Source organism: Pelodiscus sinensis, chromosome 1 (assembly GCF_049634645.1).
Source record: "Pelodiscus sinensis isolate JC-2024 chromosome 1, ASM4963464v1, whole genome shotgun sequence".
NCBI lineage: Eukaryota > Metazoa > Chordata > Testudines > Trionychidae > Pelodiscus > Pelodiscus sinensis.
This window is the reverse complement of record NC_134711.1, coordinates 2324332-2393597: the sequence shown is the minus strand read 5'-3', so window position 1 is coordinate 2393597 and position 69266 is coordinate 2324332. Positions and strand designations below refer to the sequence as shown.

Here is a 69266-nt window from a genome sequence, read left to right as displayed (position 1 = left end):
GACATGACCCCACATGGGGAGGGGAGTTGTGCTGGGGTCATGTCACTGGAGCCTGAGGACGTGTGGACACCGTCTGAGCAGGGGTCGGACCCCTGGTGTCACCGCAGCGCAGCCAGGGCCGGGGCGGGAGGCCAGGGACGTGTGAGGAACAGTCGGTGAACTTCCGTTAGTGCCCGGAGATTATTTGGAATACGTGATGTTGGGTTTTATGTTAACGGAGAGGTCACTGGGTCAGGGAAGTGGGCAGTGTGGGAGACTATGCGAGTGGGGACCCCCCAAATGACCACAGCCGGAGCGGGGCTTCAATCCCCCCCGAATACCGGGACCAGCCTTGTCGGGGTTACAAAGACCCTGCCACAGGGGAGGACCGAAGGGGAAACGTGGGGGCAGATCCAGCCCTAGACGGGGGTGGGGCCTGGGACAACAGTCTCCTCCCCCCCACCCCACCCCACCCCTTCCCCAAGCTCCACCCCTGCTCTATTCCCCGCCCCCCGCGTGACGTGACCCGGGTCTTTCCACTTCCCACCCCCGCAGTGAAGTGGGATGACCAGCTGGGAGGGGGCAGAGCTGAGGACTAGCCAGAGCCCCCCATAACCGCCCAGGCTGCCTTGGGGCCCCCCAACGCACTGGGTGGCTGCCCTGACCCATCATAAGCACGGGTGGCTTTGCCCTGGGGTCTGGCCGGCATCCAGGGTAGGGGAGCTGGCGCGAGGACCCGGACCCTTTGGCTGTGTGAATCTGCCGGGTTAGGGTTTACGGCAGGACAGCGCCAGGGTTAGGCAAACTCTGTTGGGCACTTCGCTAAAGGGCCAGCTGCCATGCAGAGCCAGGGACACGCTGCTCCCCCCAGCTGAAAACAAGGGAGGTTCTGCCCCCCCCCCGGTTACGAATCCCTCTCTTGGGAGGGGGGGGCGATCAGAGCACTCCGGGGTTCGTACAGAGCAGGGCTGAAGGACCGAGGGCCCAGTGAGGCCAGTATCCTTAGGGTAGTTTTATTCCGCATCTATGGCAACAGACAAGCGATGGAGAGGGCGCAATCTAGTCCATTCCCCTTCTCAGCTCCACTCGCACAAGCCTCCTTCTCGGGCGGCCAGAGGCTGGAGATCTGGCGGGGCACCGCGCTGCCTCGGCGTCTGTCCATCCGTCTCCAGTGACGCCCCGGCGCTGTCAAGGCCGTTCCCCACTCTGGCATGACAAATGCAGACGTGGGAGCCTACAAAAGGACCCCAAAACCGGATCTCTACAGGCTTTGGTACAAAAACTTCCCCCCACGATATCCGGTGCGACCACCGAAGTACTCCAAGCAAACCAGGGAAAAGATCACTTGGGAAAACTTCCTCCCTAAAACCTCAGGGGCACCTCAAGCTCCTTCCCCCAAAGAGCTTGAAAAAAGAAAAGAGAAAACAAGCTGCCGTCTGTGGAAGCTGACTCCTTAGGCAGACAGACTTCCCAGGACACAAAAATGAACCAATACCGATTACTTAGACAAGAGAAAACAAGCTTTTATTATCAAAACAAAACTGCAGTTGCGAGCATAGTTGAGGCGGCAAGATGGTAAGAGCCACCAAATTGATACACTCAGACAAAATTCTCTGGGTTAACAAGCTTCATTGCAAAAGAGGAAAAACACTGTTAAACAAAGAAAAAAACATGGTTAATAGCACAGACCTCAGTTCCAAATTCCCAAACCAGAATACAATAAAACGTGACGGACTAGCTAAACGTTTCCTTACATACACGTGTAAGAAGTCCTTCTTGGGGACAGAAGTGTCTTTCTGTCTCCCTTAGTACCTGGAGAAACTGTTCTGCCTCAGACAAAGGAGGGTATGTCTCGTGGAATGAGGAGTAACGGTAGTTCGAACTAGGAAGCCTAGTTCGAACTACCTAGTTTGTGCCCCGTGTAGCCGCGCTGCACGGGGTTCGAACCAGCGGGGTTTTAAAAATGGCGGCGCCCCGCTTATGCAAATGAAGCCCGGGAAATTCAAATCCCGGGCTTCATTTGCAAGTGCGGTATGCCTACATTACCCCGCTAGTTCGAACTAGCGGGGTAGTGTAGACATACCCGGAGGGAAAAGATAAAAATTTCTTTGTTCCAGTTTGAAATCCCTACTTGCATTACTATCGGCTGACCAGATACCTGGCTAGGTAAGCCCTTTAGCCACGAGGCTACTGGTCAACTCTCCTGGTTATGACAGGCGCTAAGGACTCTTATACACTTCTAATCAGTATCTCTGTTGGGATGTGTCTACCCAGCACCCGGGACAAGCTACGCAAATTGCATAGCTTATTTCGAAATAGCTTATGCGTGTGCTCTGTGTTTGTGTCGCTGAGAGTCTGTTTGTGTGTGTCTCTGTGTGCACGTCTGTCTGTGTGTGAATGAGTGTGTATGTGTGTGTGAGTATGAGTGTGTATCTGAGTGGGTGGGTGTGTGTACTGCATCAGTGAGGGAACTGTCCGCGTTGCTGGCTGCAGGCAGGGTGCACAGAGCCAGAGGCAGATCTCACCGGGGTGCACAGGGAGATGTGTTGCAGAGGGAACACACTGGGGTGGGGGAGGGTCCCAAGGCTGCTACTGCTGGAAGGGTGCCCGGGCGGTGGACCCTCCCGCGCTCTGCCACCGAGGCCCGACTGGCTCCTTCTCTCCCCCCACAGCCTCCCCTGCACTGCCCCTCCCCCAAGGACCACCCTGAGGCCTGGGCGATGGGGGGAGGGAGGAGGCAGACAGTTCAGAATAGCAGGGCGGGGGGGGGAGAGGGAGCAAACTTGGGTCGGAGCAGGGGCCAGTGTGGGTGGGGCCCTGGGGAGGAGGCTAGGCGGGGGTGGGGCCTTGGGGTGGAGCAGGGGCCAGTGTGGGTGGGGCCCTGGGGAGGAGGCTAGGCGGGGGTGGGGCCTTGGGGTGGAGCAGGGGCCAGTGTGGGTGGGGCCCTGGGGAGGAGGCTGAGCGGGGGTGGGGCCTTGGGGTGGGGCAGGGGGCAGTGTGGGTGGGGCCCTGGGGAGGAGGCTGAGCGGGGTGGGGCCTTGGAGAGGAGCAGGGGGCAGTGTGAGGAGGTGTCTCCAAATGCAGGAGTCCCGCGCTGCTGGTGGATTCTCCCATTTTCACTGCCTCTCCAGTCTCCAGCTCCGGCCATGAGAGGTGCACTTCTTGTAGTTGGGACTTGTGTTCCGTTCCAGGACATGCTGTATGGCTGCAGCCTCGGTGGTCTGGGAGCGCTGCCGGAATACGTCTGCCACCTCTTGCAGCCTATTTCTCAGTGTTTTTTTCTCCTGGGTGGTGCTTGCGATGGCAAAACCGGCTTTGTAAATCTCAGCTGCCTCGGGCAGGGACTCCCGCGTGTAGAGGAGAAAGTCCCCCCAGTGAAGGTAGACGGCCTGCTGGCACCTCTTGCTGAGGGTGGACACCTCGCTCAGGAGGTTGAGGTAAATCTCCTCTTGGTACTCAGGTGTCTTTTGTCCGAGCATTTCAGCTAGCGCCAGCTTTGCAAACACAAAGGCGGGATCTTTCTGCACAGCCATCTTGAAGGCCTCCGTAGCTGCTGCCAAGATTTCTTCTCTCCTACCCGTGTCGGCCACTGCCAGCTTTTCCTTGTAGCAACGACCCAGGTCATAGTGAAGGAGGTGATAAGTGGGGTCCAGAGAGATTGCTCGCTCTAGAATAGCAATTGTTTCTTCTAGGAACTCTCCTTGAAAGAACTTGGCTGCATTTCTCAGGACCTCGGGGTCCCGGCTATTCCGAACAACATCTTCAACCAGGGCTTCTGCCTGGGGTCTATCCCGCCTCTCAAGGATCTTGGCTAAATACATCTTAGCTTCATAGTTTTGCGGCTCTTCCTGGATAATGGCGCTCAACTTCTTTTTGGCGTCTGACTTGTATTCAAAATCATGTGAGTGGATCCATGAAGCAAAGGCTGCGATTGCCGACCCAGCAAGAAATTCCCCATTGGCTTCGTCTTCTGCCAATGCCCTTTGGAAACACTTTGAGGCCTCTTGGCCGTTGCGGAAGCCGGTTGCCAGGAGAGACCAGCCTTTGTGTGCGTGGACCTCAGGGATCAGAGCTGTGTATGGCGAGCGGCTGTTCAGGGAGCGGCAGATCTGGCTCACCTGGTCCAGGTAACGCTCCACCACGTCGTAATGGGCCAGGTGATAGTAGATCCAGGCGTAGTTCCCGTAAATGACCAGGGCCTGGCGGGGGACGTTACCTGGGTGATCTCTGGCCAGGAACTCTTCAGCTTTCTTAAGGCTTTGCAGAGCATCCTCATATCGCTCTTGCAGGTGGCAGAGATAAGCCTGCAGGGCCAGGTAGGCGGCCTGGTTCGGGTAGGGAGTGTGGGCAATCCTCAGAGCCACCGTTAGGAGGAGGTGAACGGCGTCCACCTTGTCCCTGATTTCAAAGTCCCAGGTGAAGTGGCACTGGAGGGCCTGCAGCTTCTCCTTCAGCGGCAGGGAGCTGCAGAGAGAGGGGGAACCAGACACCGTTGAATGAATGAATTTCCCCAGCACACTAAGGTCGTGGGGTGGGGACCAGGGAGGGACGAGGTCTCTGTCTGCTTAAGAGCCAATTGCAAAGTGCAGACCTGGCGCGGAGCTTGGAGGGCCGTGTCTGATGCCCCCCTCCGCCGGGCGTGGGGCCTTTGTGGATGGGCTTCCCCCAACCTTTGTGGAATCCACTTAGCACTTCCTGTGTCCCACAAAGCCCCCCTGCAAAGCGACCCGACTCCCTGCAGCCCAGGCAGTGTGTGGTGAGCTCCGCGCGGGTAGTCGGGAGAATTTCTCCTGGGGAAGGAACCGCTTACAAGGGTGACAGTGAAGTGACTGGTTTCAATGCCCCTCCACCCCAGAGCTGGAGATGGGAACATTGCACGTTTTTTGGCTGTACCTCGGTTGGTTGTGCCATTCGCCGTTAGGGCTGAAGATATTTGACTTATTGCAATATCGGACGCACGTTCATCAAAGCCAAAATGTACACCAGGAGCGCAGGTTTGGACGTGTGCCACCGTAGCACCCAAGGTATTAACACAGAGACGTTCCCAGCTGCCGGAGCAGGAATTCCGCCCCGACTCGCGCCGTGCGGCAGGACCCGTTCCCAGCCCCAGCCACAAGAACAGACCCTGGCCCCCTCCCGCCCAAGTGGAAGCCCCCGCCACCGGAGTAGTTGTCCGTCCTGCCATGCGGCTGTGACAGGTCCTGGCCCTCCGCCCCAGTGGCTCCCTCACCACAGCAAATCAGCCAGCCCCGCCTGCTGTACAGGTTCTGCTGCGCGGCTGTCCAGAGGAGGTGGCGGGGGAAGAATGTTTTGTGCGCGGTGGCGCACGGGTCCACCTTAGCGGGAGCTGTGACCAGGAGGTTCATTTTGGCTTTGACTCCCATGCGTCAAGGGAGGAGGCTTTAAAATGGGTTTGGCGGGGGCAGGTGACCAGAGTCCCCAGGTAAGTCATGAACACAGAGAGCTGGAGGACACGTCACAAGCTGGTGGGAGCAGGGAGACAAGACGGAAGTGGGGGGCAAAATCAAATCAGCATCTCAGTTGGGTGTCTCCTAACACCAGGCGGGCGGGAGGACGCAGGAAGGACGGGAAAGGCTGCTAAACAAACCTGGTGGCAGCTTCGCTGCCATCACCCCGGCTTGGGCGATAGGAGCCACTGGTCACGGCCCTGCAGACACCCCAACCCCACACCCTTGTGCCTGGCTACACACACACAGACACCCCACCCCCACCTAAACACACAGATCATTTCAACCCTCCCTCCCCCAAGCCTGGCCAGATACTCAGACCCCCCTGCTGGACAGACAGCTCCCCCCGCCCGCTCTGTCTGGACACAGAGCCCTTCTCTGCACCCCCCCCCCCGCTGGACACCCAGCAGCCCCCCCTCCCACTCTCCTCTCTGCTCGGTCCCATGCTCAGCCAAGGAGTCAGCGCGCCCGGGCCGGTGTAACGACAAAAAATGGTGCAGGAGTGTTATGATGCTGCAGTGAGATGGGGGTTTGGCCCCGACTGGGGGCTTGTTGGCCTGGCTTCATTTTGAAATAAAATATTCTGTCAAACTCCGAAGGTTTTAGCATTGTCTCTATATATGAGAGGGGTGAGGAACCTGTTTTGAGTCAAGGGTCGCTGACCCACAGAAAAGTCAGTTGGGGCCTGTGACGGCGCGTTGGGGGTTCCCCGTCTCCTGCACCCCGAAATGGCACAAACAGACTGCACCAGCCGGTGGAATTGAGGGTGGTTTATTGCTCCTCCAGCACAGCGCAGCACAGATGTAGTCTGGTTACAGGAACTGGGCTAGGATGCCTCAGGCCCCCCTTGAGATGGGGGAGACTGGGCCCCTAAACTCCAGCCCCTTCCCCTAGGCTCTCCTCCATCCCTCCGACAGCCAGCAACCAACCCACTAACTTCCAGCCCTGCCCCCCAGCCAGGGCCGCATTCCACCTTCCTTTGTTCCTCTCCATGGGGGGTGTCTGGCCACTGGTTTGCATAGTGACTCATCCTGTTTGGCTGGGTCCTGGTACCCACGGCAGCCAGTGGGGCCACCCCAGAGCCAGCAGCATAGAAACCAGCCAGGTACCCCCACTACGTCACAGGGCCACACAAGTGAGATGCAAAAAAAAAAAAAAAAAAAAAAACCCAAATCCCAACAACCCTCCAAAAAACCCCAAGCCTCACTACTGTGGTCCCAAATGTGCTGTGCGGGCAGGGGACAGAGTGAAAGTGGGGGCTGGGGAGAGGGTGCTGCTGGTGGAAGGATGCTGGATCAGGTGGCAGAGTGCTGGGGTCAGGGACATAGTCCCGCTGGGCAGTAGGGTGACTGGGAGGGTGCTGGGAAAAGGATCAGGGTGCTGCTGGGTGCTAGTGTGGATGGCAGGGTGCTGGGGCCAGGGACAGGGTGGTGCTGAGTCCTGGGGTGTGAGGCAGGGTGCTGGGGCCAAGGACAGGGTGGTGCTGAGTCCTGGGGTGTGAGGCAGGGTGCTGGGGCCAGGGACAGGGTGGTGCTGAGTCCTGGGGTGTGAGGCAGGGTGCTGGGGCCAGGGACAGGGTGGTGCTGAGTCCTGGGGTGTGAGGCAGGGTGCTGGGGCCAGGGACAGGGTGGTGCTGAGTCCTGGGGTGTGAGGCAGGGTGCTGGGGCCAGGGACAGGGTGGTGCTGAGTCCTGGGGTGTGAGGCAGGGTGCTGGGGCCAGGGACAGGGTGGTGCTGAGTCCTGGGGTGTGAGGCAGGGTGCTGGGGCCAGGGACAGGGTGGTGCTAGGTGCTAGGGTGGATGGCAGGGCTGCCAAGGAACAGGATAGGGATGGGGTGCAGGATCTGGGAGGGAGGTGGGGGGTGGACAGAGGCAAGGTCTGGGTGGTAGGTAGGGTGCAGAAGCAGGCTGGATGTAGGGTGTCTGGCCAGAGGGAGGGAGCAGGAGCAGATTGGGGGAGGGTGTCTGGCTACGAGGGAGGGTGCAAGGAGGGGACTTGGGTAGGAGTTGGACCTCCCTGATCTGGCACCTTCTGGACCTGACTGGTCCCAGATGAGGGATTTTTGGACCAGGCGAGGTCATTTCAGGGCTCCTGGTCCCCCCCCTTTTGCCCCACTAGGCTTCTTTGCACCTCTATCCCCTGCAACCCAACTGAGCTGCCCACCCCTGCTGGTTCCCTGCACCCCCCCCCAAAACCACCCCCCACAATCCAAGGGAGTGCAGCACCAGTTCCCTGCAGCCCCTCCCAGCCCAGCTGAGCTGCCCATCGGTTCCGTATGCCCGCCCCCATCCACCTCAGCCCAGCTGAGCCCTGCTCTGGTTCCCTGCATGCCTCCCCCACAGCACAGCTGAGCCCCGTTTCCCTGCACCTCCCCCAAACCCCGCAAAATTTCAGAGCCAAGCGTCGATTCCCTGTCCCTTCCTCCCCTTGAGTCTAGCCCCGGTTCCCGGCACCTCCCTCCTGCAGCCAAACTGAGCTCTGAGCTCCACACACACACACCCCACCCCACCGCCCAGCCCAGCTCCCCGGACCTCCCCACTCTGCAACCCAGCTGAGCTCAATTTCCCTGCACCTCCCCCCAAACCATGCAGACATGCTGAGCCAGCTGATTCCCTGCCTCTGCCTCCCTCCCCCCCTTGCCTGTGTCTACACTGGTGTGATCTTGCACCAAAGTGGCCGCTCTTGCGCATAAACTTGCTGCCTGTCTACACTGGCCGGGTGTTCTTGCACAAGTACACTGCCGTTCACATGTATGAAATCAGGGCTTCTTGCACAAGAACTATGATGCTCCCGCTCAGGAATAAGCCCTCTTGTGCAACTGTTCTGAACGCAAGGGGGGTCAGCCGAACCTCGAGACCGAGCGGATGTGTGACGGAGTGACGACTCCCCTTATTCCGTGAGCTGCTGATAAGATCTGACACTCTAGACCCAGCAGACCCCTTCTTTGGTGTATGTAGATTTAGTTTCCTATAAGCCACTGAACGGACAGGGTGCAGACTGCCTGTCTGTTCTCAAGAGGTGTGAAACCAATTGTCCCTCATAAGTAAGCCTGTAACTTTGTACATATGATTCTTTTCAGGAAAATAAAAGCTTTTTTGCTTGCTGGAACAGTAACTGGCCAGCCAACACCTTGTGCTAAGGAAAAGCATTATAGCTTCACACATTAAGCCTGATCTGTGGTACAAGAGGGAAACTGAGGCATGCCACTGTTGGGGAGGGCTAGCAACTCAGAGGTAATTCAAGCGAGTGGAAGGTCACGAGTATCGATGAAGCGCTCTTGTTTTCGGAAAGTTGCAGCTCACTCGCCCACAGAAGTGGTAAGGAACTAGCTGTAACCGGTTCCCCTAGCAGATCTTAGGCAGTATTTTAAGTTATAATGAGCCACCCCGACAGGGGTAGAAATGTTTTCTTGTCTTTCAGATCATCAAAAAGCGCTGGTGCCAGCTGAAGAAAAACAACCAACAAAAAACCATGGTTCTGTGTCATGACATAGTAAGTTTGTGTTCTGTCCAGGTTGGTCTTGTGTGTCTTAATTGTAATACGTATTGCAAATATTGTTGTGTGTAGGATATTGTTTTAACGAAAGGATAATTTGAGTAAAGCAGAAGCATTAATTTAAACCAACAAAATTAATAATTGGATCCAATCAATTGACAACTCTAAACTTAGTGAATTGACAACTTTAAAATTCAGTGAAAGGATAATAGTTTGGTAATTGTTTAGGCTAGGAGAATGTTAACAACGTCTCCACAGGTGAACAAAAAAGGAACTGGAAGGAAGCAAGGAGTGCATCACGTGAACAGAGGACTGGGAGTGGGGTACCAGCCCTCTCCCCCACTGGATTGGTTTTGCTTTAATGGCTACACAAATGAAATATTTAGCTTCTGTAAATTTGCACACCAACCATAAAAGTGGTTTGGCCAGAGATAATAAGAAATCTATTAGAAACAACACGGGCAAGTGGGACATCAGCATATTTAAGTAAAGATGCCCACAACAATGAGGGAACTAGTAACCCACCATTGCAATAACAGCTACTTGCCCTGCTACTCATTGGTGCCTGATGCCTTAAAAGGCCTCAAGAATTATGGAATTGCATGGGTTAACAATTAAACATCTATCAGAGGGGTCGCCGTGTTAGTCTGAATCGGCAAAAGCGACGAGGAGTCCTGTGGCACCTTAGAGACTAACCGAAGTGTAGGAGCATAAGCTTTCGTGGACAAAGACCCACTTCGTCAGATGCATGATAATAACTCGAACTCAGGAACCAATCCTTGCAACAAACCTCAGTGCCAACTCTGCCCACATATATACACCAGCAACACCATCACAGGACCTAACCAGATCAGCCATACTGTCACTGGTACATTCTCCTGCACATCTACTAACGTAATATATGCCATCATGTGCCGACAATGCCCCACTGCTATATACATCGGCCAAACTGGGCAGTCCCTACGTAAAAGAATCAATGGACACAAATCTGATATTAGGAATGGCAACATACAAAAACCTGTAGGGGAACACTTCAATCTTCCTGGACACACATGTGACGTAGTGGGGGTACTTGCTGGGCTGTGGTGACCCCTGCTGTCTGGAGCAAGACCCAGCAGGGAAAACCTCACTATGCAAAGGTAGTGCCTTACTTGTTGAACCAGTGGCCAGACACCCCCCATGGAGAGGAACAAAGGAAGGTGGGATGCTGCCCTGACTGGGGGGCAGGGCTGGAAGGGAATTTAGTTAGTTCTGTCGGAGAGCATGGAGGAGAGCCTAGGGGAAGGGGCTGGAGTTTAGGGGCCCAGTCTCCCCCATCTCAAGGGGGCCTGAGGCATCCTAGCCCAGCTCTGTGACCAGATTCCATCTGTGCTGTGCTGTATCCTGGAGAGGCAATAAACTTCCTCTATTCCACCGGCTGGTGCAGTCTGTTTGTGCCATTTCGGGGTGCAGGAGACGGGGGACCCCCAACGCGCCGTCACACTGGTGTCAGAAGTGGGATGCACTGCACCCCGTGGTTGGAGCTTCCAGCGGCGAGCGACAAGGCGCAGGAGAAGCAAGAGCCCTGGAGCCAGGCATGCTGGAGACAGAGTGAAGCGGTCCCTGGGAATCGTTGGGCGCTGCAGCACTAGACTGGTGAGTCTGCACCGAGGGGACCAGCGGGCAGATGGCCTACGCCCAACTCTTGAAGGCAGAGCTGGTGGGGCTGTGCAGAGAGAGGGGCTTGCCTGTGCAGAAAGCAACCAAGGCCCAGCTGATTGCTCAGCTAGAAGAGAACGACCAGCCACAGGGCCAGGATCTTGTCCCCAGGGGAAGCAGCCAGACCCCCCCTGAGAGTGTGTCAGGCTCAGAGAGGGGGAGGAGTGCTGGAACTCACCGGAGAGATGAGACAGCTTCCCCCAGGAGGCCTGCAAGCTGCAGCCCATCTAGGGCAGGGGCCAGCCAAGCAGAGCTGCGGCGGCTGGAGATCCAGCTGCGGATCAAGGAATTGGAAGTAGAGGACCGAGAGAGGCAGCGGCAGCATGAGCTGGCCATGGCAGAGCGGAGAACCGGCGGGGCACCGGCTGTGCCAAGAGTGGATGGGCCACAGGGTCCCAGGACTGCCAGATGCTTGGAGAGGCTCGTGGTGGCCCAATTGAAGGACATGGGTGACATAGACGGGTTCCTCAGTGCCTTTGAGAGGGCCTGTGGACTGCAACGGGTTCCCCCAGCTGACTGGCTGCAGGAGCTCATCCCCGCACTGAGCCAGGAGGCGGCCGGAGTGCTCAGTCAGCTGGAGGACCTACAGCCAGGGGATTACAACCGAGTCAAGGAGGCCCTGCTGCACAAGTTCGGGCTGACCCCCGAGATGTACAGGAAGAAGTTCCGGGGGGTACAGAAAGGGCCACGGGAGACCTATGTGGATCTGGCCTCCCGCCTGGCGCAATACTTCCGCAAGTGGGTGTCTGGAGTCGGAGCCCAGACCGCAGAGGAGCTGCTCAAGCTGGTCATGATGGAGCAGTTCTATGAAGTGTGCCCACCCAAACTGAGGCTGTGGCTCAAGGACCGGAGACCAGAGAACCCCCAGGAGGCTGGGAGGCTGGCGGATGAGTTCACGGAGAGCCGGTCCGGGTGTGAACCGGAGTCCCGGAGAGAGAGGGAACCGCGCAGAGACCGGATCTTGGCTGAGCAACGGAGAGAGACACCTCCGAGGCGAGCCCCAGAGACCAGGACCAGTCATCGATACCCCAGAGAACCAGCCAGGCCCTGGACAGAGACAGCCCAAAGCCTAACTTGCCAGCGCTGTGGGCAAAAAGGCCACAAGAGGGCTCAGTGCACCAGGTCCCAGGACCGGGGACTTTCCAGGGTTAACTGGCTGGGGCGGGAGGAAGGGCAGGCTGCCCCAGAGGCAGGGGCTGGCAGGCAAACCTCAGCTCAGAGAGAGGGGAAGGATGCTCAGTGCACCTCCCCTGGGAGGTCTGAATCTCAGGAGGCGGATTTCTCCGTGTACCGGGTGGGGGCAGGACGGCCCCTGCGGAGCGAGTGCCTCATACCCCTGGAGGTGGATGGTAGGAAGGTGACGGGCTTTTGGGACACGGGGGCGGAGGTGACTCTGGCCCGATCTGACATAGTGGCCCCAGAGCGGATACTACCCCACGCGCAGCTGACCCTGAAGGGCATAGACGGGTCCCCGTTTAAGGTGCCTGTAGCCAGGGTGCATCTGAAATGGGGGGCGAAGGAAGGCCTCAAGGAAGTGGGGGTGCACCCGCACTTGCCCACCGAGGTGCTGATGGGGAATGACCTAGAGGAGTGGCCCCATGAATCCCAGCGGGCTCTAGTCACTACCCGGAGCCAGAGCCAGCGGGGGGCTGACAACGTGGGTCCAGGGAAGGACTCCGGGCAGCGTCCTCAGGTCCCATCCCAGTGGACACGGGGTCCAGCCAGGCTGGGACTCCGGACCTAGGCAAAGGTGGGGAACAGGTCCCGATCCCTGCCTCAGCACCTGAATTCCAGGCTGAGGTGCAGGCAGACCCCTCCTTGCAGAGGCTGAGGGACCAGGCTGGCCTCCGTGCAGCTCGGCCCCGGGGGAGAGATGGCCCGGAGAGATTCCTGCGGGGGCGTGGACTCCTGTTCCGTGAATGGCTTCCCCCCAGGAAGGCGAGGGCATGGGGGGTCCAGCGGCAGCTGGTCGTCCCCCAAAAGCATCACCTCAAGCTGCTGTATTTGGCCCACGATGTCCCCGTTGGGGGCTACCGGGGGATCCGGAGCACCCGGCTGAGGCTGCTCCAGCACTTCTATTGGCCGGGAATCTTTACAGCCGTGCAGCGGTACTGCCGGTCCTGTGACTCCTGCCAGAGGGGCGGGAGGGCCCAAGACAGGAGGAAAGCGGCTTGGGGGTCTCTACCCCAGATAGACCCTCTGGGCTTGCTGAGAGAGTTATGGGAGGGGAAGACCTCCCTGGATGGAGCTTCGGGGGTGGAAGCCGCCCTGGCTGTCCAGAGAAGGCTCACTGGGCTCATGGCCCCGGCCCGAGAGACCCTGGCCAGAGATCAAGGCCAGCGGAAGGGTGGGTGTGACCCCCGAGGACAGGCCTGCGCCAGTCGCCCTGGAGCGGGGCGGCGAGTGGACAGAGGGAAGCCAGCTCATGTGGGGCCTTGCCACGGCCGGCCTGAGTTAAGGGGAGCACCCATGTCCCCGGGGCGGGTTCCCACGCAGAGGACCCGAACTTCCCTAGGTCACGAGCGGAGTGACCCTGCTCAGTTCGCTCTCGGAGGGGGGAGAACTGTGACGTAGTGGGGGTACTTGCTGGGCTGTGGTGACCCCTGCTGTCTGGAGCAAGACCCAGCAGGGAAAACCTCACTATGCAAAGGTAATGCCAAACTTGTTGAACCAGTGGCCAGACACCCCCCATGGAGAGGAACAAAGGAAGGTGGATGCTGCCCTGGCTGGGGGGCAGGGCTGGAAGGGAATTTAGTTAGTTCTGTCGGAGAGCATGGAGGAGAGCCTAGGGGAAGGGGCTGGAGTTTAGGGGCCCAGTCTCCCCCATCTCAAGGGGGCCTGAGGCATCCTAGCCCAGCTCTGTGACCAGATTCCATCTGTGCTGTGCTGTATCCTGGAGAGGCAATAAACTTCCTCTATTCCACCGGCTGGTGCAGTCTGTTTGTGCCATTTCGGGGTGCAGGAGACGGGGGACCCCCAACGCGCCGTCACAACACAATTGCAGATCTAAAAGTAGCCATCCTGCAGCAAAAAAACTTCAGGACCAGACTTCAAAGAGAAACTGCTGAGCTACAGTTCATCTTTAAGTTTGACACAATCAACTCTGGATTAAACAAAGACTGTGAATGGCTCGCTAACTACAAAAGCAGCTTCTCCTCTCTTGGAATTCACACCTCCAGATCAGCTGGCAGAAGTGGACCTCATCCTCCTTGATTGGATCCACCTGGTCATCTCCCGCCTGATCCTGGCCTGCATATTTCTACCTGCCTCTGGAAATTTCCACTACATGCATCTGACGAAGTGGGTCTTTGCCCACGAAAGCTTATGCTCCTACACTTCAGTTAGTCTATAAGGGTATGTCTACACTACAGAGTTAGTTCGAACTAGCTTAGTTCGAATTAGTTAATTCGAACTAAGCTAATTCGAACTAACACGTCTAGAACTAAAAACTAGTTTGAATTAGCGTTTTGCTAATTCGAACTAGCATGTCCACATTAAGTGGACCCTGAACAGGGCTTAAAGATGGCCAGAAGCAGTGCCGGCAGGGCATCAGAGGAGGACTTAGAGCGTGGAGATGCTGTCTCAGGCTAGCCGAGGGCTGCGCTTAAAGGGACCCGACCCCCACCCCAGACAGACAGTTCTCAGGGGTGCCCCGCTTGAAAACCAGTCCTGGCTTGGAGTGCCCGGAGTACCCACACTGGGCACATCACAGCACTCGGCCATCAGCCCGGCTGCACTTGCCGCAGGCTGCCATCTGGGGAGAGGAGGTAATCGGGGGGCTGCAGGAGAGTTTCCACCCCCAGAAGCCCGCAGAGCCAGCCCAGTCGTCCCCATCGGGGGCTCGTACCCCATTCCTCCCTCACCTCCGTCCACTTACCCTTCCCTAGCCCCTTTTCTTGATGTACAAAATAAAGGACAATTGTGTTCAAAAATGGAATCTGTCTTTATTGAACAAAACTGGGGGAGACTGGGAAAAGGAGGTGGGAGAGGGGAAGAGAGAGGCTGGGAGAGGGGAGGGCAACTACAATGATCAGGGGTTGGGAACAGGTCCCAGATGAAGAGAGGCTAAATAGAGTGGGACTGTTCAACTTAGAAAAGAGGAGACTGAGGGGGAACAGGATAGAGGTCTCTAAAAGCAGGAGTTGGGTGCAGAGGGTGCATACAGAAAAGTTCTTCATTAGTTCCCATAAAGAAGGACTAGAGGACACCAAAGGAAAGGAATGGGTAGCAGGCTTCAAACTAGTAACAGAAAGTTCTTCTTCACAAAGCAAAGAGTCAACCTGTGGAACTCCTTGCTGCAGGAGGCTGTGAAGGCTAGAACTAGAACAGAGTTTAAAGGGACGTGAGATCGAGTCGTGGAGGTTGGGTCCATGGAGTGCTATTAGCCAGGGGGTAGGAGTGGTGTCCCTGCCCATGGTTTGTGGAAGGCTGGAGAGGGATGGCACAAGACAAATGGCTTGGTCACTGTCTTCGGTCCATCCCCTCCAAGGTCCCTAGGGTTGGCCGCTGTCGGCAGACAGGCTACTGGGCTAGATGGACCTTTGGTCTGACCCAGGACGGCCATTGTAAGCTCAGGGCTCAGGGTCGGGGGTCTCAGTGGACCCTCTTGATTTTCATGCACACTTGCTCCTGGGTGGCCAGGCTGGCAGCTCTCCTGCCCTAGACGGCCACTTTCCTGTGCCTAGTGCGGAGGTCGTGGACGAGGTCCACGATGTCCGCACTAGACCAGGCGGGTGCCCGCATCTTGCGGTCCCGGGCAAGCTCCCGGGAGCCGCCAGCCTGGTCCCGGGAAGAGGGGGAGGTCTGGGGGGCATCGGGTGGGTGGCTCGATCCGTGCCAGGTGCAGGGTCTGCTGGCTGGGTGGTGGCAGGCTTGCACCTGGCACGGGCACCGTAGCCAGGCCGTGCCCCTTTAAGGGGTCCGGGTCCGGGAGGGGGGCAGAAGAGTTTCCCTGGTGTTGGCCAGAGTGGCCACCAGGGAAACCTGGGGAGGGCTAGCCTCCCACTAGTTCGAATTAAGGGGCTACACACCCCTTAATTCGAACTGGTAAGTTCGAACTAGGCTTAATCCTCATAGAATGAGGTTCACCTAGTTCGAACTAAGCGCTCCGTTAGTTCGAATTAAGTTCGAACTAGCGGAGCGCTAGTGTAGCGCCTATCAAAGTTAGTTCGAACTAACGGACGTTAGTTCGAACTAACTTTGTAGTGTAGACATACCCCTAATGAAGAACTAATGTAGCACTTTGGAATAGGCAAATCTGTAGGGGATTTAAATATCCCCCGTGGTATTTGCATTAACATGGCTGCCGCTTTTTTTTTTAACATGGCTGCCTATCACAAAAAGCGTGCAAAAGCTTTCTCTAAAAAACAGCTACCCCTCCTATATCAAACTGAGGAATCCCGAATAAACATTGGATGGCGGAATATGAGCCAGGTCCGGGGACTGATCACCCGAGGGCCACCTCCCGCTCACCGAACCAAACGAGTTCCTGTAGAGCGTAACGTATCCCAAACGTAACGAAAACCAAATATGTTGTTGTGGTAGTTTGTGTCTGTTCAATGTAAGTATTGTTATCTGAAATTGTTTCAAGGTATTGTTAAGTAGTAGTGTTCAAAGTTTTAGGTAAATGATTAGTCTTATAAGTAAGACTGATATAAATGTAACTGTTAATCCCTGGTCCCTTGTTAACAACTATTAAGATTTAGAAAAGCCTCAGGGAATTTTCTTTACTGTATTGCATTTTGCTTATTGGACATTCTAATAATTATTTGGTGCCTACGTATGTAAGAAACTGATCAATCATAATTTATACGTAGAAGCCCTTTAATAAAAGTTTCAAAGATATTTGGTAATAGTTTGCCTGTTTCTGCGCCTCCCTGGGACTAGCCACATTTCCGAACCTTTTACTTTAAACTGCAATGTAGAGATATAGTGAGAAGAGACTCTTAAATATTCAAAATGTGTGACACAGTTTGAGGGAATGTAGGTAAATTATTTCACCGCACCCAGTCTCCTGGAGCAGTAAAGTAGCACCACGGACAGCAGGGAATACAGTCAGTTCCGGGTTTACAATGGTGCCAATGGCACTGTGGCACCAGGCTCACCAGGCACCATTATGGACCCCTCTAACCCATCCTACAGCCGGGTCTGGCCACTTGCCTCCTATCAGGGCTGGCTATTGTGGATGGGGGTCAGGGTGTGGGAGAGTAGGTCTCTAGAGGGCCGGGTGGGGGGGGGGGCCTGGGCAGTGAGGGGGTGGGAGGTGCTCGGCAGTGGGAAAGGTTTGCATGTTTTGGGGTGCTGGGGAGTGGGGGTTTTGGGAGGCACTGGGGGCTGGGGAGATCTGTGTGTGTTGGGGGCTGTGCAGTGGGGCAGATCTATGTGTCGAGGCGCTGGGACATGTGGGGGGGTCAGTGTGGGGCACTGTGCAGTTGTGGTGGGCACTGGGCAGTGAAGGGATCTGGGGGGGAATGCTGGGCGTAGCGGTGTGTGGGAGGGCATAGAGATTTGTGGGGGTCTCTGGGTGGTGTGGCACTGGGTGTAGGGGGTCAGAGGGGTAGCATGGTGCAGCATGGGCCCGCCCCCAAGGGGAAGAAGCACAGCGCAGGGCCAGGCAGACCAGTGTGCGTCTGGCAGCTGCCACTTTGTAAACAGTGCCCTTGTAGCGGGCTGGATGGGGCAGGGCTGTGCCTGCCTGCCATGACCCGTCTCCCGGGGGCCCACAAATATGTTTAGCCCCGGGTCCATGAAAGGTTAACCTGGCCCTGTGTGGGGCGCAGGCTCTGGGACGGAGTTTGGGTGCAGGAGGGGTGCAGGCTAGGGGGAGTTTGGGTGAGGGCTCAGACCTGGGGCAGGGGATTGGGGTACAGGAGGGGTGTGGCTGTGTGGGCTCGGGGAGGGAGTTGAGCACACGATGGAAGAGAAAGGAGCGGCAGTGACATAGGAACGGAGAGAAGACTCTTCAATACTCCAAAGGCGAGTGGCAGTTTGCGGGAGGGGCTGTTGGTACAATAGGTCACAGCATTCAGACTCCCGGCTGTAACGGCAGGTCGTCCTGCAGCGCTTGTGTGGGATAGCGAGCAGCTGCGGTGTCTAAGCGCTGAGGTTGTGTCTAGACTGACAAGTTTTTCTGCAAGAGCAGCTGCTTTTGCTGAGAAACTTGCCAGCTGTCTACACTGGCCGCTTGAATTTCCGCAAAAGCACAGACTCCTACTGTCTGAAATCAGCGCTGCTTGCGGAAATACTACGCTGCTCCCGGTCGGGCACAAGTCCTTTTGCGCAAAGGGCCAGTGTAGACAGCTCAGATTTGTTTTGCGCAAAAAAGCCCCGATGGCAAAAATGGCGATTGGGGCTTTTTTGCGGAAAAGCGCGTCTATTGGCCACGGACGCTTATCCGCAAACAGTGCTTTTGTGGAAAAGCGTCCTGCCGATCTAGACGCGCTTTTCCGAAAATGCTTTTAACGGAAACCTTTTCTGTGAAAAGCATTTGCGGAAAATCAAGCCAGTGTAGACGTAGCCTGACAGTCAGGGAGTTGGGAGGCCCCTGCCTTTAAGGACACCCCCAGGAACCCGCCTCTGGTCCGGGGCTGACATGCAGCATCCTGCGAGGAGACCGAGAAAAGCCTTGGTCCCCCTCGTACCCCACTAGGTCCAAGCACAGCAGGTGGCTCACCCCGCGGGGTCACTGCTCCCCCCTCCCTAAATGGGGGTTTTGTCCCCGCACAGGGTCTGGCAGTGCCCCCCCCGATTTAACCCCGGCTACCCCCCCATTCCTCCCCTTCAGCCCCTCTTCTGCCGCTCCCCACAGGCGCTTGATCCCCCAGCCAGCACATTTCTGCCCCCTGCTCAGACCCTGACACCCCCGCTGCAATTCGCCCCCCTCCACCCTTTTAAACCCCTCCCAGGAGGAGGCAGCAAACCCTGCAGCGGCCACAGCGAAGGCGACGGAGCCGGCTCAGCTCGGGTGCGTAGGCTCAGTGCACCCAAAGGGGCAAATCTGGAGAGGTCGCTTTTTCTGTCGCTCAGGCTCGCTCGGCTGCTCCCCTCGGAAGCCGGGCCCCGCCCCTCTGCCCCCGACCACCTCCCCGGGCTGCTGCAGGCTCCGAGCGCGGGGACGGCTGGTCCCAGCTCCGGGCTGGGCGTTACAGGAGTCCCGGGCTCCCGCCGCCTCCTCCCCTGCCCCGCCCCGGGCCACAGCGCTGCGGGGCCGGAGAGAGCCCGGGTCCCCCCCAGCCAGGGTGCAGGGCAGCGGGGGGGTGGTGACAGGCTGGGGAGATCCCCGCCCCAGACACGTTTGTGTGTAAAACATCGGGGGGGGCTGCCCTGGGGGCTGAAGGGGATGGAATGACCCGGGGGGAATCAGAGGGTGCCAGCTGGCGGGGGGGAGGGGGCAGGGGCATGCAGAGGGTGCCAGCTGGTGGGGGGGCAGACAAAGGGTCCCAACTGGCGGGGGGGGGGGCAGGCAGAGGTTGCCAGCTGGTGGGGGGGCAGGCAGAGGTTGCCAACTGGCGGGGGGGGCAGGCAGAGGTTGCCAGCTGGCGGGGGGGGGGGGCAGGCAGAGGGTGCCAACTGGCAGGGGGGGCAGGCAGAGGGTGCCAGCTGGCGGGGGGGGCAGGCAGAGGGTGCCAGCTGGCGGGGGGGGCAGGCAGAGGGTGCCAACTGGCAGGGGGGGCAGGCAGAGGGTGCCAACTGGCAGGGGGGGGGGCAGGCAGAGGGTGCCAGCTGGCGAGGGGGGGGCAGACATAGGGTCCCAATTGGCGGGGGGGGGACAGGCAGAGGTTGCCAGCTGGCGGGGGGGGGAGGAACCAGAGAGTCCCAGCTGGCGGGGGGGGGGGGAGGAACCAGAGGGTGCGAGCTGGCGGGGGGGGAGGAACCAGAGGGTGCCAGCTGGCGGGGGGGGGGCAGGCAGAGGGTCCCAGCTGGTGGGGGGGGGGCAGGCAGAGGGTCCCAGCTGGTGGGGGGGGCAGGCAGAGGGTCCCAGCTGGCGGGGGGGAGGAACCAGAGGGTCCCAGCTGGCGGGGGGGAGGAACCAGAGGGTCCCAGCTGGCGGGGGGGGGGGGCAGGCAGAGGGTCCCAGCTGGTGGGGGGGCAGGCAGAGGTTGCCAGCTGGCGGGGGGGGGCAGGCAAAGGGTCCCAACTGGTGGGGGCGGGGGCAGGCAGAGGGTCCCAGCTGTCAGGGGGGCATGCAGAGGGTCCCAGATGGCGGGGGGGGGGAGGAACCAGAGGGTCCCAGCTGGCGGGGGGGGAGGGCAGGCAGAGGGTCTCAGCTGGTGGGGGGGGCAGGCAGAGGGTCCCAGCTGGCGGGGGGGGGCAGGCAGAGGGTCCCAGCTGGTGGGGGGGGGCAGGCAGAGGTTGCCAGCTGGCGGGGGGGGGGCAGGCAGAGGGTCCCAGCTGGCGGGGGGGGGCAGGCAGAGGGTCCCAGTTGGCGGAGGGGGGGGGCAGGCAGAGGGTCCCAGCTGGCGGAGGGGGGGGGCAGGCAGAGGGTCCCAGCTGGCGGGGGGGGGCAGGCAGAGGGTCCCAGCTGGCGGGGGGGGGCAGGCAGAGGGTCCCAGATGGTGGGGGGGCAGACAAAAGGTCCCAAATGGCGGGGGGGGGCAGGCAGAGGTTGCCAGCTGGTGGGGGGGCAGGCAGAGGGTCCCAGCTGGCGGGGGGGGGCAGGCAGAGGGTCCCAGCTGGCGGGGGGGCAGGCAGAGGGTCCCAGCTGGCGGGGGGGGGCAGGCAGAGGGTCGCAGCAGGGCCGGGGGAGGCGAAGGAGCCAGGGGGCCCGGATCCCCGGCCCAGGGCGCTGCGCGCTGGGGATGCTCCGCCCGGGGGTTCGGGGAAGCCTCCGCTGCCAGCGCCCGGCCCTACCTCGCTGTGCGCAGCCCGGGGCCAGGGCTCCTCTCCCAGCGCCGCATCCTGTCTGGGCTCCGGACTATCCCTGCCCGGCCGCGGCGCCCTTTATACGCCCCCGCCCCCGCCCCTTCCCGGGGAGGGGGAGTCAGCAAAGGGAAAGCGAGCGGAAAGCGGGGAAATGGAAAGTGAAACTCCGCGTTCCGCTCGGCTGTCACCCTGCCTGGGCTGTCGGCTGCAGCCCCGCTGTGTGTGTGTGTGTGTGTGTGTGTGTGCGTGTGCGCGCGCGCGCGCCTGTCTCTTCTATTTCCTAGTTGCAGCGATAGTCTCTTTAATGTTTTCTTAATAGGCTTCATGATGTATACTCTGTCAAATTATTCTGAAGTAGAAATACATTTCGATTCTTGTGGTTATGAATATCTGAAGATGGTTTAATTAGTATTGTAGAAATAGATTTAGACTTTCATGGTTATTATTTTGTTTTTCGTTCTAAAGTAAATATTGCCATATACTACAGTGAAAGAACATCATAACTTGTTTTTAAAAAGAATTCTGTTTGTAACCTTGGGTATGTCTACACTACAGCACTAATTCGAACTAACTTAGTTCGAATTAGTTAATTCGAACTAAGCTAATTCGAACTAACGCGTCTAGAACTAAAAACTAGTTCGAATTAGCGTTTTGCTAATTCGAACTAGCATGTCCACATTAAGTGGACTCTGAACAGGGCTTAAGGATGGCCGGAAGCAGTGCCGGCAGGGCATCAGAGGAGGACTTAGAGCATGGAGATGCTGTCTCAGGCTAGCCGAGGGCTGCGCTTAAAGGGTCCCGACCCCCACCCCAGACAGACAGTTCTCAGGGTGCCCCGCTTGCAAAGCAGTCCTGGCTTGGAGTGCCCGGAGTACCCACACTGGGCACATCACACCACTCGGCCATCAGCCCGGCTGCACTTGCCGCAGGCTGCCATCTGGGGAGAGGGGGCAATCGGGGGGCTGCAGGAGAGCTTCCACCCCCAGAAGCCCGCAGAGCCAGCCCAGTCCTCCCCATCGGGGGCTCGTACCCCATTCCTCCCTCACCTCCTTCCACTTACCCTTCCCTAGCCCCCCTTCTTATTGATGTACAAAATAAAGATAACGTTTCTTCCAACATTGACTCTGTCTTTATTGAACAAAACTGGGGGAGACTGGGAAAAGGAGGTGGGAGAGGGGAAGAGAAAGGCTGGGAGAAGGGAGGGCAACTAACATGATCAGGGGTTGGGAACAGGTCCCAGATGAAGAGAGGCTACAGAGACTGGGACTGTTCAACTTAGAAAAGAGGAGACGGAGCGGGGACAGGATAGAGGTCTCTAAAAGCAGGGGTTGGGTGGAGAGGGTGCATTCAGAAAAGTTCTTCATGAGTTCCCATAAAGAAGGACTAGAGGACACCAAAGGAAAGGAATGGGTAGAAGGCTTGAAACTAGTAAGAGAAAGTTGTTGTTCTTCCCAAAGCAAATAGTTAACCTGCGGAACTCCTTGCTGCAAGAGGCTGTGAAGGCTACAACTAGAACACAGTTTAAAGGGACGTGAGATCAAGTCATGGAGGTTGGGTCCGTGGTGTGGTATTAGCCAGGGGGTAGGAGTGGTGTCCCTGCTGAAAGTTTGTGGAAGGCTGGAGAGGGATGGCATGAGACAAATGGCTTGGTCACTGTTTTCGGTCCATCCCCTCCAGGGTCCCTAGGGTTGGCCGCTGTCGGCAGACAGGCTACTGGGCTAGATGGACCTTTGGTCTGACCCAGGATGGCCATTGTAAGCTCAGGGCTCAGGGTCGGGGGTCTCAGTGGACCCCCTTGATTTTCATGCACACCTGCTCCTGGGTGGCCAGGCTGGCAGCTCTCCTGCCCTAGCCGGCCACTTTCCTGTGCCTAGTGCGGAGATCGTGGACGAGGTCCATGATGTCCGCACTAGCCCAGGAAGGTGCCCGCCTCTTGCGGTCCAGGGCAAGCTCCTGGGAGCTGCCAGCCTGGTCCCGGGAAGAGGGGGAGGGCTGGGGGGCATCGGGTGGGTGGCTCTGTGCTGTGCCAGGTGCAGGGTCTGCTGGCTGGGTGGTGGCAGGCTTGCACCTGGCACGGGCACCGTAGCCAGCCCGTGCCCCTTTAAGGGGTCTGGGGCCGGGAGGGGGGCATAGAGTTTCCCTGGTGTTGGCCAGAGTGGCCACCAGGGAAAGCTGGGGAGGGCTAGCCTCCCACTAGTTCAAATTAAGGGGCTACACACCCCTTAATTCGAACTAGTAAGTTCGAACTAGGCTTAATCCTCGTGGAATGAGGTTTTCCTAGTTCGAACTAAGCGCTCCGCTAGTTCGATTCAAATTCGAACTAGCGGAGCGCTAGTGTAGCGGCTATGAATGTTAGTTCGAACTAACGTCCGTTAGTTCGAACTAACATTGTAGTGTAGGCATACCCCCTGTTAGGTGTAAAAGTAAGGAATGTGGGAGAGAGAAAAGTGAGACGGCCACCATTACACCAAAGATGCTAAAAGGGAGACACCAAAAATGACAGCCCATCACAAGAGGGCTGTGACGGCGCGTTGGGGGTTCCCCGTCTCCTGCATCCCGAAATGGCACAAACAGACTGCACCAGCCAGTGGAATTGAGGGTGGTTTATTGCTCCTCCAGCACAGCGCAGCACAGATGTAATCTGGTTACAGGAACTGGGCTAGGATGCCTCAGGCCCCCTTGAGATGGGGGAGACTGGGCCCCTAAACTCCAGCTCCTCTCCCTAGGCTGTCTCCTCCATGCTCACAGCCAGCCAGCCACCAACTAACTAAATTCCCTTCCAGCCCTGCCCCCCAGCCAGGGCAGCATCCACCTTCCTTTGTTCCTCTCCATGGGGGGTGTCTGGCCACTGGTTCAACAAGTTTGGCATTACCTCTGCCTAGTGAGGTTTTCCCTGCTGGGTCTTGCTCCAGACAGCAGGGGTCACCACAGCCCAGCAAATACCCCCACTACGTCACAAGGGCAAATTGGCATCCCAGAAGACTGAGGCACTGAGGAAAAGGGGAAGCATTGCTCAACCGGAACAAGATTTTCATAATCAAAACCAGCGTAGCAAAGTGGAACAAAGGAAAGAAGAAGCCAAAACAAAACAAACAAACAACCCCCCCCAAAAAACCAACCCGACCCAACCCAGAAATAACAAACATCCGTCAGAAAACCAGCCAAACCCACTGACCCTAATACAAAAGCGCCATTACAGAAGCAGGCCTGTTTCCGCCGGGTTCGTCCTGTCACTGTCAGACCCGAACGTCAGTCCCGGCCAAACCCAGCCTGGCGCCTCCCTCGCGCTTCGCCGAATTGGCCACCTGGCTAATGTGAGCGACACACTCGTAACTCTCCAGCTCCCCGCGCCGCCAGCGTGTGGCTGGGAGCCAGAGTCCTTTCAACTGCTTCTAGTTACAGGGCTCACGGGTAGCCTGACAGCTGCCCGGCAGGCGCAAGCCCTTTAAAGAGAAGCCATTGCAGGGGCTCACAGCTCTGGGGTCCACTGGCCCGTTGCCTGGAGCTGCCAGCCCTGCCATGTGAAATCTAACCCTCCACCCCAGACAGCTCTGGGAGGAGACTCGCCCCCACACCCTCCCCTCTGCTCCAGGTCCCTTCCATTGGCCAGAAGTCAGGGGGTAGGGACCCCAGGCCAAGTATACTCCAGGTAGGGTAGCTCTCCAACCTGCCCCTTCCACCTAAGGCCCCGCCCCTTCCACCAAGGCCCCACCCCTTCCACCAAGGCCCTGCCCTTCTGCTGAGGCCACGCCCCTTCTGCTGAAGCCCCACCCCTTCCACCTGAGGCCCCACCCCTTCCAGCTCGGCCCACGGCTAATTCCGAAACTTGTGAAGTGGCTCCCTTCAAAAATGATTGCCCACCCCTGCCCTATGAAGCTCCCATGCGCTTCTGATCAGCACGGCACACGGTGCATGCATGGTGCCAGAGCCGGCCCCGGGTGCATGGTAAGTGCCAGCCCCGGCAGCGCCGGCCCTGGGCCCGCAGCGCATGGGGGGGGCCCAACCCCGAGCACGCGGCTATGGGGGGGGTCTGCCCCCGGGCGCGCAAGTGTCCCCGCCCTCTGGCGCCCGGCAGGCGAACGTCCACGCCCCCTGGCACCCAGCAGCCTCTACTGGTTGGGGAGCACTGCTTTACCCTCTGAGCTAAAAGCCAGCTGCCTCCTACCTCGTCCTGTAGAGGTCTCTTGATCTTAGCTCTTGCTGTGGTCTAGGTGCCACTGCATGGTAACCACATCAGGTGTGTGGGTTACACTTGCACTGAGCGGGGTTCCCAGATGCTGATGGGAGCCGGGGTCCAGAGGGCAGGAGACCAGCAGAGCAGAGCCCCCCGCACGATCAGACAGGAGATGAAGAAGTCTCAATGGAACTGAATCCAGGTATCAGAACAGTTGTTCTTGGGGCAAGGGTCGGAGTTTGTACAGGGACAGGACAATAGTTGGAGCAGACACTGAATTTCTTTATGGGCTAACAGAGGTGAGACAATAGACTGATCACCCCTGGCTAGGGGGGATGTTCCTTGAACGAGCTCACAAAGCCACTAGGCAGTTTCAGGATTTGGATGTCAATAGGATCGTTACTAGAACTGGTCTGATAATGACTAATTGGGGTGTGAGCAGGCCTGGGTTCATTAGCATCTGGAGCCGAGATTTCCCATCAGGCCGTGCGTCTCTGCTTTCGGTATCCCATAGTTCAGTGCGGTTCCTGCTTTGGAAGAGCTGGTCCCCATGCTGTATCTAATGGGGATGTCTCTCTGTTCTAGCGTCAATGCACATGAGGCCGGGGCGTCTCCTTAATTCTACTCCCCTTGTCTGGAGGGGTTAGCTGGGTCTCCCCCGGCCTTTTCATGGCTTTGCCTCTGATTCAAGCAGAGACCTGGGGGAGGGGGATGGTTTTCCCTGAGTGTCACTCCCTGGTTCCCCAAGAGCACAGAGCTGGTAGGTAACACTGGTCCGTTCTGACAGATCCCTCTCAGCCCCATCCTGCCCTCTGGGCCAGCCTCTTGTGTGACGGCGCGTTGGGGTTTCCCCTCTCCTGCACGCTCACAGTGGCACGAACAGACTCCTCCAGCCAGCAGGATTGAGGGAGTGTATTGCCTCTCCAGGGTACAGCACAGGGCAGATGCAATCTGGTTACAGGAACTGGGGCTTGGAGACCTCAGGGCCCCCCGTTTGAGATGGGGAGTGGCTGGACCCTGCAATCCCAGCCCCCTCCCTAGTTCCTTCTCCCCTGCTTCCCAGACAGAAACTAAACTCTCTTCCAGCCCTGCCCCCAGCCAGGGGTTGGACCCCGCTTTGTCTCTCTCCCTGGGAGGCAACTCGTCGGACAGGTAGGGAGATCCTTGCCTAGTGACTCATCTGCTGTTCTGCTGGGCCGTGCTACAAACGGCAGCCAGTGGGGGTCACCCACAGCCCACTGCCCAAGCCCATCCACCAGCAAGGCACCACCACACCACACCGGGTCACAGAGCAGACAGCACGCCCCCACTACGCCACATCTTGCAAACCCCGATTCCCCCGGGTGAGCACTGAGCCCCTGCGAGTCTCCTGCCTTTCTCTTTCCGGTCCCAGCTGCCCGCTAGTCTGGTGCATGGGCACCACTCCCCCTCCCCATGCTTGTGTCCCTTCTGCCTCGGCCATCGTCCCCAGCCAGCTGGGCTCTTCTCCCCCCGTTAGCCTGACTGGCTTCCTCTTTCCTGCCCTCCCCCCCCCCCGGACGTCCCTTTCGTAGCACTGACCTTGCAGCAAAATCCACTTTCTGTGTCTGCTCCTGGCCTCTCTGGCTACAGCCGTGGGCATGAGCGGTGGGTGAAGTTAGAGGTGGGGGAGGCAAGCCCCCAGCCCCGCCCTTTCGCTCAGGACCCAGACCCATGTGAGCCCCCCACCCAGTACTTTAGGGCGGGTGGGTGGCGGGTGGTCACAGCCTCCCCGGGCCAGGAGCATGGGGAGGGCAGGCGCTTTGGGGCAGTAACGCTCCGCCCTGGTACGGTGACAGTAGATGCTCTGGGGGTGGAGTCTGGGCGGGGCCAGGCTGGCGGTTTGGGAAGGCAAAGCCTCCTCCTGCCTCGCATACCCCCCGCCCCATGGCCAGGGGCCAGCCTTAGCCAGGTGCAGCTGCTAGCCATGGGGGGGCAGGTCCCAGGCTGAACCGGATGGAGCCTTGAAGCTCTGCGGGCTCAGGCTCCCGGCGCTGGAGGTCCCTGATGCTTCCACAACAGCTCACTCCGTCCCCGCTGTGGGGATCCCGGGTCCGTGTGGAGATGGGAGCAGGAGGAGAGGGGTGGGCCGGACGAGAGAGGAAAGGCTGGTTGTCACAGATCGCTGGGGGACGGGAGGGAGGGGGATCGATTCCTGCCCCATAGCCCATAGACCAGCCCCAGGCTGGCTGGTTTTAGGGACTGGGCGGGAGGCAGGAACGGGCCAGGCGCTGGAGTTCTCTCAGGCTGTCAGCAGAGGGCGCTGGCTTCTCCCCACCAGCCCCGCAGTCAGGTACAGTCTGAGCGAACCCCCCTTCGCCCATTCAATGAGGGGGCGCCCCGGTGGAAGGGGGAGCGACATGCAGGCTCCTCAGGCCCCGTAGCCCTCAGGGGGACAAATGGCTCGGTCCCGGCTCCTCTTCTGAGTCCATATGTAACCCACACACCTAGTGTGGTTGCTGAGCAATGCAACTGGTACCTAGACCACAGCAACAGTTAAGATCAAGAGACGTCTACAGCAGGGGCTGGGAGCCAGCTGGCTTTTAGCTCAGAGGGTAGAGGCGCCTACACTCAGCTTCAGAGATCCCAGGTTCAAATCCGCCTGGTGGTGGTTACACAAGCAGCACTCGAAGGGGACCTGACGTTATCCGAATGGAGGCTCCGCTGGTACGTGCAGCTGGAATAGCGCTGGCCCGTATCCAGATGGGTACAGGCACTGGGCCCCAGCTGACAGCTACAGCCACACAGAGTCCATGAAGGGGAGAGGGCCAAAGGGAAAGAAGGACCCGGCTCGCAGAGCCAGCGGGGAGATGCCAACGCTGGACGTCGACAGGGTGGACAGGCCAGTGAGAGAGTCAAGGGCCCAAGGCTGGGCCTCAGTGGGGCAGAGCTAAGGGGAGAGGAGCTGGAAGCTGGGGCAGCACAGACCAAGCACACCAAGGGGGCACCAGGGCCAAGCTACAGCAAAGAGCTGAGGGGCTACAGCTGTTCCACGCAACACTTGGGGGCTCCCAGCAAACCAGGGAAGAGACCACTTGGGAAAACTTCCTCCCTAAAACCTCAAGGGCACCTCAAGCTCCTTTCCCCCAAAGAGCTTGAAAAAAGAAAAGAGAAAACAAGCTGCCGTCTGTGGAAGCTGACTCCTTAGGCAGACAGACTTCCCAGGACACAAAAATGAACCGATACCGATTAATTAGACAAGAGAAAACAAGCTTTTATTATCAAAACAAAACTGCAATTGCGAGCATAGTTGAGGTGGCAAGATGGTAAGAGCCACCAAATTGATACACTCAGACAAAATTCTCTGGGTTTGGAAGCTTCATTGCAAAAGAGGAAAAACACTGTTAAACAAAGAAAAAAACATGGTTAATAGCACAGACCTCAGTTCCAAATTCCCAAACCAGAATACAATAAAACCTGACGGACTAGCTAAACTTTTCCTTACATACACATGTAAGAAGTCCTTCTTGGGGACAGAAGTGTCTTTCTGTCTCCCTTAGTACCTGGAGAAACTGTTCTGACTCAGACAAAGGAGGGAAAAGATAAAACTTCCTTTGTTCCAGTTTGAAATCCCTCCTGCATTACTATCGGCTGACCATAGACCTGGCTAGGTATGCCCCTTAGCCATGAGGCTGCTGGTCAATTCTCCTGGTTATGACAGGCGCTAAGGACTCTTATACACTTCTAATCAGTAGCTCTGTTGGGGTGCGTCTACACAGCACCTGAAACCCGAAACTCAGAATAAGAAACGCAAATTATGTAGCTTGTTTTGAAAGTATTTCGAAATTGCTTATGTGTGTGGGTCTGTGTTCGTGTGTTCGTGTGTGAGTGTGAGTATGAGTGTGATTGTGAGTGTGTGCACAGGGAGATGTGTTGCAGTCCGACTCTGGCTCCTCGTCTCCCCCCATGGCTTCTCCTGCACTGCCCTCTCCCCCAAGGACCACAGTACTCGAAACTAGAAATAAGATATGCAAATTGCGTAGCTTATTTCGAATCTATTTGGAAATAGTCTGTGTGTGTGTGTCAGTCTGTGTATGTGCATGTGTCAGTCTGTGTATGTGTGTGTGTGTGTGTGTGTGTGAATGAGTATGAGTGTGTGTCTATCTGGGAATGTGAGTGGGGGTGTGTGTACTGCATCAGTGAGGGAACTGTCCGCGTTACTGGCTGCAGGCAGGGTGCACAAAGCCAGAGGCAGATCTCACCGGGGTGCACAGGGAGATGTGTTGCAGAGGGAACACACTGGGGTGGGGGAGGGTCCCAAGGCTGCTACTGCTGGAAGGGTGCCCGGGCGGTGGACCCTCCGCGCTCTGCCACCGAGGCCCGACTGGCTCCTTCTCTCCCCCCACAGCCTCCCCTGCACTGCCCCTCCCCCAAGGACCACCCTGAGGCCTGAGTGACAGGGAGGGGGGAGTAGGCAGACAGGTCAGAATGGCAGGGCGGGGAGGGAGGGAGCAGAGCTTGGGTCGGAGCAGGGGGCAGTGTGGGTGGGGCCCCGGGGAGGAGGATGAGCGGGGGTGGGGCCTTGGGGTGGGGCAGGGGGCAGTGTGGGTGGGGCCCTGGGGAGGAGGCTGAGCAGGGTGGGGCCTTGGAGAGGAGCAGGAGGCAGTGTGAGGGGGCCTCTCCAAATGCAGGAGTCCCGCGCTGCTGGTGGATTCCCCCATTTTCACTGCCTCTCCAGTCTCCAGCTCCGGCCACGAGTGGAGCACTTCTTGTAGTTGGGACTTGTGTTCCGTTCCAGGACATGCTGTATGGCTGCAGCCTCGGTGGTCTGGGAGCGCTGCTGGAATTCGTCTGCCACCTCTCGCAGCCTTCTTCTCAGTGTTTCTTTCTCCCAGATGCTGCCTGCGATGGCAAAACCGGCTTTGTACTTCTCAGCTGCCTCGGGCAGGGACTTCCGTGTGTAGAAGAGGAAGTCCCCAAAGCCAAGGTAGACGGCCTGCTGGCACCTCTTGCTGAGGGTGGACACCTCGCTCAGGAGGTTGAGGTAAATCTCCTCTTGGTACTCAGGTGTCTTTTCTCCGTACATTTCAGCTAGCGCCAGCTTTGCAAACACAGAGGCGGGATCTTTCTGCACAGCCATCTTGAAGGCCTCCGTACCCGCTGCTACGATTTCTTCTCTCCTGTCCGTCTCGGCCGCCGCCAGTTGTTGTTTGTAGCAACGACCCAGGTCATAGTGAGGGAGGTGATAAGTGGGGTCCCGAGAGATTGCTCGCTCTAGAATAGCAATTGCTTTTTCTGGGAACTCAGCTTGAAAGAACTTGGCTGCATTTCTCAGGACCTCGGGGTCCCGGCTATTCCGAACAACATCTTCGACCAGGGCTTCTCCCTGGGGTCTATCCCACGTCTCAAGGATCTTGGCTAAATACATCTTAGCTTCATAGTTTTGCGGCTCTTCCTGGATAATGGCGCTGAACTTCTTTTTGGCTTCTAACTTATATTGAAAATCACGTGAGTGGGTCCAGGAGGCGAAGGCTGCGATTGCCGACCCAGCAAGAAATTCCCCATTGGCTTCGTCTTCTGCCAATGCCCTTTGGAAACACTTTGTGGCCTGTAGGCCGTGGCGGAAGCCGGTTGCCAGGAGAGACCAGCCTTTGTGTGCGTGGACCTCAGGGATCAGAGCTGCGTATGGCGAGCGGCTGTTCAGGGAGCGGCAGATCTGGCTCACCTTGTCCAGGTAACGCTCCACCACGTCGTAATGGGCCAGGTGATAGTAGATCCAGGCGTAGTTCCCGTAAATGACCAGGGCCTGGCGGGGGACGTTACCTGGGTGATCTCTGGCCAGGAACTCTTCAGCTTTCTTAAGGCTTTGCAGAGCGTCCTCATATCGCCCTTGCAGGTGGCAGAGATAAGCCTGCAGGGCCAGGTAGGCGGCCTGGTTCGGGTAGGGAGTGTGGGCAATCCTCAGAGCCACCGTATGGAGGATGTGAGCTGCGTCCACCTTGTCCCTGATTTCAAAGTCCCAGGTGAATTGGCACTGGAGGGCCTGCAGCTTCTCCTTCAGCGGCAGGGAGCTGCAGAGAGAGGGGGAACCAGACACCGTTGAATGAATGAATTTCCCCAGCACACTAAGGTCGTGGGGTGGGGACCAGGGAGGGACGAGGTCTCTGTCTGCTTAAGAGCCAATTGCAAAGTGCAGACCTGGCGCGGAGCTCGGAGGGCCGTGTCTGATGCCCCCTCCGCCGGGCGTGGGGCCTTTGTGGATGGGCTTCCCCCAACCTCTGTGGAATCCACTTAGCACTTCCTGTGTCCCACAAAGCCCCCCTGCAAAGCGACCCGACTCCCTGCAGCCCAGGCAGTGTGTGGTGAGCTCCGCGCGGGTAGTCGGGAGAATTTCTCCTGGGGAAGGAACCGCTTACAAGGGTGACAGTGAAGTGACTGGTTTCAATGCCCCTCCACCCCAGAGCTGGAGATGGGAACATTGCACGTTTTTTGGCTGTACCTCGGTTGGTTGTGCCATTCGTCGTTAGGGCTGAAGCTAGAATATCTGACACTCTGTAATATCAGATGCATGTTCATCAAAGCCAAAATGTACCCCAGGAACAGGGTTCCTTCTAAGATTTTCCAGCCAGGAGCACAGTGCGTTTTGGCTTGTGCACCAATATTGAGGTCATGGGCGCTGGTTTGGACGTTTGCCACCGTGGCACCCAAGTTTTTCACACAGAGACGTTCCCGGCCAGCAGTGCAGAAACTCCACCCTGCCTCCCACCATGTGGCAGGTCCTGTTCCCGGCCCCAGCCGCCAGAACAGCCCCCAGCCCCTTCCCGCCCTCGTGGAGGCCCCCGCCACCAGTCATGGCAGGTCCCAGCCCCCCTACCTCAGCGGATCCCTCACCACACCGTCTCAGCTGTCCCCTCCTGCCGGAGCACCCAGCTGCTGTACAAGTGGAGGTGGCGGGGGAAGAATGTTTTGTGCGCGGTGGCGCAGGGGCCCACCTTAGCGGGAGCTGTGACCTGGAGGTTCATTTTGGCTTGTGTGTCAAGCGAGGAGGCTTTAAACTGGGCTTGGTGGGGGCGGGTGACCAGAGCCCCCAGGTACGTCATAAACACGGAGAGCTGGAGGCCAGGTCACAAGCTGGTGGGAGCAGGGGCTGTAATAGCAGGGACCACGGAGACAAGACAGAAGCGGGGGGCAAAATCGAATCAGCGTCTTAGTTGCGTGTATCGTGGGGAAGACGCAGGAAGGATGTGGAAGGCTGCTAAACAAACCCAGCTGCGGCCTCGCTGGCATGGCGGTGAGGTCCATACAAGGCTATTAGCCAGGGGATAAAATGGTGTCCTTGGCCTCTGTTTGTCAGAGGCTGGAGAGGGATGGCAGGAGACAAATCGCTTGATCATTGTCTTCGGTCCATCCTCTCTGGGGCACCTGGTGCTGGCCACTGTCAGCAGACAGGATACTGGGCTAGAAGGACCTTCGGTCTGACCCAATACGGCCGTTCTTACATTCTTATGGCATCATCCCGGCTTGGATAATAGGTGCGACTGGTCACGTGGGTACAGAAGAGTCCAGGTTGCCCAAGGATAGGCAGGGGAAAGGGAGGAACTAACGATACGGCCAAGAACGACCTTGAGCAGGTCACAGCAGGTTATGTAGCGCTGGGTAGAAGGATCAAGGAATCTGAAGCGCAAGTGATGTTCTTGTCCATCCTCCTTATTGAAGGAAAAGATCCATGTAGGGATCGTCGAATTGAGGAAGTCAATGCGTGGTTGCGCAGGTGGTGACGCAGAGAGGGCTTTGGTTTCTTCGATCACGGGACTCTGTTCCGGGCATGAGGATTGTTAGAAAGAGACGGGATCCACCTAACCAAGAGAGGAAGGAGCATCTTCGCGGGCAGGATTGCAAACCTAGTGAGGAGGGCTTTAAAGTAGGTTCGTCAGGGGACGGTGACCAAAACCCTGAGGTAAGTGAGGAAGTCAGATACCGGGAAGAAAGACAAGGAGGAACGAGGAACAAGGGAGGAGCCTGGATTGGGATTCCAGAGAGGATAGAGAGGGGCTGTTCTCAGTAGTGGCAGATGGCAGAAGGAGGAGCAATGGTCTCAAGCTACAGTGGAAGAGATCTAGGTTGGATATTAGGAAAAACGATTTCCCTAGGCGGGTGGGGAAGCGCTGGGCTGGGTTCCCTAGGGCGGGGGTGGAATCTCCACCCCTAGAGGTGTTTAAGTCTCAGCTTGACAGCGACCTGGCTGCGTTGATTTCGTTGGGATTGGTCCTGCCTAGAGCAGGGGGCTGGATAGATGGGCTCCTGAGGTCTCTCCAAGCCCTCGGATTCTATGAGGAGTCCAGCCCTCGGGGCTCAGGGGGGATTTCAGGGGCACGGGGCTGCAGGAGCAGGGAAGGTGGCCAGGAGCCCCGGGGCCCTTTGAACTGCTGGGCCCCAAGGGACCAGTCCTCTCTGCCCCCCGACTGCAGCCGGCACTGACCTCCCCCCCTCACGGCACCTGGTGGACGCACAGATCCGCCCTCCCCCCTACTGCCCCGTGTGCCTGGCTACACACAGACAACCCACCCCCGCACCCTTGTGCCTGGCTACACACAGACACCCACCCCCGCACCCTTGTGCCTGGCTACACACAGACAACCCACCCCCGCACCCTTGTGCCTGTCTACACACAGACACCCCACCCACGCACCACCCTGGCTACACACAGACACCCCAACCCTGCACCCTTGTGCCTGGCTACACACACAGACACCCCCCCCCTGCACCCTTGTGCCTGGCAACACACAGACACCCCACCCCCGCACCCTTGTGCCTGGCTACACACAGACACCCCACCCCCACACCATTGTGCCTGGCTACACACAGACACCCCAACCCCGCACCCTTGTGCCTGGCTACACACAGACACCCCACCCCCACACCATTGTGCCTGGCTACACACAGACACCCCAACCCCGCACCCTTGTGCCTGGCTACACACACAGACACCCCAACCCCACACCCTTGTGCCTGGCTACACACAGACACCCCACCCCCGCACCCTTGTGCCTGGCTACACACAGACACCCCAACCCCACACTCTTGTGCCTGGCTACACACAGACACCCCACCCCCACACCATTGTGCCTGGCTACACACAGACACCCCACCCCCGCACCTTTGTGCCTGGCTACACACACACAGACACCCCACCCTGCACCCCTGTGCCTGGCTACACACAGACACCCCACCCCCGCACCCTTGTGCCTGGCTACACACACACACAGACACCCCACCCCGCACCTCTCTGCCTGGCTACACACATAGACACCCCACCCCCGCACCCTTGTGCCTGGCTACACACACACAGACACCCCACCCCGCACCTCTGTGGCTGGCTACACACACACAGACACCCCACCCCACACCTTTGTGCCTGGCTACACACAGACACCCCACCCCCGCACCTTTGTGGCTGGCTACACACAGACACCCCACCCTGCACACTCGTGGCTGGCTACACACAGACACCCCACCCCGCACCCTTATGCCTGGCTACACACAGACACCCCACCCCGCACACTTGTGCCTGGCTACACACAGACACCCCACCCCCACACCATTGTGCCTGGCTACACACAGACACCCCACCCCCGCACCTTTGTGCCTGGCTACACACACACAGACACCCCACCCTGCACCCCTGTGCCTGGCTACACACAGACACCCCACCCCCGCACCCTTGTGCCTGGCTACACACACACACAGACACCCCACCCCGCACCTCTCTGCCTGGCTACACACATAGACACCCCACCCCCGCACCCTTGTGCCTGGCTACACACACAGACACCCCACCCCCGCACACTTGTGCCTGTCTACACACAGACACCCCAACCCCACACACTTGTGCCTGGCTACACACAGACACCCCACCCCCGCACCTTTGTGCCTGGGTACACACAGACACCCCAACTCTGCACCCTTGTGCCTGGCTACAGACAGACACCCCAACCCCACACACTTGTGGCTGGCTACACACACAGACACCCCACCCCCGCACACTTGTGCCTGGCTACACACAGACACCCCACCCCCGCACCTTTGTGCCTGGCTACACACACAGACAGCCCAACCCCACACACTTGTGGCTGGCCACACACAGACACCCCAACTCTGCACCCTTGTGCCTGGCTACACACATAGACAGCAACCCCCGCACCTTTGTGACTGGCTACACACAGACACCCCACCCCCGCACACTTGTGCCTGGCTACACACAGACACCCCAACCCCGCACCCTTGTGCCTGGCTACACACAGACACCCCACCCCCGCACTCTTGTGCCTGGCTACACACAGACACCCCAACCCCGCACCCGTGTGCCTGGCTACACACACAGACACCCCACCCCCGCACCCTTGTGCCTGGCTACACACACAGACACCCCTGCCCCGCACCCTTGTGCCTGGCTACACACAGACACCCCTCCCCCGCACCCTTGTGCCTGGCTACACACACAGATACCCCACCCCCGCACCCGTGTGCCTGGCTACACACACAGACACCCCACCCCCGCACCCTTGTGCCTGGCTACACACAGACACCCCTCCCCCGCACCCTTGTGCCTGGCTACACACAGACACCCCACCCCCGCACCCTTGTGCCTGGCTACACACACAGACACCCCACTCCTGCACACTTGTGCCTGGCTACACACAGACACCCCAACTCTGCACCCTTGTGCCTGGCTACACACAGACACCCCACCCCCGTACCGTTGTGCCTGGCTACACACAGACACCCCACCCCCGCACCCTTGTGCCTGGCTACACACACAGACACCCCACCCCCGCACACTTGTGCCTGGCTACACACAGACACCCCAACTCTGCCCCCTTGTGCCTGGCTACACACAGACACCCCACCCCCGTACCGTTGTGCCTGGCTACACACACAGACACCCCACTCCCGCACACTTGTGCCTGGCTACACACAGACACCCCAACTCTGCACCCTTGTGCCTGGCTACACACAGACACCCCACCCCCGTACCGTTGTGCCTGGCTACACACAGACACCCCACCCCCGCACCCTTGTGCCTGGCTACACACAGACACCCCACCCCCGCACCCTTGTGCCTGGCTACACACACAGACACCCCAACCCCACACACTTGTGCCTGGCCACACACACAGACACCCCAACCCCACACACTTGTGCCTGGCCACACACAGACACCCCACCCCGCACACTTGTGCCTGGCTACACACACAGACACCCCACCCCCGCACACTTGTGCCTGGCCACACACAGACACCCCACCCCGCACACTTGTGCCTGGCTACACACACAGACACCCCACCCCCGCACACTTGTGCCTGGCTACACACAGACACCCCACCCCGCACACTTGTGCCTGGCTACACACACAGACACCCCACCCCCGCACACTTGTGCCTGGCTACACACAGACACCCCACCCCCGCACACTTGTGCCTGGCCACACACAGACACCCCACCCCGCACACTTGTGCCTGGCTACACACACAGACACCCCACCCCCGCACACTTGTGCCTGGCTACACACAGACACCCCAACTCTGCACCCTTGTGCCCAGTTACAGAGCCTCTTCTCCCCGCCCAGCCCTTTTCTGTCCCCCCACAGGGCCTAGCTGGGCACACAACTCCCCCCCCCCCCCACTTTCCTCTCTGCTCGGTCCCCGCGCTCAGCCGAGGAGTCTGGGCGCCCGGGCCGGGGCTGGCGCCTCCCCAGGTCTGTCCGCTCCGCCGCCCCCCCCATCGCCGGCCGGGCCCGGCTCGCTCCGCTGCTCCCCTCGGAAGCTTGGCCCCGCCCCCCGGGCAGCTGGGGGCTCGGAGCGCGGGGGCAGCTGGTTCCAGCTCCGGGCCGGGCGTTACAGGAATCCCGGGCTCCCGCCGCCTCCTCCCCTCCCCTGCCCCGCCCCGGGCCACAGCGCTGCGGGGCCGGAGAGACCCCGGGTCCTCCCCAGCCAGGGTGCAGGGCAGCGGGGGGGCGGTGACAGGCTGGGGAGATCCCCGCCCCAGACACGTCTGTGTGCAAAACATCGGGGGGGGGGGCTGCCCTGGGGGCTGAGGGGAAAGGGCAGGAATGACAGCCGGGGGGGGGGTAGCCAGAGGGTGCGGGGTGGGGTAGGGGGCCTTTAGCCATCAGGGGTCGGCCTGGGGGGGGGGTACGGGGCCTTTAGCCATCAGGGGTCAGCTGGGGGGGGGTAGGCAGTGGGTGCCAGCTGGGTGAGCCCGGCTAGGGCTGGGAGAGGCAAAGGACCCAGAGATGCACCGCCCCCAGCGCCCCTACCTCATTGTGCACAGCTCGGTGCCAGGGCTCCTCTCTTGGCACTGCAACCTGTCTGTGGTCTGGACTGTCTACTGCCACCCCACGCCCCTTCCCGGGGCGGGAGTGTCAGGAAATGGAGAGTGAGCGGGGTGGGAGTGGAAAGGAAAGTGAAACTCGGCGTCCCGTCCACTGTCCCCCTGCCTGGCGCTGATACAGGACCTGCAGCCCGGGCGCTGATACAGGACCTGGGTGTTGGCCTTATCTCCTCTTGGTGCATAGGCAGGTCCAAGATAAGAAGCATTCCATACACGCCCATGTCACATTACTGAGTTGGAGGGAAGCAGCCAGATCGCTGCTGCACCCCTAGGTGGGGGTGTTGGCCCCAGAAATTGGTGTGGGGGGAGCCATGTGGGGTATTGAATGGGAGATTATTGTTTGTTGATCTTATGTACGCTATTTATGTGAGTGTATAATGTCTGTGTGTGTAGGTAGGAATCTGTAATCTGTGTGGAAGCTGAATATTCCTGTGAATGTGGTTAAGCATTGCTATGGACAGGCTGAGTAGTGAAGCCCTGTGGGACAATGGCCCTTGATGGCCCAAAGACACACCTAAAGCAGGAGGGCGGAGACCCAAGAGCTGCCAGCAGAGAGGCTGAGGACCAGGTGACCTTCTACATACTAGAAGAGGCCAGGAAGGAGTATAAAGAGGCCATGCGGTCGATGCCATTTTGTTCTCAGCTCAGCACTTCATCCCAGAGGCAGCACTGCAGGGATTGAAGAGCCCGGAAGACCTGTGAACCCATCCTGATCGTAGGATGTGCAATAAGAACTTTTAAACCAGCAGCTGCAACATCTCTGCTAGAGCCTGCATCGAGGACTGGGAGATTCGGTGCATGTAACGTACTGTACTTTAATAACCTTACTCTCAGGCTTTTCTTTCTTGTAATAATAAACCTTTAGATATAGATTCTAAAGGATTGGCCCAGCGTGATTTGTGGTAAGGTCCAGAGGGTAAATTGACCACGGATCTGTGGCTGGTTTCTTGGAACCGGACAGAACTTGTTCGGGGTAGGTGGGATTGGGTGCTAGGACCCCCCACCTGTGTATAGGCCCGGGGCCATCTGGGGCATGGATATTGCTGGGGTGTCGGAGGGGTTTTGCTCGTGAGGCTTCAGGCAGGCTGCTGAAGCGCTCTGTGAGACTGGTTTTTGGCCTGTGTGGAGACGTCGCCAGTCGGGGGCTGTAAGGAGCCCCGGATTTGAGCAATTCGCCCTGAGCGGACGCCCTCAGCTGTGCCCAGACACGGCCCGGTCCGTCACAGTGGCGTAGTCGGCAGGATCCACAGATCTTGGTCAATTGAGCTTTGGGATCAGGACCCCACGCTGTCTAAATTTGATTTTTGGTGTTGAGAGTTTGGTTGATTAAAGAGCCGCTGCGATGATCCCGGAATTATATGAGAGTCTGAGCAAAAGTGCTCTGAAGGATTTGTGCTTGGGGAGAGGCATTGCCTTTGGGAAAAGGGCCTCTAAACTAGATCTGGTAGTGCTGTTATTAACCAGAGATGTGGATGAAAAGGAGCAGAAGCAAGCCAAGGAGGCTGCTGAAAGAAGGCGGAAGGCGGATGAAGAAATTGCTAAGAGACAGAAGGAGCTGGATCGGGAACTTGAGATGAGAAAAGCAGAACATGCAGAGAGAAGAGCAGAGCATGCAAAGAAGATGGCCCTAGCCAAGGAGGAAAATGCTAGACTTGACCTCCAGCTTAAGAGACTAAAAGAACAAGAGAGACTGTATTCTCCTGAAGGTTCAATGTATAACTCTGTGGGTATGCGGTGTGCTTATATGATGGCAGACGTATTTTACCCAGCTGATGTGAGAACCTAACCCCAAAGCATGTGTGAATGCAAACCTTTTGTGTTACCTGTAGCTAACAGGGAGGTTTGGGAAGGGGGTGCATGTGGGTATGGAAAGTTTCCTGGAGCTGGTCAGTCTCCCTGTAACCAAGGGGAAAGTGTCTCTACAGGTGAGCCTGTGGGCGAGGGCCCGTCTGATGCCTCAGAGGGGAGGCTGGAATCAGAACCAGGGCAAGAAGAGCCCAGAAATCAGGGAAATGTTTCTCTGGGGCAGCCTGGAGTGGCTGGCCAGAGTGAAGTTTTAGTTGAGGAGCTGGTGGCTGGTGAGGTTTGTGGAATTGAACCTGCACAAGCTGAAGTTGATTTGTGTGAAGAAGCACAGTGTGTGCAAGCTGGCAATTTGGCTGGTGGAAGTAGCAGTGGGGCAGTAAAGGAAGCTGTCCCAGTGGCTAGCTGTATGCCTGAGATTAGCCAGGGGTGTTGGGACAAGGGAGAAGCTGTCTCTGGTTGTCTGGCTGTGTGTGGGGAAGAGTTTCTTCCTGTGTCTGAGGAAGGTGCCCCACAGCCTGTGTTGGCTGAGAGCAGTGTTGTTGTCCCAGAGTTGGGTCTGGATATGGCAAAGGCCCAGGAAGGGGGTGGCCCAAGGTTTGTGTCTGCTGGGGAGAGGGATGAGGTGACTCAAGTAGAGTCAGTCAGTGTTTTACCAGAACCCCAGAGACCGGACAGTGGTGACCCTGATATTGTGCCTGATACTGCTGTGTTGCTGGCAGAGCGACTCTGTGGGAGCAAGGAGACCCCTTAGCCCAGGCACAAGGAGAGAATGAGGGTGTGTTAACTCTGGTGCCTAATGATGGTGTGGACGTTTACAGCCATCTAGAGAGCTGCACAGGGAGTGAAGATGCCTCTAACCCTGTCTCTTGTGGGTCTGTCTGTGTGCCTGAGAGGGGATTGTCAGTGAATCCACCTGAGGGGCCAGAGATGACTCAGGGAGTAAGGGAATTGCAGGAGGAATTGGTTGGGGCTCAGCAGGGCAATGCTACTGCAGAGGCAGGGAAGGGTGAACTGCTGCTTAAGGGAGCTCATAGGGAGGAGAGTCCTGGCAGTGCTTGTGGCAAGCAGTTTGCTGTGACTGAGGGAGGTGACAGGGCCTTGCTGGGAGAAGGCATTCAGGAGAAAGCTCTGCCTGTAAAAGGCAGCAGCTTCTTGTGTGAGGCGCTTGTTGCAGTGCCTGACAGACAGAACTTGTCTGTTAACAGTGACTCCACTGACTTGGGTTTAGGGGAACCCAGTGTGGATGGTGGTGGAGAAGTCTCAGAGGGACTGAGGGTTGTTCCAGATGAGGCAGGAACAGCCAGAGAATTGGAACAGGATTCTTCCCAGGTGAGTGAGGAGAGTGGGAACTTAGTGTCTCAGATTCAGGAGAAGGACTGTGTAGCCAAGTATGCAGAGCAGAACAGCTGTGTGGTCACTCTCCCTAGGATGCAGGAGAGGGCAGTTACGCTCCCCTCTCTGGACACGGTGGACACTCATACTCAATCAGGGAGGTGGATATCTGGTTCCATGTGGAAACAGAGGTTAGAGAGGGACAGAGGAGAGACTTGGGAGTCTACAGCTCACTGCTGTTACCCCACTGAGTGGGGGAAGGGGGAGAATTCCAGGGCCATTGTGAGCCAGGGAGTCACGCCCAGCCAGCCCTTTGTCTTGGTCAGGCCAGAGGTTTCAGGCCTGGAGCCCAGAGGACAAGGGGGAGGGGCAGGACTTGCTTTGGCCAAGAAGATTTGCAGTTTAAACCTGAAGGGCCAAAATTGCAATGGTGTGGGGCCAGAGAAGGGGCCTGACGGAGAATTTCAGTATACACCTGAGATAGGATTGTTCTTGTTACTGATGTTAATTCTTGTAACCAATGTATTATTGTTGCAGAGAATTGTAACGGTATACAGTGTGCATGAGCTTATGAAAATACCATGTAATCTGTCTGGAGATGTACCAAACGACAGACGGTATGTAAGGGGACATTGTGATGTTGCTATTTCGTGGTTAACACTTGTAACTGGTCTTGGAACTTCTTACAGGACAAAAAGGGTTCCAGCCAGAAGTTCCTGTGTAAGGAGGGAAACTGAGGCACGCCACCATTTTGTTGGGGGAGGCCTGTGATGCCCTCAGTGATGTTACTGGCATCACTTCCTGCATCAATTTTGCGCTGGGGGTGTCACATTACTGAGTTGGAAGGAAGCAGCCAGATCGCTGCTGCACCCCTAGGTGGGGGTGTTGGCCCCAGAAATTGGTGTGGGGGGAGCCATGTGGGGTATTGAATGGGAGCTTATTGTTTGTTGATCTTATGTACGCTATTTATGTGAGTGTATAATGTCTGTGTGTGTAGGTAGGAATCTGTAATCTGTGTGGAAGCTGAATATTTCTGTGAATGTGGTTGAGCATGGCTATGGACAGGCTGAGTAGTGAAGCCCTGTGGAACAATGACCCTTGATGGCCCAAAGACACACCTAAAGCAGGAGGGCGGAGACCCAAGAGCTGCCAGCAGAGAGGCTGAGGACCAGGTGACCTGCTACATTCTAGAAGAGGCCAGGAAGGAGTATAAAGAGGCCATGTGGTCGATGCCATTTTGTTCTCAGCTCAGCACTTCATCCCAGAGGCAGCACTGCAGGGATTGAAGAGCCCGGAAGACCTGTGAACCCATCCTGATCGTAGGATGTGCAATAAGAACTTTTAAACCAGCAGCTGCAACATCTCTGCTAGAGCCTGCATCGAGGACTGGGAGATTCGGTGCATGTAACGTACTGTACTTTAATAACCTTACTCTCAGGCTTTTCTTTCTTGTAATAATAAACCTTTAGATATAGATTCTAAAGGATTGGCCCAGCGTGATTTGTGGGTAAGGTCCAGAGGGTAAATTGACCAGGGATCTGTGGCTGGTTTCTTGGAACCGGACAGAACTTGTTCGGGGTAGGTGGGATTGGGTGCTAGGACCCCCCACCTGTGTATAGGCCCGGGGCCATCTGGTGCATGGATATTGCTGGGGTGTCAGAGGGGTTTTGCTCGGGAGGCTTCAGGCAGGCTGCTGAAGTGCTCTGTGGGACTGGTGTGTGGCCTGTGTGGAGAGGTCGCCAGTCGGGTGCTGTAAGGAACCCCGGATTTGAGCAATTCGCCCTGAGCGGACGCACTCAGCTGTGCCCAGACACGGCCCGGTCCGTCACAGCCCATCAGAAGTTCGATAGGTGCAAGGTCCCCTCTTCTCAATGATTTTAAGAGGAGACGTGAATTTATGGTCCCCGCTGTGTAAAATGCCAGGTTTCTTTACTCTAAAGAAGGAACCACACTCAAACTTCGGTTCCTTAGCACCCTGCCGTTTGTCTGTGAAAGTCTTATACTTGCTTGCTTCTGTTCAACCGGTTTTCTCTCATCGTCCTCTTTTGGTGCATCAGGTCTGGACTTTAAGGGTACGTCTAAACTACATGGCTCCGTCGACGGAGCTATGTAGATTTGTTGTTTTGGCAAAGGCAAATGAAGCCGCGATTTAAATGATCGCGGCTTCATTTACATTTACATGGCTGCTGCGCCGAGCCGACAAACAGCTGATCAGCTGTTTGTCCGCTCAGCGCTCTAGTCTGGACGCTCCCCTCCCGACATCAAAGCCCTTTGTCGGCAGCCCCGGAAAACCTCGTCCCACGAGGAATAACGGGGCTGCCGACAAAGGGCTTTGATGTCGGCAGGGGAGCATCCAGACTAGCGCGCTGAGCGGACAAACAGCTGATCAGATGTTTGTCGGCTCAGCGCGGCAGCCATGTAAATGGAAATGAAGCCGTGATCATTTAAATCGCGGCTTCATTTGCCTTTGCCTATGTGTCTAATCTACATGCCTCTGACGACAGAGGCATGTAGTCTAGACACAGCCTAACAGTACAGCAATGTTCAGTTTAGTATTCCCATCTGTTTTCCATGCAGTAACTCTGCGGGTGATCTGTGTGTTGCGGCATGTCGTGTAGCCCTGTATGCTTGCAAGAAATCAGTAGTGAAGGTTATCCATGAGCGCCCTTCCAGTTTAGCCGTTTCCAAACTCTCTTTTAAGCTTCTGTTAAACCTTTCGATTTCCCCATTGGCTCGAGGGTAATACAGCGATGATCTTCTATGTAAAATGTTCCCCTCTGCTAGAAAAGTTTCAAATTCCAGGCAAGTAAATTGACTACCATTATCCGAAACCAGTTCTTTGGGGTTACCGTCCCTGCTAACAACAGTAGAGAGGAACTTACTTACTGTAGCAGAAGAGATTCGTAATGTAAACGCTACTTCAGGCCATTTACTGAAATAGTCTATGAAAGTGATGGCATAACGTCAGTCAATTGGTGCAGTATCTAACGGTCCTACAATGTCAGTTGTAACTTTTTCCCATGCAGAATCAGGAAAAGGAACAGGCTGTAATGGTGGGGTACATGTTACTGCTGTCTTATCATGCATTTGGCAAGTGACACAGAATTTTATGATTGCTTCAGTTTGGGAGTCCATCAGTTTGCAGATCCCGTAGTCGTTGTTTGGTTTTGACAATTCCTTGGTGAGCATCATGTGTCAGGTGTATGAGTTTTGACTGTAATTCTCCTGGCACAAACAGCCAGTGTGTACCTCGTAGCACACCGCCATCAATCAAAGAAAGTTCATCCCGAATTCTAAGATAAGGCAGCAAAACTGAGTCAAGGTTTTTAGGGTTACTGGGCCATCTCTTTGTCAGAAATTCCCATAGCTTGTGTTGAATTGGACATGCCAAACAAGCAGCTTGGAATTGCTCTCTTGTTACTGCAGTAAGAGTGCTTGCAATAAGGGCAACTACTTGATCCTCATCCTCCAGTGAACCATCTGGTGAAGACAAAGGTAGGCGAGAAAGGCAATCAGCTATCACATTTTGGTTTCCAGGCTTCTATTCCAGTTCCTAATTGAAAGAGAGTAGTCTTGCAGACCATCTAGCAATACGATTTCCTGCTCTTCCCAGTCCTTTTGTGGTTAGCAATGTTGTCAAAGGGCTGTGGTCTGTGCGCAACTTGAATGCGCAGCCCCACAGGTAAGCTCTCCATTTTTCAGTAGCCCAGACACAAACAAGTGCGTCTTTTTCAACTGTAGAATATTTTCTCTCAACATCACTCTGGGTATGTGTGACGTAGTGGGGGTACTTGCTGGGCTGTGGTGACCCCTGCTGTCTGGAGCAAGACCCAGCAGGGAAAACCTCACTAGGCCAAGGTAGTGCCAAACTTGTTGAACCAGTGGCCAGACACCCCCCATGGAGAGGAACAAAGGAAGGTGGAATGCTGCCCTGGCTGGGGGGCAGGGCTGGAAGGGGGTTAGTTAGTTCCTGTCTGGAAGGCAGGGAATAAGGAGCTGGGGAGGGGGCTGGGACTCCCCTATCTCAAGGGGGGGCACTGAGGCCTCTTAGCCCCAGTTCCTGTAACCAGATTACATCTGTGCTGCGCTGTGCTGGAGGAGCAATAAACCACCCTTAATTCCACTGGCTGGTGCAGTCTGTTTGTGCCATTTCGGGGTGCAGGAGACGGGGAACCCCCAACGCGCCGTCACAGCCCTCTTGTGATGGGCTGCTCATTTTTGGTGTCTCCCTTTTAGCATCTTTGGTGTAATGGTGGCCGTCTCACTTTTCTCTCTCCCACATTCCTTACTTTTACACCTAACAGGGGGTATGCCTACACTACAATGTTAGTTCGAACTAATGGCCGTTAGTTCAAACTAACATTCGTAGGCGCTACAGAGCGCTTAGTTCGAACTAGGAAAACCTCATTTTACGAGGATTAAGCCTAGTTCGAACTAGCTAGTTCGAATTAAGGGGTGTGTAGCCCCTTAATTCAAACTAGTGGGAGGCTAGCCCTCCCCAGGTTTCCCTGGTGGTCACTCTGGCCAACACCAGGGAAACTCTTCTGCCCCCCTCCCGGCCCTGGACCCCTTAAAGGGGCACGGGCTGGCTACGGTGCCCGTACCAGGTGGAAGCCTGCCAGTACCCAGCCGGCAGACCCTGCACCTGGCACGGCACAGAGCCACCCACCCGATGCCCCCCAGCCCTCCCCCTCTTCCCGGGACCAGGCTGGCAGCTCCCAGGAGCTTGCCCTGGACTGCACAAGGCGGGCACCTTCCTGGGCTAGTGCGGACATCGTGGACCTCGTCCACGACCTCCGCACTAGGCACAGGAAAGGGGCCGTCTAGGGCAGGAGAGCTGCCAGCCTGGCCACCCAGGAGCAGGTGTGCATGAAAATCAAGGGGCTCCACTGAGACCCCCGACCCTGAGCCCTGAGCTTACAATGGCCGTCCTGGGTCAGACCAAAGGTCCATCTAGCCCAGTAGCCTGTCTGCCGACAGTGGCCAACCCTAGGGACCCTGGAGGGGATGGACCGAAAACAGTGACCAAGCCATTTGTCTCGTGCCATCCCTCTCCAGCCTTCCACAAACTTTGGGCAGGGACACCACTCCTACCCCCTGGCTAATACCACTCCATGGACCCAACCTCCATGACTTGATCTCACGTCCCTTTAAACTCTGTTCTAGTTGTAGCCTTCACAGCCTCTTGCAGCAAGGAGTTCCGCAGGTTAACTATTTGCTTTGGGAAGAACAACAACTTTCTCTTACTAGTTTCAAGCCTGCTACCCATTCCTTTCCTTTGGTGTCCTCTAGTCCTTCTTTATGGGAACTCAGGAAGAACTTTTCTGAATGCATCCTCTCCACCCAACCCCTGCTTTTAGAGACCTCTATCCTGTCCCCGCTCCGTCTCCTCTTTTCTAAGTTGAACAGTCCCAGTCTCTGTAGCCTCTCCTCATCTGGGACCTGTTCCCAACCCCTGATCATGTTAGTTGCCCTCCCTTCTCCCAGCCTTTCTCTTCCCCTCTCCCACCTCCTTTTCCCAGTCTCCCCCAGTTTTGTTCAATAAAGACAGAGTCAATGTTGGAAGAAACATTATCTTTATTTTGTACATCAATAAGAAGAGGGGCTAGGGAAGGGTAAGTGGAAGGAGGTGAGGGAGGAATGGGGTACGAGCCCCCGATGGGGAGGACTGGGCTGGCTCTGCGGGCTTCTGGGGGTGGAAGCTCTCCTGCAGCCCCCCCGATTACCCTCTCTCCACAGATGGCAGCCTGCGGCAAGTGCAGCCGGGCTGATGGCCAAGTGCTGTGATGTGCCCAGTGTGGGTACTTCGGGCACTCCAAGCCAGGACTGCTTTGCAAGCGGGGCACCCTGAGAACTGTCTGTCTGGGGTGGGGGTCGGGACCCTTTAAGCACAGCCCTCAGCTAGCCTGAGACAGCATCTCCACGCTCTAAGTCCTCCTCAATGTGGACTTGCTAGTTCAAATTAGCAAAACGCTAATTCGAACTAGTTTTTAGTTCTAGACGCGTTAGTTCGAATTAGCTTAGTTCGAATTAACTAATTCGAACTAAGTTAGTTTGAATTAGCGCTGTAGTGTAGACATACCCAAGGTTACAAACAGAATTCTTTTTAAAAACAAGTTATGATGTTCTTTCACTGTAGTATATGGCAATATTTACTTTAGAACGAAAAACAAAATAATAACCATGAAAGTCTAAATCTATTTCTACAATACTAATTAAACCATCTTCAGATATTCATAACCACAAGAATCGAAATGTATTTCTACTTCAGAATAATTTGACAGAGTATACAACATGAAGCCTATTAAGAAAACATTAAAGAGACTATCGCTGCAACTAGGAAATAGAAGAGACAGGCGCGCGCGCGCGCACACACACACACACACACACACAGGAAATAGAAGAGACAGGCGCGCGCGCGCACACACACACACACACACACACACAGAGCGGGGCTGCAGCCGACAGCCCAGGCAGGGTGACAGCCGAGCGGAACGCGGAGTTTCACTTTCCTTTCCCCGCTTTCCGCTCGCTTTCCCTTTGCTGACACCCCCTCCCCGGGAAGGGGCGGGGGCGGGGGCGTATAAAGGGCGCCGCGGCCGGGCAGGGGCAGTCCGGAGCCCAGACAGGATGCGGCGCTGGGAGAGGAGCCCTGGCCCCGGGCTGCGCACAGCGAGGTAGGGCCGGGCGCTGGCGGCGGAGGCTTCCCCGAACCCCCGGGCGGAGCATCCCCAGCGCCCAGCGCCCTGGGCCGGGGATCCGGGCCCCCTGGCTCCTTCGCCTCCCCCGGCCCAGCCCGCGGGCTCACCCTGCTGGGACCCTCTGCCTGCCCCCCCACCAGCTGGGACCCTCTGCCTGCCCCCCCCTTCGCCAGCTGGGACCCTCTGCCTGCCCCCCCCTTCGCCAGCTGGGACCCTCTGCCTGCCCCCCCCTTCGCCAGCTGGGACCCTCTGCCTGCCCCCCCCCGCCAGCTGGGACCCTCTGCCTGCCCCCCCCCGCCAGCTGGGACCCTCTGCCTGCCCCCCCCCGCCATCTGGGACCCTCTGCCTGCCCCCCCCCGCCAGCTGGGACCCTCTGCCTGCCCCCCCCCCGCCAGCTGGGACCCTCTGCCTGCCCCCCCCCCGCCAGCTGGGACCCTCTGCCTGCCCCCCCCCGCCAGCTGGGACCCTCTGCCTGCCCCCCCCGCCATCTGGGACCCTCTGCCTGCCCCCCCCCCGCCAGCTGGGACCCTCTGGTTCCTCCCCACCCCGCCAGCTGGGACCCTCTGGTTCCTCCCCCCCCCGCCAGCTGGCACCCTCTGGTTCCTCCCCCCCCCGCCAGCTCGCCCCCTCTGGTTCCTCCCCCCCCGCCAGCTGGGACCCTCTGGTTCCTCCCCCCCGCCAGCTGGCAACCTCTGCCTGCCCCCCCACCAGCTGGCAACCTCTGCCTGCCCCCCCTCGCCAGTTGGGACCCTATGTCTGCCCCCCCTCGCCAGCTGGCACCCTCTGCCTGCCCCCCCGCCAGCTGGCACCCTCTGCCTGCCCCCCCGCCATCTGGCAACCTCTGCCTGCCCCCCCCGCCAGTTGGGACCCTTTGTCTGCCCCCCCACCACCTGGCACCCTCTGCATGCCCCTGCCCCCTCCCCTCCGCCAGCTGGCACCCTCTGATTCCCCCCCCCGGTCATTCCTGCCTTCCCCCTTCAGCCCCCAGGGCAGCCCCCCCCCGATGTTTTGCACACAGACATGTCTGGGGCAGGGATCTCCCCAGCCTGTCACCGCCCCCCCGCTGCCCTGCACCCTGGCTGGGGGGGACCCGGGCTCTCTCCGGCCCCGCAGCGCTGTGGCCCGTGGCAGGGCAGGGGAGGAGGCGGCGGGAGCCCGGGACTCCTGTAACGCCCGGCCCGGAGCTGGGACCAGCCGCCCCCGCGCTCGGAGCCTGCAGCAGCCCGGGGAGGTGGTCGGGGGCAGAGGGGCGGGGCCCGGCTTCCGAGGGGAGCAGCCGAACGAGCCTGAGCGACAGAAAAAGCGACCTCTCCAGATTTGCCCCTTTGGGTGCACTGAGCCTACGCACCCGAGCTGAGCCGGTTCCGTCGCCTTCACTGTGGCCGCTGCAGGGTTTGCTGCCTCCTCCTGGGAGGGGTTTAAAAGGGTGAAGGGGGGCGAATTGCAGCGGGGGTGTCAGGGTCTGAGCAGGGGGCAGAAATGTGCTGGCTGGGGGATCAAGCGCCTGTGGGGAGCGGCAGAAGAGGGGCTGAAGGGGAGGAATGGGGGGGTAGCCGGGGTTAAATCGGGGGGGGCACTGCCAGACCCTGTGCGGGGACAAAACCCCCATTTAGGGAGGGGGGAGCAGTGACCCCGCGGGGTGAGCCACCTGCTGTGCTTGGACCTAGTGGGGTACGAGGGGGACCAAGGCTTTTCTTGGTCTCCTCGCAGGATGCTGCAAGTCAGCCCCGGACCAGAGGCGGGTTCCTGGGGGTGTCCTTAAAGGCAGGGGCCTCCCAACTCCCTGACTGTCAGGCTACGTCTACACTGGCTTGATTTTCCGCAAATGCTTTTAACAGAAAAGTTTTCCGTTAAAAGCATTTTCGGAAAAGCGCGTCTAGATCGGCAGGACGCTTTTCCACAAAAGCACTGTTTGCGGATAAGCGTCCGTGGCCAATCTAGACGCTTTTCCGCAAAAAAGCCCCAATCGCCATTTTTGCCATCGGGGCTTTTTTGCGCAAAACCAATCTGAGCTGTCTACACTGGCCCTTTGCGCAAAAGGACTTGTGCCCGACCGGGAGCAGCGTAGTATTTCCGCAAGCAGCGCTGATTTCAGACAGTAGGAGTCAGTGCTTTTGCGGAAATTCAAGCGGCCAGTGTAGACAGCTGGCAAGTTTCTCAGCAAAAGCAGCTGCTCTTGCAGAAAAACTTGCCAGTCTAGACACAACCTCAGCGCTTAGACACCGCAGCTGCTCGCTATCCCACACAAGGGCTGCAGGACGACCTGCCGTTACAGCCGGGAGTCTGAATGCTGTGACCTATTGTACCAACAGCCCCTCCCGCAAGCTGCCACTCGCCTTTGGAGTATTGAAGAGTCTTCTCTCCGTTCCTATGTCACTGCCGCTCCTTTCTCTTCCATCGTGTGCTCAACTCCCTCCCCGAGCCCACACAGCCACACCCCTCCTGTACCCCAATCCCCTGCCGCAGGTCTGAGCCCTCACCCAAACTCCCCCTAGCCTGCACCCCTCCTGCACCCAAACTCCGTCCCAGAGCCTGCGCCCCACACAGGGCCAGGTTAACCTTTCATGGACCCGGGGCTAAACATATTTGTGGGCCCCCGGGAGACGGGTCATGGCAGGCAGGCACAGCCCTGCCCCATCCAGCCCGCTACAAGGGCACTGTTTACAAAGTGGCAGCTGCCAGACGCACACTGGTCTGCCTGGCCCTGCGCTGTGCTTCTTCCCCTTGGGGGCGGGCCCATGCTGCACCATGCTACCCCTCTGACCCCCTACACCCAGTGCCACACCACCCAGAGTCCCCCACAAATCCCTATGCCCTCCCACACACCGCTACGCCCAGCATTCCCCCCCCAGATCCCTTCACTGCCCAGTGCCCACCACAACTGCACAGTGCCCCACACTGACCCCCCCACATGTCCCAGCGCCTCGACACATAGATCTGCCCCACTGCACAGCCCCCAACACACACAGATCTCCCCAGCCCCCAGTGCCCCCCAAAAGCCCCACTCCCCAGCACCCCAAAACATGCAAACCTTCCCCACTGCCGAGCACCCCCCATCCCCTCACTGCCCAGGACCCCCCCGCCTCTAGAGACCTACTCTCCCACACCCTGACCCCCATCCCCAATAGCCAGCCCTGATAGAAGGCAAGTGGCCAGACCCGGCTGTAGGATGGGTTAGAGGGGTCCATAATGGTGCCTGGGGAGCCTGGTGCCACAGTGCCATTGGCACCATTGTAAACCTGGAACTGACTGTATTCCCTGCTGTCCGTGGTGCTACTTTACTGCTCCAGGAGACTTGGTGCGGTGAAATAATTTACCTACATTCCCTCAAACTGTGTCACACATTTTGAATATTTAAGAGTCTCTTCTCACTATATCTCTACATTGCGGTTTAAAGTAAAAGGTTCGGAAATGTGGCTAGTCCTAGGGAGGCGCAGAAACAGGCAAACTATTACCAAATATCTTTGAAACTTTTATTAAAGGGCTTCTACGTATAAATTATGATTGATCAATTTCTTACATACGTAGGCACCAAATAATTATTAGAATGTCCAATAAGCAAAATGCAATACAGTAAAGAAAATTCCCTGAGGCTTTTCTAAATCTTAATAGTTGTTAACAAGGGACCAGGGATTAACAGTTACATTTATATCAGTCTTACTTATAAGACTAATCATTTACCTAAAACTTTGAACACTACTACTTAACAATACCTTGAAACAATTTCAGATAACAATACTGACATTGAACAGACACAAACTACCACAACAACATATTTGGTTTTCGTTACGTTTGGGATACGTTACGCTCTACAGGAACTCGTTTGGTTCGGTGAGCGGGAGGTGGCCCTCGGGTGATCAGTCCCCGGACCTGGCTCATATTCCGCCATCCAATGTTTATTCGGGATTCCTCAGTTTGATATAGGAGGGGTAGCTGTTTTTTAGAGAAAGCTTTTGCACGCTTTTTGTGATAGGCAGCCATGTTAAAAAAAAAAAGCGGCAGCCATGTTAATGCAAATACCGCGGGGGATATTTAAATCCCCCACAGATTTGCCTATTCCAAAGTGCTACATTAGTTCTTCATTAGGGGTATGTCTACACTACAAAGTTAGTTCGAACTAACGTCCGTTAGTTCGAACTAACTTTGATAGGCGCTACACTAGCGCTCCGCTAGTTCGAACTTAATTCGAACTAACGGAGCGCTTAGTTCGAACTAGGTGAACCTCATTCTACGAGGATTAAGCCTAGTTCGAACTTACTAGTTCGAATTAAGGGGTGTGTAGCCCCTTAATTCGAACTAGTGGGAGGCTAGCCCTCCCCAGCTTTCCCTGGTGGCCACTCTGGCCAACACCAGGGAAACTCTACTGCCCCCCTCCCGGACCCGGACCCCTTAAAGGGGCACGGCCTGGCTACGGTGCCCGTGCCAGGTGCAAGCCTGCCACCACCCAGCCAGCAGACCCTGCACCTGGCACGGATCGAGCCACCCACCCGATGCCCCCCAGCCCTCCCCCTCTTCCCGGGACCAGGCTGGCGGCTCCCGGGAGCTTGCCCGGGACCGCAAGATGCGGGCACCCGCCTGGTCTAGTGCGGACATCGTGGACCTCGTCCACGACCTCCGCACTAGGCACAGGAAAGTGGCCGTCTAGGGCAGGAGAGCTGCCAGCCTGGCCACCCAGGAGCAAGTGTGCATGAAAATCAAGAGGGTCCACTGAGACCCCCGACCCTGAGCCCTGAGCTTACAATGGCCGTCCTGGGTCAGACCAAAGGTCCATCTAGCCCAGTAGCCTGTCTGCCGACAGCGGCCAACCCTAGGGACCTTGGAGGGGATGGACCGAAGACAGTGACCAAGCCATTTGTCTTGTGCCATCCCTCTCCAGCCTTCCACAAACCATGGGCAGGGACACCACTCCTACCCCCTGGCTAATAGCACTCCATGGACCCAACCTCCACGACTCGATCTCACGTCCCTTTAAACTCTGTTCTAGTTCTAGCCTTCACAGCCTCCTGCAGCAAGGAGTTCCACAGGTTAACTATTTGCTTTGGGAAGAACAACAACTTTCTCTTACTAGTTTCAAGCCTGCTACCCATTCCTTTCCTTTGGTGTCCTCTAGTCCTTCTTTATGGGAACTAATGAAGAACTTTTCTGTATGCACCCTCTCCACCCAACTCCTGCTTTTAGAGACCTCTATGCTGTTCCCCCTCAGTCTCCTCTTTTCTAAGCTGAAAAGTCCCACTCTATTTAGCCTCTCTTCATATGGGACCTGTTCCCAACCCCTGATCATTGTAGTTGCCCTCCCCTCTCCCAGCCTCTCTCTTCCCCTCTCCCACCTCCTTTTCCCAGTCTCCCCCAGTTTTGTTCAATAAAGACAGATTCCATTTTTGAACACAATTGTCCTTTATTTTGTACATCAAGAAGAGGGGCTAGGGAAGGGTAAGTGGACGGAGGTGAGGGAGGAATGGGGTACGAGCCCCCGATGGGGAGGACTGGGCTGGCTCTGTGGGCTTCTGGGGGTGGAAGCTCTCCTGCAGCCCCCCGATTGCCCCCTCTCCCCAGATGGCAGCCTGCGGCAAGTGCAGCCGGTCTGATGGCCAAGTGCTGTGATGTGCCCAGTGCGGGTACTCCGGGCACTCCAAGCCAGGACTGGTTTTCAAGCGGGGCACCCCTTAGAACTGTCTGTCCGGGGTGGGGGTCGGGTCCCTTTAAGCGCAGCCCTCGGCTAGCCTGAGACAGCATCTCCACGCTCTAAGTCCTCCTCTGATGCCCTGCCGGCACTGCTTCTGGCCATCCTTAAGCCCTGTTCAGGGTCCACTTAATGTGGACATGCTAGTTCGAATTAGCAAAACGCTAATTCAAACTAGTTTTTAGTTCTAGACGTGTTAGTTCGAATTAGCTTAGTTCGAATTAACTAATTCGAACTAAGCTAGTTCGAACTAACTCTGTAGTGTAGACATACCCTGATAGACTAACTGAAGTGTAGGAACATAAGCTTTCGTGGGCAAAGACCCACTTCGTCAGATGCATGTAGTGGAAATTTCCAGAGGCAGGTAGAAATATGCAGGCCAGGATCAGGCTGGAGATGACCAGGTGGATCCAATCAAGGAGGATGAGGCCCACTTCTGCCAGCTGATCTGGAGGTGTGAATTCCAAGAGAGGAGAAGCTGCTTTTGTAGTTAGCGAGCCATTCACAGTCTTTGTTTAATCCAGAGTTGATTGTGTCAAACTTAAAGATGAACTGTAGCTCAGCAGTTTCTCTTTGAAGTCTGGTCCTGAAGTTTTTTTGCTGCAGGATGGCTACTTTTAGATCTGCAATTGTGTGTCCAGGAAGATTGAAGTGTTCCCCTACAGGTTTTTGTATGTTGCCATTCCTAATATCGGTTAGTCTCTAAGGTGCCACAGGACTCCTCGTCGCTTTTGCCGATTCAGACTAACACGGCGACCCCTCTGATAGATGTTTAATTGTTAACCCATGCAATTCCATAATTCTTGAGGCCTTTTAAGGCATCAGGCACCAATGAGTAGCAGGGCAAGTAGCTGTTATTGCAATGGTGGGTTACTAGTTCCCTCATTGTTGTGGGCATCTTTACTTAAATATGCTGATGTCCCACTTGCCCGTGTTGTTTCTAATAGATTTCTTATTATCTCTGGCCAAACCACTTTTATGGTTGGTGTGCAAATTTACAGAAGCTAAATATTTCATTTGTGTAGCCATTAAAGCAAAACCAATCCAGTGGGGGAGAGGGCTGGTACCCCACTCCCAGTCCTTCTGTTCACGTGATGCACTCCTTGCTTCCTTCCAGTTCCTTTTTTGTTCACCTGTGGAGACGTTGTTAACATTCTCCTAGCCTAAACAATTACCAAACTATTATCCTTTCACTGAATTTTAAAGTTGTCAATTCACTAAGTTTAGAGTTGCCAATTGATTGGGCCCAATTATTAATTTTGTTGGTTTAAATTAATGCTTCTGCTTTACTCAAATTATCCTTTCATTAAAACAATATCCTACACACAACAATATTTGCAATACGTATTACAATTAAGACACACAAGACCAACCTGGACAGAACACAAACTTACTATGTCATGACACAGAACCATGGTTTTTTGTTGGTTGTTTTTCTTCAGCTGGCACCAGCGCTTTTTGATGATCTGAAAGACAAGAAAACATTTCTACCCCTGTCGGGGTGGCTCATTATAACTTAAAATACTGCCTAAGATCTGCTAGGGGAACCGGTTACAGCTAGTTCCTTACCACTTCCGTGGGCGAGTGAGCTGCAACTTTCCGAAAACAAGAGCGCTTCATCGGTACTCGTGACCTTCCACTCACTTGAATTACCTCTGAGTTGCTAGCCCTCCCCAACAGTGGCATGCCTCAGTTTCCCTCTTGTACCACAGATCAGGCTTAATGTGCGAAGCTATAATGCTTTTCCTTAGCACAAGGTGTTGGCTGGCCAGTTACTGTTCCAGCAAGCAAAAAAGCTTTTATTTTCCTGAAAAGAATCATATGTACAAAGTTACAGGCTTACTTATGAGGGACAGTTGGTTTCACACCTCTTGAGAACAGACAGGCAGTCTGCACCCTGTCCGTTCAGTGGCTTATAGGAAACTAAATCTACATACACCAAAGAAGGGGTCTGCTGGGTCTAGAGTGTCAGATCTTATCAGCAGCTCACGGAATAAGGGGAGTCGTCACTCCGTCACACATCCGCTCGGTCTCGAGGTTCGGCTGACCCCCTTGCGTTCAGAACAGTTGCACAAGAGGGCTTATTCCTGAGCGGGAGCATCATAGTTCTTGTGCAAGAAGCCCTGATTTCATACATGTGAACGGCAGTGTACTTGTGCAAGAACACCGGGCCAGTGTAGACAGGCAGCAAGTTTATGCGCAAGAGCGGCCACTTTGGTGCAAGATCACACCAGTGTAGACACAGGCAAGGGGGGGAGGGAGGCAGAGGCAGGGAATCAGCTGGCTCAGCATGTCTGCATGGTTTGGGGGGAGGTGCAGGGAAATTGAGCTCAGCTGGGTTGCAGAATGGGGAGGTCCGGGGAGCTGGGCTGGGCGGTGGGGTGGGGTGTGTGTGTGTGGAGCTCAGAGCTCAGTTTGGCTGCAGGAGGAGGGAGGTGCCGGGAACCGGGGCTAGACTCAAGGGGAGGAAGGGGCAGGGAATCAACGCTTGGCTCTGAAATTTTGCGGGGTTTGGGGGAGGTGCAGGGAAACGGGGCTCAGCTGTGCTGTGGGGGAGGCATGCAGGGAACCAGAGCAGGGCTCAGCTGGGCTGAGGTGGATGGGGGCGGGCATACGGAACCGATGGGCAGCTCAGCTGGGCTGGGAGGGGCTGCGGGGAACTGGTGCTGCACTCCCTTGGATTGGGGGGGGTGGTTTGGGGGGGGGGGTGCAGGGAACCAGCAGGGGTGGGCAGCTCAGTTGGGTTGCAGGGGATAGAGGTGCAAAGAAGCCTAGTGGGGCAAAAGGGGGGGGACCAGGAGCCCTGAAATGACCTCGCCTGGTCCAAAAATCCCTCATCTGGGACCAGTCAGGTCCAGAAGGTGCCAGATCAGGGAGGTCCAACTCCTACCCAAGTCCCCTCCTTGCACCCTCCCTCGTAGCCAGACACCCTCCCCCAACCTGCTCCTGCTCCCTCCCCCTGACCAGACACCCTACATCCAGCCTGCTTCTGCACCCTACCTACCACCCAGACCTTGCCTCTGTCCACCCCCCACCTCCCTCCCAGATCCTGCACCCCATCCCTATCCTGTTCCTTGGCAGCCCTGCCATCCACCCTAGCACCTAGCACCACCCTGTCCCTGGCCCCAGCACCCTGCCTCACACCCCAGGACTCAGCACCACCCTGTCCCTGGCCCCAGCACCCTGCCTCACACCCCAGGACTCAGCACCACCCTGTCCCTGGCCCCAGCACCCTGCCTCACACCCCAGGACTCAGCACCACCCTGTCCCTGGCCCCAGCACCCTGCCTCACACCCCAGGACTCAGCACCACCCTGTCTCTGGCCCCAGCACCCTGCCTCACACCCCAGGACTCAGTACCACCCTGTCCCTGGCCCCAGCACCCTGCCTCACACCCCAGGACTCAGCACCACCCTGTCCCTGGCCCCAGCACCCTGCCTCACACCCCAGGACTCAGCACCACCCTGTCCCTGGCCCCAGCACCCTGCCTCACACCCCAGGACTCAGCACCACCCTGTCCCTGGCCCCAGCACCCTGCCTCACACCCCAGGACTCAGCACCACCCTGTCCTTGGCCCCAGCACCCTGCCTCACACCCCAGGACTCAGCACCACCCTGTCCCTGGCCCCAGCACCCTGCCATCCACACTAGCACCCAGCAGCACCCTGATCCTTTTCCCAGCACCCTCCCAGTCACCCTACTGCCCAGCAGGACTATGTCCCTGACCCCAGCACCCTGCCACCTGACCCAGCATCCTTCCACCAGCAGCACCCTCTCCCCAGCCCCCACTTTCACTCTGTCCCCTGCCTGCACAGCACATTTGGGACCACAGTAGTGAGCTTGGGGTTTTTTGGAGGGTTGTTGGGTTTTGGTTTTTTTTTTTTTTTTTTTTGCATCTCACTTGTGTGGCCCCAACTGACTTTTCTGTGGGTCAGCGACCCTTGACTCAAAACAGGTTCCTCACCCCTCTCATATATAGAGACAATGCTAAAACCTTCGGAGTTTGACAGAATATTTTATTTCAAAATGAAGCCAGGCCAACAAGCCCCCAGTCGGGGCCAAACCCCCATCTCACTGCAGCATCATAACACTCCTGCACCATTTTTTGTCGTTACACCGACCCGGGCGCGCTGACTCCTTGGCTGAGCATGGGACCGAGCAGAGAGGAGAGTGGGAGGGGGGGGCTGCTGGGTGTCCAGCTGGGGGGGGGGGGTGCAGAGAAGGGCTCTGTGTCCAGACAGAGCGGGCGGGGGGAGCTGTCTGTCCAGCAGGGGGGTCTGAGTATCTGGCCAGGCTTGGGGAAGGGAGGGTTGAAATGATCTGTGTGTTTAGGTGGGGGTGGGGTGTCTGTGTGTGTGTAGCCAGGCACAAGGGTGTGGGGTTGGGGTGTCTGCATGACCAGTGGCTCCTATCGCCCAAGCCGGGGTGATGGCAGCGAAGCTGCCACCAGGTTTGTTTAGCAGCCTTTCCCGTCCTTCCTGCGTCCTCCCGCCCGCCTGGTGTTAGGAGACACCCAACTGAGATGCTGATTCGATTTTGCCCCCCACTTCCGTCTTGTCTCCCTGCTCCCACCAGCTTGTGATGTGTCCTCCAGCTCTCTGTGTTCATGACTTAGCTGGGGGCTCTGATCACCTGCCCCCGCCAAACCCATTTTAAAGCCTCCTCCCTTGACGCATGGGAGTCAAAGCCAAAATGAACCTCCTGGTCACAGCTCCCGCTAAGGTGGACCCGTGCGCCACCGCGCACAAAACATTCTTCCCCCGCCACCTCCTCTGGACAGCCGCGCAGCAGAACCTGTACAGCAGGCGGGGCTGGCTGATTTGCTGTGGTGAGGGAGCCACTGGGGCGGGGGGCCAGGACCTGTCACAGCCGCATGGCAGGACGGACAACTACTCCGGTGGCGGGGGCTTCCACATGGGCGGGAGGGGGCCAGGGTCTGTTCTTGTGGCTGGGGCTGGGAACGGGTCCTGCCGCACGGCGCGAGTCGGGGCGGAATTCCTGCTCCGGCAGCTGGGAACGTCTCCGTGTTAATACCTTGGGTGCTACGGTGGCACACGTCCAAACCTGCGCTCCTGGTGTACATTTTGGCTTTGATGAACGTGCGTCCGATATTGCAATAAGTCAAATATCTTCAGCCCTAACGGCGAATGGCACAACCAACCGAGGTACAGCCAAAAAACGTGCAATGTTCCCATCTCCAGCTCTGGGGTGGAGGGGCATTGAAACCAGTCACTTCACTGTCACCCTTGTAAGCGGTTCCTTCCCCAGGAGAAATTCTCCCGACTACCCGTGCGGAGCTCACCACACACTGCCTGGGCTGCAGGGAGTCGGGTCGCTTTGCAGGGGGGCTTTGTGGGACACAGGAAGTGCTAAGTGGATTCCACAGAGGTTGGGGGAAGCCCATCCACAAAGGCCCCACGCCCGGCGGAGGGGGGCATCAGACATGGCCCTCCGAGCTCCGCGCCAGGTCTGCACTTTGCAATTGGCTCTTAAGCAGACAGAGACCTCGTCCCTCCCTGGTCCCCACCCCACGACCTTAGTGTGCTGGGGAAATTCATTCATTCAACGGTGTCTGGTTCCCCCTCTCTCTGCAGCTCCCTGCCGCTGAAGGAGAAGCTGCAGACCCTCCAGTGCCACTTCACCTGGGACTTTGAAATCAGGGACAAGGTGGACGCCGTTCACCTCCTCCTAACGGTGGCTCTGAGGATTGCCCACACTCCCTACCCGAACCAGGCCGCGTTGCTGGCCCTGCAGGCTTATCTCTGCCACCTGCAAGGGCGATATGAGGACGCTCTGCAAAGCCTTAAGAAAGCTGAAGAGTTCCTGGCCAGAGATCACCCAGGTAACATCCCCCGCCAGGCCCTGGTCATTTACGGGAACTACGCCTGGATCTACTATCACCTGGCCCATTACGACGTGGTGGAGCGTTACCTGGACCAGGTGAGCCAGATCTGCCGCTCCCTGAACAGCCGCTCGCCATACGCAGCTCTGATCCCTGAGGTCCACGCACACAAAGGCTGGTCTCTCCTGGCAACCGGCTTCCGCAACGGCCAAGAGGCCTCAAAGTGTTTCCAAAGGGCATTGGCAGAAGACGAAGCCAATGGGGAATTTCTTGCTGGGTCGGCAATCGCAGCCTTTGCTTCATGGTTCCACTCACATGATTTTGAATACAAGTCAGATGCCAAAAAGAAGTTGAGCGCCATTATCCAGGAAGAGCCGCAAAACTATGAAGCTAAGATGTATTTAGCCAAGATCCTTCAGAGGTGGGATAGACCCCAGGCAGAAGCCCTGGTCGAAGATGTTGTTCGGAATAGCCGGGACCCCGAGGTCCTGAGAAATGCAGCCAAGTTCTTTCAAGGAGAGTTCCTAGAAGAAACAATTGCTATTCTAGAGCGAGCAATCTCTCTGGACCCCACTTATCACCTCCTTCACTATGACCTGGGTTGTTGCTACAAGGAAAAGCTGGTGGTGGCCGACACGGGTAGGAGAGAAGAAATCTTGGCAGCGGCTACAGAGGCCTTCAAGATGGCTGTGCAGAAAGATCCCGCCTTTGTGTCTGCAAAGCTGGCGCTAGCTGAAATGCTCGGACAAAAGACACCTGAGTATCAAGAGGAGATTTACCTCAACCTCCTGAGCGAGGTGTCCACCCTCAGCAAGAGGTGCCAGCAGGCCGTCTACCTTCACTGGGGGGACTTCCTCCTCTACACGCGGGAGTCCCTGCCCGAGGCAGCTGAGATTTACAAAGCCGGTTTTGCCATCGCAAGCAACCCCTGGGAGAAAACAGCACTGAGAAATAGGCTGCAAGAGGTGGCAGACGTATTCCGGCAGCGCTCCCAGACCACCGAGGCTGCAGCCATACAGCATGTCCTGGAACGGAACACAAGTCCCAACTACAAGAAGTGCACCTCTCATGGCCGGACCTGGAGACTGGAGATGTAGTGAAAATGGGAGAATCCACCAGCAGCGCGGGACTCCTGCATTTGGAGACACCTCCTCACACTGCCCCCTGCTCCTCTCCAAGGCCCCACCCCGCTCAGCCTCCTCCCCAGGGCCCCACCCACACTGCCCCCTGCTCCACCCCAAGGCCCCACCCCCGCCTAGCCTCCTCCCCAGGGCCTCACCCACACTGCCCCCTGCTCCACCCCAAGGCCCCACCCCGCTCAGCCTCCTCCCCAGGACCCCACCCACACTGCCCCCTGCTCCACCCCAAGGCCCCACCCCCGCCTAGCCTCCTCCCCAGGGCCTCACCCACACTGCCCCCTGCTCCACCCCAAGGCCCCACCCCCGCTCAGCCTCCTCCCCAGGGCCCCACCCACACTGGCCCCTGCTCCACCCCAAGGCCCCACCCCTGCTCAGCCTCCTCCCCAGGGCCCCACCCACACTGCCCCCTGCTCCACCCCAAGGCCCCACCCCCGCCTAGCCTCCTCCCCAGGGCCCCACCCACACTGGCCCCTGCTCCACCCCAAGGCCCCACCCCCGCCTAGCCTCCTCCCCAGGGCCCCACCCACACTGGCCCCTGCTCCACCCCAAGGCCCCACCCCCGCCTAGCCTCCTCCCCAGGGCCCCACCCACACTGCCCCCTGCCCCACCCCAAGGCCCCACCCCCGCCTAGCCTCCTCCCCAGGGCCCCACCCACACTGGCCCCTGCTCCGACCCAAGTTTGCTCCCTCTCCCCCCCCCCGCCCTGCTATTCTGAACTGTCTGCCTCCTCCCTCCCCCCATCGCCCAGGCCTCAGGGTGGTCCTTGGGGGAGGGGCAGTGCAGGGGAGGCTGTGGGGGGAGAGAAGGAGCCAGTCGGGCCTCGGTGGCAGAGCGCGGGAGGGTCCACCGCCCGGGCACCCTTCCAGCAGTAGCAGCCTTGGGACCCTCCCCCACCCCAGTGTGTTCCCTCTGCAACACATCTCCCTGTGCACCCCGGTGAGATCTGCCTCTTTCTCTGTGCACCCTGCCTGCAGCCAGCAACGCGGACAGTTCTCTCACTGATGCAGTACACACACCCACCCACTCAGATACACACTCATACTCACACACACATACACACTCATTCACACACAGACAGACGTGCACACAGAGACACACACAAACAGACTCTCAGCGACACAAACACAGAGACACACGCATAAGCTATTTCGAAATAAGCTATGCAATTTGCGTAGCTTGTCCCGGGTGCTGGGTAGACACATCCCAACAGAGATACTGATTAGAAGTGTATAAGAGTCCTTAGCGCCTGTCATAACCAGGAGAGTTGACCAGTAGCCTCGTGGCTAAAGGGCTTACCTAGCCAGGTATCTGGTAAGCCGATAGTAATGCAAGTAGGGATTTCAAACTGGAACAAAGAAATTTTTATCTTTTCCCTCCGGGTATGTCTACACTACCCCGCTAGTTCGAACTAGCGGGGTAATGTAGGCATACCGCACTTGCAAATGAAGCCCAGGATTTGAATTTCCCGGGCTTCATTTGCATAAGCGGGGCGCCGCCATTTTTAAAACCCCGCTAGTTCAAACCCCGTGCAGCGTGGCTACACGGGGCACAAACTAGGTAGTTCGAACTAGGCTGAGGCAGAACAGTTTCTCCAGATACTAAGGGAGACAGAAAGACACTTCTGTCCCCAAGAAGGACTTCTTACACGTGTATGTAAGGAAACGTTTAGCTAGTCCGTCAGGTTTTATTGTATTCTGGTTTGGGAATTTGGAACTGAGGTCTGTGCTATTAACCATGTTTTTTTCTTTGTTTAACAGTGTTTTTTCTCTTTTGCAATGAAGCTTGTTAACCCAGAGAATTTTGTCTGAGTGTATCAATTTGGTGGCTCTTACCATCTTGCCACCTCAACTATGCTCGCAACTGCAGTTTTGTTTTGATAATAAAAGCTTGTTTTCTCTTGTCTAAGTAATCGGTATCGGTTCATTTTTGTGTCCTGGGAAGTCTGTCTGCCTGTCTGCCTAAGGAGTCAGCTTCCACAGACGGCAGCTTGTTTTCTCTTTTCTTTTTTCAAGCTCTTTGGGGGAAAGGAGCTTGAGGTGCCCCTGAGGTTTTAGGGAGGAAGTTTTCCCAAGTGATCTTTTCCCTGGTTTGCTTGGAGTACTTCGGTGGTCGCAGCGAATATCGTGGGGGGGGAGTTTTTGTACCAAAGCCTGTAGAGATCCGGTTTTGGGGTCCTTTTGCAGGCTCCCACGTCTGCCTTTGTCATGCCAGAGTGGGGAACGGCCTTGACAGCGCCGGGGCGTCACTGGAGACGGATGGACAGACGCCGAGGCAGCGCGGTGCCCCGCCAGATCTCCAGCCTTTGGCCGCCCGAGAAGGAGGCTTGTGCGAGTGGAGCTGAGAAGGGGAATGGACTAGATTGCGCCCTCTCCATCGCTTGTCTGTTGCCATAGATACGGAATAAAACTACCCTAAGGATACTGGCCTCACTGGGCCCTCGGTCCTTCAGCCCTGCTCTGTACGAACCCCGGAGTGCTCTGATCGCCCCCCCCCCCAGAGAGGGATTCGTAACCGGGGGGGGCAGAACCTCCCTTGTTTTCAGCTGGGGGGAGCAGCGTGTCCCTGGCTCTGCATGGCAGCTGGCCCTTTAGCGAAGTGCCCAACAGAGTTTGCCTAACCCTGGCGCTGTCCTGCCGTAAACCCTTACCCGGCAGATTCACACAGCCAAAGGGTCCGGGTCCTCGCACCAGCTCCCCTACCCTGGATGCCGGCCAGACCCCAGGGCAAAGCCAGTGACCTCTCCGTTAACATAAAACCCAACATCACGTATTCCAAATAATCTCCGGGCACTAATGGAAGTTCACCGACTGTTCCTCACACGTCCCCGGCCTCCTGCCCCGGCCCTGGCTGCGCTGCGGTGACACCAGGGGTCCGACCCCTGCTCAGACGGTGTCCACACGTCCTCAGGCTCCAGTGACATGACCCCAGCACAACTCCCCTCCCCATGTGGGGTCATGTCCCTTCCCCCGTCCCCACCCCGGGCCAGCCACTTGTCTAGTGACCTCTTGCTGTGCTGGGCCCTTGCTGCTCAGAGCCCCCCAGCGTTGCGTGGCACGGCCAGAGTCCACCCCTTCCTCTGTGGCCCCTCAGCTCCTTGCTATAGCTCAGCCCTGGCCCCCCCTTGGCATGGTTGGTCTGTGCTGCCCCAGCTCCCGGTACTCCAGCTCCCGGCTGCCCCAGCTCCCGGTACTCCAGCTCCCGGCTGCCCCAGCTCCCGGTACTCCAGCTCCCGGCTGCCCCAGCTCCCGGTACTCCAGCTCCCGGCTGCCCCAGCTCCCGGTACTCCAGCTCCCAGCTGCCCCAGCTCCCAGTACTCCAGCTCCCGGCTGCCCCAGCTCCCGGTACTCCAGCTCCCGGCTGCCCCAGCTTCCAGTACTCCAGCTCCCAGCTGCCCCAGCTCCCGGTACTCCAGCTCCCGGCTGCAGCTCCCAGTACTCCAGCTCCCGGTACTCCAGTTCCCGGCTGCCCCAGCTCCCAGTACTCCAGCTCCCAGCTGCCCCAGCTCCCGGTACTCCAGCTCCCGGATGCCCCAGCTCCCGGTACTCCAGTTCCCGGCTGCCCCAGCTCCCGGTACTCCAGCTCCCGGCTGCCCCAGCTCCTGGCTGCCCCAGCTCCCGGCTGCCCCAGCTCCCGGTACTCCAGCTCCCAGCTGCCCCAGCTCCCGGTACTCCAGTTCCCGGATGCCCCAGCTCCCGGTACTCCAGCTCCCGGCTGCCCCAGCTCCCGGTACTCCAGCTCCCAGCTGCCCCAGCTCCCGGTACTCCAGCTCCCGGCTGCCCCAGCTCCCGGTACTCCAGCTCCCAGCTGCCCCAGCTCCCGGTACTCCAGATCCCAGCTGCCCCAGCTCCCGGTACTCCAGCTCCCGGCTGCCCCAACTTCCGGCTGCCCCAGCTCCCGGTACTCCAGCTCCCGGTACTCCAGATCCCGGCTGCCCCAGCTCCCGGTACTCCAGCTCCCGGCTGCCCCAGCTCCCGTTACTCCAGCTCCCAGCTGCCCCAGCTCTCGGCTGCCCCAGCTTCCAGCCCCGCTCTGGCTGCTGCTCTCCCCTTAGCTCTGCCCCACAGCCCCAGCTCACACTGAGGCCGGGCCCTGGGCCCTTGACTCTCACACTGGCCTGTCCGCCCTGTCCATCCAGCTGACGTCCAGCGTTGGCATCTCCCCGCTGGCTCTGCGAGCCGGGTCCTTCTTTCCCTTTTTCCCTCTCCCCTTCATGGACTCTGTGGGGCTGTGTCTGCCGGCTGGGAGGGGGGCCCAGTCCCTGTACCCGTCTGGATACGGGCCAGCGCTACTCCAGCTGCACGTCCCGGGGGAGCCTCCATTCGGATAACGTGGGGTCCCCTTTGGGCGCTGCAGGGACCCAGAGGCGGAGCCGGGACGGAGCCATTTGTCCCCCTGAGGGCTACGGGGCCTGAGGAGCCTGCATGTCGCTCCCCCTTCCACCGGGGCGCCCCCTCATTGAATGGGCAAAGGGGGGTTCGCACGGGCTGTACCTGACTGCGGGGCTGGTGGGGAGAAGCCAGCGCCCTCTGCTGACAGCCTGAGAGAACTCCAGTGCCTAAAGCCAGCCAGTGGTCCCGTGGTCCCTCAGGCTGTGTCTGCACTACCACGTGATTTCGAAATAACTCCCCAATGCAGACAGGCCCTCTGGGGTCACAGGGCCACTTGTTTTTAAAGTTACAGACTCACCCGGCGACCCCCTCACCCCTCAATCCCTGTGCCGCTTTGGATACTTGCTACGCATTTCTCCTTCCCCAGGAACCGGGCCCCCCCCAGGGCTGGCGCACTGCTAGCGGTGAGAGCCCCAGGGCTCCCTCTCGCCCAGCGTCCTGTCTTCCCAGCGTGGCTGGTGCCAGACGCAGACTCCGGCGGTCGCTCAGCCTTTTCCAACCCTTCATTCTGCTCAGGCGAGGAAGAGTCCGGGAGAGACGCACGACGTGTGTCCGGTGGCACCATGGGGCGCGAGAAAGCGTCTCGGAAAGCAGCGCCGAGGGGGGTGGGCCACTGGGCTTTGCTCCAGGGTAGATGGATGTTGGAAACCCGCATTTCAGTGCATGCCAACGGCCACACAAGGGGGACGTCGGCATGAGAACCGAATCGCTTTCGGTGATCCCTCAGAGTTGCAGAACTGGTTTGTATTCGTGTGTGTGGCACGGGGCTGGGGCAGTCTGCTGTCTTTGGGGGCAGGGCAGGGCATTATCCCCCTGCGGCTGAGTCCAGCTGGCCACCCTACACCTCAGGGTAATATAGCCTAGTGGCCAGAGTCAATATGGCCACCCCCTCGTTAGGGCTGCGTGGCTCCAGAGTGGCTGCAGCAGCAGGCCACTGACTCAGGGTTTGTGGCAGCTAGGTCGGGGGGCTCAGGTTAGCCAGCTAGGGGGTCCCACAGGTTCTCCACCCGCCGTGACATCAGGGGCTGGGTGTTGCTGGATGTTGCAGTCTGGCTGGCCCCCATGTCCGGGTGCGTCGTCGCTCGTGCTGGAGCCAGCAGCACCCCGCCTCGCCCTTGGGCTGTGCCGGCCTGCGCTAGGCCCCCTTTTCTATCCCGGCTCCAGCTGGAACATGGCCAGCGGAGGAGCATCACCCCGGCCCACGGAGGGCGATTTACCCCTTCAGAGCCAGCACCGCACCGGTGCAGCCTACGCCCCCGTGCTAACCAGTTCTCTGCTAAGAAATGGGCCGATTCTCCTTCGAAGTAGTTGACAACGCCTTGCGCGGCTTCCCCTACACTGGCCCTGAGGGTTAACTGCGTAACACGTAACGTAAAGTATACTAGACTTTTCAGTTTGGAAAAGAGGAGACTGAGGGGGGATAGGATAGAGGTCTATAAAATCATGAGTGGTGTGGGGAGGGTGAATAAAGAAAAGTTATTCATTAGTTCCCATAATATAAGGACTAGAGGACACCAAATGAAATGATCCTGATGAAATGCATCCCAGGATACTCAAGGAGCTGATAGAAGAGGTATCTGAGCCTTTAGCTATGATCTTTGAAAAATCATGGCAGACAGGGGAGATTCCAGAAGACTGGAAAAGGGCAAATATTGTGCCCATCTATAAAAAGGGGAATAAGAACAACCCAGGAAACTACAGACCGGTCAGTTTAACGTCTGTCCCAGGGAAGATAATGGAGCAGGTAATTAAGGAAATCATATGCAAACACTTGGAAGGTAATAAAGTGATAGCGAATAGCCAGCATGTGTCTGTGAAGAACAAGTCATGCCAAACTAATCTGATAGCTTTCTTTGATAAGATAACGAGCCTTGTGGATAAGGGAGAAGCGGTGGATGTCATATACCTAGACTTTAGTAAGGCATTTGATACGGTCTCGCATGATATTCTTATTGATAAACTAGGCAAATATAACTTAGATAGGGCCACGATAAGGTGGGTGCATAATTGGCTGGATAACCGTAGTCAGAGAGTTGTTGTTAACGGTGCTAAATCCTGCTGGAAAGGGATAACAAGTAGAGTTCCTCAAGGGTCTGTTTTGGGACCCGTACTGTTCAATATCTTCATCAATGATGTAGATATTGGGATAGAGAGTACGCTTATTAAGTATGCAGATGATACCAAACTGGGTGGGGTTGCAACTTCTTTGGAGGATAGGTACATAATTCAAAATGACCTTAGCAAGTTAGAGAAATGGTCAGAGGTAAACAGGATGAGGTTTAATAAAGAGAAATGCAAAGTGCTCCACTTAGGAAGGAACAATCAGTTCCATACATACAAGATGGGAAGCGACTGTCTAGGAAGGAGCATGGCGGAAAGGGATCTAGGGGTCATAGTGGACCACAAGTTGAATATGAGCCAACAGTGTGATGCTGTTGCAAAAAAAGCAAATATGAGTCTAGGTTGTATCAACAGGTGTGTTGTAAGCAAAACTCGTGAAGTCATTCTGCCGCTCTACTCTGCACTAGTTAGGCCTCAGCTGGAGTACTGTGTCCAGTTCTGGGCGCCACATTTCAAGAAAGATGTGGAGAAATTGGAAAGGGTACAGAGAAGAGCGACAAGAATGATTAAAGGTTTAGAGAACATGACCTATGAAGCCAGGCTTCATGAACTGGGCTTGTTTAGTTTGGAAAAAAGAAGATTAAGGGGGGACATGATAGCGGTTTTCAAATATCTAAAAGGGTGTTACAAGGAGGAAGGAGAAAATTTGTTCCTCTTGGTTTCTGAGGACAGGACAAGGAGTAATGGGCTTAAAGTGCAGCAGGGGAGGTTTAGATTGGACATTAGGAAAAAATTCCTAACTGTCAGGGTGGTCAAATATTGGAATAAATTGCCAAGGGAGGTGGTGGAATCTCCCTCTCTGGAGATATTTAAGAACAGGTTAGATAGACATCTGTCAGAGATGGTGTAGACGGAGCTTGGTCCTGCCTTGAGGGTGGGGGGCTGGACTCGATGACCTCTTGAGGTCCCTTCCAGTCCTATTATTCTATGATTCTATGATTCTATGAACAGTTTACCTAGGGCAGGGTCGGGAAGCTATGCCTAGAGAGAGGTAGCTGGGGGGAGGGGGCGGGAAGAGATAGATCTAAATGTAGAGAGAGAGACCTCACCACTTGCACTGAGCGGGGTTCCCAGATGGTGAGGGGAGCCGGGGGTCCAGAGGGCAGGAGACCAGCAGAGCAGAGCCCCCAGCACGATCAGACAGGAGATGAAGAAGCCTCAATGGAACTGATACAGTTTAAATCCAGGTATCAGAACAGTTGTTCTTGGGGCAAGGGTAGGAGTTTGTACAGGGACAGGACAATGGTTCGAAGAGACACTGGATTTGTTTAAGGGTTAACGGAGGTGAGACAATAGACTGAGCACCCCTGGCTAGGGGGGATGTTCCTTGAAGGAATTCACAATGCAAAGAAGCAGTTTCAGGATTTGGATGTCAATAGGATCGTTACTAGAATTGGTCTGATAATGACTAATTGGGGTGTGAGCAGGCCTGGGTTCATTAGCATCTGGAGCCGAGATTTCCCATCAGGCCGTGCGTCTCTGCTTTCGGTATCCCATAGTTCAGTGCGGTTCCTGCTTTGGAAGAGCTGGTCCCCATGCTGTATGCCAATGGGGATGTCTCTCTGTTCTAGCGTCAATGCACATGAGGCCGGGGCGTCTCCTTAATTCTACTCCCCTTGTCTGGAGGGGTTAGCTGGGTCTCCCCCGGCCTTTTCATGGCTTTGCCTCTGATTCAAGCAGAGGCCTGGGGGAAGGGGATGGTTTTCCATGAGTGTCACTCTCCGGCTCCCCAAGAGCACAGGGCTGACAGGTAACACTGGTCCGTTCTGACAGATCCCTCGCCCAGCCCCATCCTGCCGTCTGGGCCAGCCCCTTGCAAACCCCGATTCCCCCGGGTGAGCACTGAGCCCCTGCGAGTCTCCTGCCTTTCTCCTTCCGTTCCCAGCTGCCCGCTAGTCTGGTGCGTGGGCACCACTCCCCCTCCCCATGTTTGTGTCCCTTCTGCCTTGGCCATCGTCCCCAGCCGGCTGGGCTCTTCTCCCCCCGTTAGCCTGACTGGCTTCCTCTTTCCTGCCCCCCTGGACGGCCCTTTCATAGCACTGACCACGGTGCCTTGCGGTGAAATCCACTTTCTGTGTCTGCTCCTGGCCTCTCTGGTTACAGCCGTGGGCATGAGCGGTGGGTGAAGTTAGAGTTGGGGGAGGCAAGCCCCCAGCCCCGCCCTTTCGCTCAGGACCCAGACCCATGTGAGCCCCCCACCCAGTACTTTAGGGCGGGTGGGTGGCGGGTGGTCGCAGCCTCCCCGGGCCAGGAGCATGGGGAGGGCAGGCGCTTTGGGGCAGTAACGCTCCGCCCTGGTACGGTGACAGTAGATGCTCTGGGGGTGGAGTCTGGGCGGGGCCAGGCTGGCGGTTTGGGAAGGCAAAGCCTCCTCCTGCCTCGCATACCCCCCGCCCCATGGCCAGGGGCCAGCCTTAGCCAGGTGCAGCTGCTAGCCATGGGGGGGCAGGTCCCAGGCTGAACCGGATGGAGCCTTGAAGCTCTGCGGGCTCAGGCTCCCGGCGCTGGAGGGGCCTGATGCTTCCACAACAGCTCACTCCGTCCTGGCTGGGGGGATCCCGGGTCCGTGTGGAGATGGGAGCAGGAGGAGAGGGGTGGGCCGGACGAGAGAGGAAAGGCTGGTTGTCACAGATCGCTGGGGGACGGGAGGGAGGGGGATCGATTCCTGCCCCATAGCCCAAAGGCCAGCCCCAGGCTGGCTGGTTTTAGGGACTGGGCGGGAGGCAGGAACGGGCCAGGCGCTGGAGTTCTCTCAGGCTGTCAGCAGAGGGCGCTGGCTTCTCCCCACCAGCCCCGCAGTCAGGTACAGTCTGAGCGAACCCCCCTTCGCCCATTCAATGAGGGGGCGCCCCGGTGGAAGGGGGAGCGACATGCAGGCTCCTCAGGCCCCGTAGCCCTCAGGGGGACAAATGGCTCCGTCCCGGCTCCGCCTCTGGGTCCCTGCAGCGCCCAAAGGGGACCCCACGTTATCCGAATGGAGGCTCCCCCGGTGTGGCTCGGGGAAACAGAGCAGGCTGGGTTTTTCCACATCCCGCCCCCTCAGTGAAGTGGGTGACCAGCCGGGAGGTGGCAGAGCTGAGGACTAGCCAGAGCCCCCAGGTAATGCCTCAGGCTGCCTTGGGGCCCCCCAACGCACGGGGTGACTGCCCTGACCCATCATAAGCACGGGTGGCTTTGCCCTGGAGTCTGGCCGGCATCTAGGGTAGGGGAGCTGGTATGAGGACCCGGATCCCTTC

The 69266-nt window shown here is 57.5% G+C and overlaps 3 protein-coding genes across 3 annotated transcripts; 1 reads left to right on the top strand and 2 right to left on the bottom strand.

Annotated features, from left to right (window-relative positions):
* Window positions 1-1481: 1481 nt before the first annotated feature.
* Window positions 1482-20627, bottom strand: LOC142827975 (interferon-induced protein with tetratricopeptide repeats 5-like). Its single transcript, XM_075924779.1, has 2 exons — window positions 20490-20627; window positions 1482-4443 (listed from the first exon to the last, which is right to left on the bottom strand). Exons 1-2 carry the CDS (start codon window positions 20534-20536, stop codon window positions 3096-3098), a joined length of 1395 nt encoding a protein of 464 aa, XP_075780894.1. The 5' UTR covers window positions 20537-20627; the 3' UTR covers window positions 1482-3095.
* Window positions 20628-27878: 7251 nt separating this feature from the next.
* LOC142827974 (interferon-induced protein with tetratricopeptide repeats 5-like) lies at window positions 27879-37114 on the bottom strand. Its single transcript, XM_075924768.1, has 2 exons — window positions 36950-37114; window positions 27879-30704 (listed from the first exon to the last, which is right to left on the bottom strand). Exons 1-2 carry the CDS (start codon window positions 36952-36954, stop codon window positions 29357-29359), a joined length of 1353 nt encoding a protein of 450 aa, XP_075780883.1. The 5' UTR covers window positions 36955-37114; the 3' UTR covers window positions 27879-29356.
* A 9532-nt stretch (window positions 37115-46646) lies between these two features.
* LOC142827971 (interferon-induced protein with tetratricopeptide repeats 5-like) lies at window positions 46647-62472 on the top strand. Its single transcript, XM_075924764.1, has 2 exons — window positions 46647-46838; window positions 58135-62472. Exons 1-2 carry the CDS (start codon window positions 46792-46794, stop codon window positions 59477-59479), a joined length of 1392 nt encoding a protein of 463 aa, XP_075780879.1. The 5' UTR covers window positions 46647-46791; the 3' UTR covers window positions 59480-62472.
* The last annotated feature ends 6794 nt before the right edge of the window (window positions 62473-69266 follow it).

Excerpts from the sequence above, each read along its gene's own strand:
- LOC142827975 (XM_075924779.1), bottom strand. The coding sequence starts at position 20,536 with ATGCGGCGCTGGGAGAGGAGCCCTGGCCCCGGGCTGCGCACAGCGAG. Across the intron at positions 4,444-20,489 it reads CCCGGGCTGCGCACAGCGAG|CTCCCTGCCGCTGAAGGAGA; the intron begins GTAGGGCCGGGC and ends CTCTCTCTGCAG.
- LOC142827971 (XM_075924764.1), top strand. The coding sequence starts at position 46,792 with ATGCGGCGCTGGGAGAGGAGCCCTGGCCCCGGGCTGCGCACAGCGAG. Across the intron at positions 46,839-58,134 it reads CCCGGGCTGCGCACAGCGAG|CTCCCTGCCGCTGAAGGAGA; the intron begins GTAGGGCCGGGC and ends CTCTCTCTGCAG.